The sequence below is a fragment of the Anolis sagrei genome, chromosome 7 (genome assembly GCF_037176765.1).
Source record: "Anolis sagrei isolate rAnoSag1 chromosome 7, rAnoSag1.mat, whole genome shotgun sequence".
Lineage (NCBI taxonomy): Eukaryota > Metazoa > Chordata > Lepidosauria > Squamata > Dactyloidae > Anolis > Anolis sagrei.
In genome coordinates this window covers 5,084,422-5,156,510 of record NC_090027.1, presented here as the reverse complement: position 1 = coordinate 5,156,510, position 72,089 = coordinate 5,084,422, and the positions used below count along the sequence as shown (strand labels likewise).

The 72,089-nt window shown below is 43.5% G+C and overlaps 1 protein-coding gene across 3 annotated transcripts; it reads right to left on the bottom strand.

Annotated features, from left to right (window-relative positions):
• Nucleotides 1–22,537: 22,537 nt before the first annotated feature.
• Nucleotides 22,538–58,542, bottom strand: SLC25A37 (solute carrier family 25 member 37). Of its 3 annotated transcripts, XM_060786981.2 has the most exons (4): nt 58,277–58,542; nt 30,934–31,162; nt 25,167–25,223; nt 22,538–23,289 (listed from the first exon to the last, which is right to left on the bottom strand). In XM_060786981.2, the coding sequence occupies exons 1-4, from the start codon at nt 58,502–58,504 to the stop codon at nt 22,769–22,771; spliced, it is 1,035 nt and encodes a 344-aa protein (XP_060642964.2). In that variant the 5' UTR covers nt 58,505–58,542; the 3' UTR covers nt 22,538–22,768. The 3 variants fall into 3 exon arrangements, with proteins under 3 accessions (XP_060642964.2, XP_060642965.1, XP_060642966.1); XM_060786982.2 differs by lacking the exons at nt 30,934–31,162; nt 58,277–58,542 and adding an exon at nt 30,550–30,912; XM_060786983.2 differs by lacking the exons at nt 30,934–31,162; nt 58,277–58,542 and adding an exon at nt 30,670–30,912.
• Between the last annotated feature and the right edge of the window lie 13,547 nt (nt 58,543–72,089).

Below are 72,089 nucleotides of genomic sequence, written 5' to 3'. Positions count from 1 at the left end.
AGCCGCTCCTCATAGGGCTTGTTCTCCAGACCTTTTATCATTTTAGTCGCCCTCCTCTGGACACATTCCAGCTTGTCAATTGGACACAATATTCCAGGTGTGGTCTAACCAGAGCAGAATAGAGGGGTAGCATTATTTCCCTAGATCTAGACACTATGCTCCTATTGATGCAGGCCAAAATCCCATAAGGCTGACCAGACGGTAGTTGTTTGGGTCATCCTTTTTTCCCTTCTTGAAGATTGGGACCACATTGGCCCTCCTCCAGTCTGCTGGAGGAGGGCCTCATACATGTTACCTCATACATACATAAACGCCAAGGATCATATTCCATCATATTGGTGTATAGCTGGAGGATTAGTAACTAAGATCCTTTATATTGATGACCAGCGGCGGGATTGATTTATTAGGAGTCATATAATACTCCCTTGATTGATTGTGTTAAAGTCTTGGTGGTTGCCCAAACAATCACTAAGCACTTTGCGAGTGCAGCATTTTCCCAAATGAAGCAAAGAGTGTTTGAGGACCGGGACATCCGTAGGGATACCAAGGTGCTTGTCTATAAAGCTATTCCCCTCCCAACCCTGCTCTATGCCTGCGAAACGTGGACTGTCTACAGACGTCACATGCAACTCCTGGAACGTTTCCATCAGCGCTGCCTCCGGAAAATCCTGCAAATCTCTTGGGAAGACAAGCGGACAAACGTCAGCGTGCTGGAAGAAGCAAAGACCAGCAGCACTGAAGCGATGGTCCTCTGCCGTCAACTCCGCTGGACCGGCCACGTTGTCCGGATGCCTGACCACCACCTCCCAAAGCAGTTGCTCTACTCCGAACTTAAGAACGGAAAACGGAATGTTGGTGGGCAGGAAAAGAGATTGAAAAATGGCCTCAAAGCCTACCTTAAAAACTCTGGCATAGACACTGAGAACTGGGAAGCCCTGGCCCTTGACCACTCCAGCTGGAGGTCAGCTGTGACCAGCAGTGCTGCTGAATTCGAGGAGGCACGAGTGGAGGGTGAAAGAGAGAAACGTGTCAGGAGGAAGGCGCATCAAGCCAACCCCGACTGGGACCGCCTTCCACCTGGAAACCAATGCCTTCACTGCGGGAGAAGATGCGGGTCAAGAATAGGGCTCCACAGCCACTTACAAACTCACAAAAATAGTCATCAAAGATGACCATCTTACTCATCCAACGAGGGATCGCCTAAGTAAGTAAGTAAGTAAAGCTAAGCACTCTCTTTCAATTACCTAAAACATTCTGGATCTTCTCGAGATCATTTGCAAGATTGCCTGTCTCATCTAATGTCTTGCAGCCCATCAAGAACCCAGGGATCCTGGAAGGTTAGCAACACTCAATGGATTGAGCAACCTGTTAGTATCGCCCTTAACATCTTCCCAAGACCATCCAGAGAAGCCATGACAGGTATTGCAGCCAGGCATGCTGAAGGGATACTTGTCACAAAGGCATCATTGCATAAGCTGGGTAAATGGTCTGAATCACATTTCCATCAAGTGGAAGTCACGGAAATATGGGTTGCTTACCTGTAACCGTAGTTTCCTGAGTAGTCACCTGCGAAATAGCACTTATGGTATTCCTGCGCCCGCGCAGGCCCAGCTTTCGGAACCTTCTAGACTTCAAAAGAAACATTTTGCTCCCCAGTCCCGCCCCCCTCTCCCCCGAGTATATAAGGTCCGTGGGCGGGACCAACCGTCAATTCTCTTCCGCCGCCCAGCAGCCAGAAGGAACGCGGCATGACACTCGAGGGGAGGAAGGGAGGGAATGTGCTATTTCGCAGGTGACTACTCAGGAAACTACGGTTACAGGTAAGCAACCCATATTTTCCTGTCGTAGTCAACTGCGAAATCGCACTTATGGTAGACTAGCAAGCTACAGTCAGGATGGAGGGAGTCATGCCACCGCAGAAAAAAGTATATTCCTGCCAAAGCATACATCCCTCCTGGATCTCACATCAAGCTTGTAATGGGATACAAAGGTGCTTGGGGACGCCCACGTGGCCGCCCGACACACTTCCTCCAAGGGAACTCCTCTCAAAAAGGCCACTGAAGTGGCCATTGCCCTTGTTGAATGAGCATGCACCTGCCGCGGTAATTCTTTGCCCGCTAAACGATAGCAAGTGCGAATGGTAGACACAATCCAAGCAGAAAACCGCTGTGACGTGACCGGCAAACCCTTTGTGTCCTTCCTATACTTTAGGAACAACCTAGGGGACTTCCTAAATTCCTTAGTCCTCTGTATGTAGAAGGCCAGTGCCCTTCTGACATCTAACAAATGTAGATTCTTCTCCAGCGATGTTTCCGGATTCTGAAAGAATGCCGGAAGGATTATTTCCTGCGAGTTATGAAAACGAGTGGATACCTTGGGCAAAAACGCCAGGTCTGTCCGTAAGACCACCTTGTCTTTATGAAACTTCAAATACGGCTCATCCACTCTAAGAGCACACAGCTCGCTCGATCTCCTGGCCGAAGTAATGGCCACTAGGAAGGCTACCTTCCAAGTGAGTGAAGCTAGGTCCGTTGATGCTAAGGGCTCAAATGGAGCCTTCATCAGTGAGGAGAGAACCAACTCCAGACTCCAAGAGGGAGTAACCGGAGCCGTCGGCGGTTTGACATTTGCTAGCCCCTTCAGAAAGGCCTTGACCGACAGGTCCACAAAACAGGACGGAAGTCCCGTCTTCCTTCTGGCCCATGAAATGGCCGCCAAATAGCACTTTATCGAAGAGTTAGACATGCCTGCCTCTGAAAGGGACAACAAAAAATCCAAAATCACTGAGATGGGTGCTGACTCTGGCTGCACCCCATTTGCTGTTGCAAATCTGCTAAATCGCGCCCACTTGTATGTGTATGAGCGTTTGGTAGATGGTCTGTGGGCCGCGTCAATAATGGCTAGAACGGGCTCTGAAAAGGAAGCCTCGCGGCCTACTCCCGTGGAAGAATCCGCCACGCGGTCAGTCTCAGGGTTTGGACGTCCGGATAGAGAACCTGACCCTGTTGGGAGGTTAGAAGGTCCGGCTTGTTCTTGAATCTCACAAAAACTCTCCCTGACAACTGAAGGAGTGGCGCAAACCACGGTTGACGTGGCCACCACGGGGTCACTAGGATGCAGTGCGCGCCATCCGATTGTATCTTTGCTACTACTCTCAAGAGGAGAGGGAATGGTGGAAACGCATAGACTAGGGGACCCCCCCAGTTCCTGAGGAATGCATCCCCTAGACAGTCCCCGTGTAGGGACGGCTGAGTCCTCGCGCAGAATGCTTTGCATTTCCTGTTCTCCGTGGATGCGAACAGGTCTATGGACGGACGTCCCCATGCCTGGAAGATCTTTCCTAACTCCTCCCAATCCAGCGACCACTCGTGGTTCCCCATTGGGCTCCTGCTCAGAGAGTCCGCTAGGGAGTTTTGTTCTCCCGGGACATGAGATGCTCGTAAGAACGTTCCCCTCTGGATGCACCATTCCCAGATGTTGATCGTGAGTTGCAGTAGTTGGTGTGAGTGGGTGCCGCCCTGCTTGTTTAAGTAGTACATGACGGTTGTGTTGTCCGTCAGGATTTGTACTACTGTGCCTCTTACCATGTTTTCGAAGGACTTTAGAGCTTTTCCTACTGCCATGAGCTCTAGAACGTTTATGTGTAACGTGCTTTCGCTTGGGGACCACCTTCCCTGAGCAACAAGTCCCTGTGCATGGGCACCCCACCCCGACAGGGAGGAATCTGTTGTGATGGTTAACGTAGGGGAAGGGGGTTGAAAAGGAAGCCCCATACAGACCCATTGGGGTTGCGTCCACCATCCCAAGGAGCACCGGACCATTTCCGGAGGGGACAGCCTGATATTTTGGCTGTCCCTGAGAGGGTTGAAAACTGACCCAAACCATGCCTGTAGGGGACGCATCCGGAGCCTCGAAAACGGGATTACCGACGTGGTAGAGGCCATATGGCCTAGCAGGATCTGGACTTGTCTGGCCGACACCGTGGAGGACTCCAGGAATCGGTTGATAAGCTCTCGAAGGTTGAAAACCCGATCGCCAGGTAGGTAGGCTCTCTGCGTGCGAGAGTCCAGCAGGGCTCCAATAAACTGGATCTGACGGGACGGCGTCAGGGACGACTTCTCCATGTTGACAATCAATCCTAAAGACTGTAAAAGATGAAGAATGATAGAGATGTGGTGACTCAGTTGGTTGTGTGACTGGGATACAATCAGCCAATCATCTATATAGGGGTACACTATAATGCCCTGAGTGCGTAGATGTGCTACTACCACTGCTATGCACTTGGTGAAAACCCGCGGGGCCGTACTCAGTCCGAACGGGAGTACGTTGTAATGAAATGCCTGCGACCCCACCATGAATGTCAGAAACCTTCTGTGATGTGGTGATATTGAAAAATGGAAGTATGCGTCCCTAAGATCGATGGTGGCGAACCACACATCTTTCGTTAATAGAGGTAAGATTGAAGCCAAAGTGACCATTCGAAATTTCTTTGGAATGATGCATTTATTCAAGTTTCTTAGATCCATAATCGCCCGAAAACCTCCTCCGCGTTTTTCAACCACAAAATAACTGGAGAAAAAACAATGCGGGAACATAGCCGGCGCAACAGGTGAAATGGCCCCTTTTCGTAGGAGCGTATCTATCTCTTGCAGGAGTGCCGGAGACGGTGGCGTGCTCGTAACCCTGCCCGTTCCCGGGGTCTCATTGAATTCAATGGTGTAGCCTCGTCTAACAATAGCTAACACCCAATTATCAGTAGTAATGCTTTCCCAACAATTATAAAACATAGCCAGCCTATCTCCAAACACCGTATGAGAGTCAGCTAGAAAACTCGGGGAATGAACATTAACAACCGGGGTAACTTGGGCTTCAACGGTTTCAACATTCAGACTCGCGGAGGAGTTGATTGAGGGGCTCTCAACAATAGGGTCCCTGTCATCAAAGGCGCTTCCGTGAGGCGCCCTGTTTCGGTTTATTTTGGTAGGGTTGGAACCGTGGTTTAGAGTTATAGGAGGATCTCCTATTTCCCTGGTATCTAGGTGATGATGAATTCCTTCCCCTGAAGGGCCCTGGGTAAGAGTTATTAAAGTTTTTACGGAAATTACCCGCAGGAGGCTGCCATCTTGCGCGTTGTTGGTTGTAGGGCTGCCAGGTGTAACCGAACTTGTTAGCAGCCTGGCGTACTTCCTGCTTCTCCTTTAATGTTCCGTCCGTTTCCGGATTGAACAAGCCCTCCTCGTGTAGGGGTAGGTCCTCGGCTAAGGCCTTTCCTTCCTCAGATAGGTTGGCAGCCCTAAGCCAGGCGTGCCTTCTGATTGAAGTGGCCGTAGCAAACAGGTGGCCCGCAGTTTCGGCCAGGTGCTTGGCAAAATCCTTTTGGATTTTTGACAAAATCAACGCTTCCGTGTGGAGAGCCTTCGGAAAGCGTTGTTCCTCTTGGGGCAGCTTGTCCAGGTAAGGGAGTATTTTATTCCAGAGGAAGCTCTGGTATCCGCTCATATAAGTCGCGTAATGCGACATCCTAGTTAGCAGACCGGCCGTGACATGAGCTTTCTTCCCCATGGCATCAACTTTTCTGCCCTCCTTGTCTGGGGGAGCAGAAAGGATTCCCTTTGGGCGTTTTGATTTAACCACTTCGGCTACTACCGTGTTCGGTTTGGGAGGATTTGTCACCCATTTTGCTTTGGCCAAGTCGATTTTATACATATTGTCTACCCTCTTGGGGACTGCTGGCACCGCGGCCGGTGGTACGTCTAGTATTTTAGCTAACTTCAACAAATAGGGGAGCATAGGTAGGGCTGTCGAAATAACCACATTTTGCTCCTCACTCGGAAACATCGGGTCCTCGACATGCTCCGGGGCTTTAGGTGCCGGGATGTCGAGGGCCTTGATCATTCTGTCTACAAGACAGGCAAACTTATTGAAATCTGGAGGCAAGGGGCCTGGTTCGGAGGTGCTGGGGACCGCCGACTGGTCAGGAGTGTCTGAGTCGGAGTTGGATTCCTCCGGTTCTGTGGCCCTCAGCTCCGTGTTAGGAGCATGGTCCTCAGGGTCCCCTACGGGGGTCAACATTTGACAAGTGGCTGTTGGCACCGGGGTGGGGTCACCATTATCAGTATTAACAACATTCGAAGGATCAACATACAGAGCTTGGTTCATGCAATTAGAACGCTCAGTACATATATTTTGTCCCACAATGAGTTCTTGATTTGCCCTGGGGGCTCCTTCAGGGCACGAAACAGTTTCTTGCGCCCTGGCAGTTAAGGCAGTTGTTGGTGGAGGCAATAGGGCTGGGGCTGGAAAGACAGTTGTCGATGTGCCCAATCCCCTTTGCGGAATTCCGGGGATAGCCTCCATGCGCGGAATGGGCGCAAAGGGAGGTGTGTGCTGAAACAGCATCTGCCCCGATGGAGCCATTTGCCAAAATCCCGGGTAAGGGTAAGGGCTCGGTGCAAACTGGGGCCGTCTGAATGAGGAGGAGCAGGATCTTCGGGCCCGACGTGCCCTCCTTGCTGACCTGGAGGCGGGGGAGGAGGAAGACGACGACGAGGACGAGGATGAGGAAGAGGTGCGCCTGGATCGGCCCCTCGATCCCCGTCGGTACCGGTGGCTAGATGCCCTGCTCCTTCTGGAGCGCGATCTGCTCCGCCTGGAGGGAGACCTAGACCTGCGAGGCCTGCGGGGTCTCTCCTCCCTCCCGGGCGAGGTCGGCGTCGGAGTCGGGTTGGAGAGGGATAAGAGGCCTCCCCCCGGGCTCGCCGAGCTCGCGCGCCCAGCGGTCTCGAGCTGCCTGTAGCAAGCCTCGGTATCGGCTCCTTGCTGCGCTCTCGCGGCCCCTCCTTCCCCAGGAGTAGCTCTTTCAGCCTCAGGCGGGGCCAGCTCAGTGAGGGCGGAGCCAGCTGGTGCGCCGACCCCCACCCCTCTCAGTGAGGCCTCGATCTCGGGCGGTCCTCGCGCGTCCGCGGAGGGAGAGTGCACGCCCGCCGTCGCGGGCGTCAGAAGAGCCTCCTCCGATGTCGGGGAGGTCAGAGGTTGCGCAATCTTCACTCCCGCACCACGTGGAGGCGCCACCCTCGCTGGCGGGAAGAGAAGGCTGGCCGTGGGTTGCGCCTGCGTGGGGCGCCGCTGGCCGTCCGAAGGCGATTTCCCAGCCTTCTTAGGAGCGCTGCGGCCTTGTGGCTCGGTGCGGGCCTCCTGCGCCTTCTCCTTAGGCTTCTTAGCCTTTTTCTTCGCGGCAGTCTCTGGAGGTAAGGAGATTGGGCCCGGCCCCGGTGTTGGCTTCTGGGGCGGAGGTGGCAGCAGGGCCCTCTCGTAAAGGGCCGCCTTTAAACGCGTTTCACGGTTTTTTCGCGTTTGCGGAGTGAAGGCCGCACAGATCTTGCAGGCTTGGGAGAGGTGGATTTCCCCCAAGCAGGCGAGGCAGAGATCATGCCCGTCCGTGTCTGGGAGCACGTTGGGGCAGCTGCTGCACTTCTTAAAAGAAGTGGTCGCCATCTCAGCAGACACTCGCGCCAGCTTATAAAAGAGTTGTCGATCAGTCCAAGTCGGGGAGCCAGAGATAGGAAAACGTAGTCAAATTCAGTCCGATTCAAAGCCAGATATAGTCAAATATAGGTTCACGATGCTGATGCCTATTCTAACGGCGGAAAAAAGAGAATTGACGGTTGGTCCCGCCCACGGACCTTATATACTCGGGGGAGAGGGGGGCGGGACTGGGGAGCAAAATGTTTCTTTTGAAGTCTAGAAGGTTCCGAAAGCTGGGCCTGCGCGGGCGCAGGAATACCATAAGTGCGATTTCGCAGTTGACTACGACAGGAAACACTCTCTTTGAAAGGGTGCCTATCATCAAGAGCTTTTTTCCAGGTAGATGAAGCCAAGGACATTTTGCGGCTGTTCTTGTTCACCACCTTCAAGTCAAGTTTGACTTACGGTGACTTTATGAATGAAAAATCTGCAAACTTCAGAATCTAGTACAGTTCCTTCATTGCTGCCATTCCAAATCCTAGTCTTGTGATTGCTTGACTGCACTCTCCAGTCTGATTTATGATGGAACTGAGGTATGGAAAAGCATAAACCAGCCTTTCTCAACCTGGGGGTTGGGACCCCTGGAGGGGTCACCATAGAATCATAGAATCAAAAAGTTGGAAGAGACCTCCTGGGCCATCCAGTCCAACCCCATTCTGTCAAGAAGCAGGAATATAGCATTCAAATCACCCCTGACAGATGGCCATCCAGCCTCTGTTTCAAAGCTTACACCACACTCCGGGGCAGAGAGTTCCACTGCTGAACGGCTCTCACAGTCAGGAAGTTCTTCCTCATGTTCAGATGGAATCTCCTCTCTTGTAGTTTGAAGCCATTGTTCCATTGCGTCCTAGTCTCCAGGGAAGCAGAAAACAAGCTTGCTCCCTCCTCCTCCCTGTGGCTTCCTCTCACATATTTATACATGGCTATCATATCTCCTCTCAGCCTTCTCTTCTTCAGGCTAAACATGCCCAGCTCCTTAAACCGCTCCTCATAGGTCTTGTTCTCCAGTCCCTTGATCATTGGAGTCGCCCTCATCTGGACACATTCCAGCTTAAACATGCCTTAAGCCGCTCCTCATAGGACTGTCAGAGGGGTCATCAAAGACCATCAGAAAACACAGTATTTTCTGTTGGTCATGGAGATTCTGTGTGAGAAGTTTGGTCCAATTATATTGGTGGAGTTCAAGTCACTCTTTGATTGGAGGTGAATTATAAATCCCAGCAACTACAACTCCTAAATGTCAAGGTCTATTTTCCCCAGACCCCACCAGTGTTCACATTTAGGACATATTGAATATCCATCATTGTTTGAGTCCACAGTGCTGTCTGGATGTAGGTGAACCACAACTCCAAAACTCAAAGCCAATGCCCAGCAAACCCTTCAGTATTTTCTGTTGGTCATGGGAGTTCTGTGTGGGAATTTTGGCACAATTCTATTGTTGGTGGAGTTCAGAATGCTCTTTTGATTGTAGATGAACTATAAATCACAGCAGCCACAACTCCCAAATGTCAAGGTCTATTTTCTCCAAACTCCACCAGTATTCACATTTGAGCATATTGAGTATTCGTGCCAAGTTTGATCCAGATCCATCATTGTTCCACAGTGCTCTCTGGATGTAGGCGAACTACAACTCCAAAACTCAAGGTCAATGCCCACCAAACCCTTCCAGTATTTTCTCTTGGTCATGGGAGTTCTGTGTGCCAAGTTTGGTTCAAGTCCATTGTTGATGTAGTTCAGAATGCGCTTTGAATGTAGGTGAACTATAAATCCCAGCAACTACAACTCCCAAATGACAAAATCAATCCTCCCATCTCAACCCCACCAGTATTCAAATTTGGGCATATTGGGTATTGGTGCCAAATTTGGTCCAGTGAATGAGAATACATCCTGCATATCAGATATTTACATAACGATTCATAACAGGAGCAAAATTACAATTATGAAGTAGCAATGAAAATAATATACTGGTTGGGGGGTCACCACAACATGAGGAATTGTATTAAGGGGTCGCGGCATTAGGAATGTTGAGAACCCCTGATCTAAGGTGACACCAAGATATTTAGGAAGGAAACAATGTTCAAGCTCTTGACCTTCCCAGGAAACACCTTGAAGGCTCATAACTTAATTAAAGATACCAAGTTGACAGCTACATTGTAATGTAAATTTCTCTTACGTTTTGTTTTGAGGTTAGATGTAATGCGTTTTATTAAAATTATATGTCAACAAACTGACATTGTATTACTGTTATGGCTTCTGGTTCTAAATTAAAGCGAACTATCAAATCCCTTGACTGCAATCAAAGCACAAAAAAGAATGGGTTGTTGTAGGTTTCCCGGGCGATATGGCCATGTTCTAGAGGCATTTTCTCCTGACGTTTCGCCTGCATCTGTGGCAAGCATCCTCAGAGGTAGTGAGCTCTGTTGGAAGTAGGAAAAAGAGTATATATCTGTGGAAAGACCAGGGTGTGACAAAGGACTTTTGTCTGCTGGAGCTAGGTGTGAATGTTTCAACTGACCACCTTGATTAGCATTTAATGGCTTGGAAGTGCCTGGGGGAATCTTTTGTTGAGAGGTGTTAAGATGTGCCTGTTTGTTTCCCCTCTGTTGTTTTGCTGTTGTAATTTTTTAGTTTTTTTTTAATACTGGTAGCCAGATTTTGTTCTTTTTCATGGTTTCCTCCTTTCTGTTGACATTGTCCACATGCTTGTGTATTTCAATGGCTTCTCTGTGTAGTCTGACACGGTGGTTGTGAGAGTGGTCCAGCATTTCTGTGTTCTCAAATAATATGCTGTGTCCAGGTTGGTTCCTCAGGTGCTCTGCTATGGCCGACTTCTCTGGTTGAAGTAGTCTGCAGTGCCTTTCATGTTCCTGGATTCGTTTTTGGGCAATGCGGCTGCGTTTGGTGGTCCCTATGGAGACTTGTCCATAGCTGCATTGGAAATGGTAGACTCCTGCAGAGGTGAGAGGATCCCTCTTGTCCTTAGCTGAATGGAGCATTGGTTGGATTTTCTTGGTGGGTCTGGAGATAGTTTGTACGTTGTGTTTCCTCATCAGCTTCCCTCTGCGGTCAGTGGTTCCCTTGATGTCTGGCAAGGACACTTTCCCTCTGAGTGGATCTTCGTCTTGACTCTCGTGGCTTCTTCTCGGTGGTCTTGCAGCTCTTCTGATGTCTGAGGTGGAGTATCCATTGGCCTGGAGAGCCCAGTTGAGGTGGTTCCGTTCCTCTTGGAGGAGGTGGGCTTCGCAGATTCTTTTTGCACACTCTGCCAAGGCTTTCATGGGGCTTCTTTGTTGACTTGGGTGATGGTTGGAGTTTTTATGTAGATATCTATCTGTGTGTGTGGGTTTTCTGTAGACAGTGTGACCCAATTGTTGATCTGGTTTGCAGATAACTAGGACATCTAGAAAAGGCCTGTAGAGCCCATTTTAGGTGGTTCAGCTCATCAGTTTAGGTGGTTCAGCAGACAAAAGTCCTTTGTCCCACCCTGGTCTTTCCACAGATATATAAACACATTTTCCTACTTCCAACAGACCTCACAACCTCTGAGGATGCTTGCCATAGATGCAGGCAAAAAGTCAGGAGAAAATGCCTCTAGAACATGGCCATATAGCCCGGAAAACCTACAACAACCCAGTGATTCCGGCCATGAAAGCCTTCGACAATATAAAAAAGAATGATTGGACCCTGCCACCTTTTGGTAGGAAGGAAGAAACGCAAAAGGAAAGCCCGAAAAAGAGGAAACAAGAAAGCATGATTTTCTGATGGTTTTGGCCACCCCTCTCAAACCCCCTCGCGATCCCCACAGGGTTCCCGACCCCCAGGTTGAGAAACACTGCCTTAGAGAGTTGTTGTGAAATCAAGCATCATGAAATACAAAGCATACTTCTGCCCCACTCGCCTTAAATACATCCTCAAATGCATCGTGACCTTATCGCTCTCCATGTACCAACCCGGGCCCTTAGATCTTCGGGGGAGGCCCTCCTTTCGCCCCTACCAATCTCACAAGCTCGTCTTGTGGGAACAAGGGAGGGAGCCTTCTCCTCTGTGGCCCCCCGACTCTGGAACTCATTACCTGGAGAGATCAGGAAAGCCCCTTCACTAGAAACGTTCAAAAAGAACCTTAAAACCTGGCTCATCCTCTGCGCCTTTGGCGAGTAGGTGTACATCATGATACTAATGCTCCCCTCAACACTTCTGCCACTGGAGTATAGGCCCTCCAAATGGGAAGTTTAGTTTCACAACTTTGTTTTTATGATCTCCCTGCAAATTTATTTGTCGTGTCAGGGCAACCAGTCAATTGTATTACATTTCTAACAGAACAAAACACAAAACTTGCAAGTTTGGTAGTTGATTAAATGTCCTTTGACCAGTATCTGGCCCCTTGGAGTGCCTCTGGGGTTGCCGCAAGAAGGTCCTCCCTTGTGCATGTGGCAGGGCTCAGGTTGCATTGCAGCAGGTGGTCTGTGGTTTGCTCTTCTCCGCACTCGCATGTTGTGGATTCCACTTTGTGGCCCCATTTCTGAAGGTTGGCTCTGCATCTCGTGGTGCCAGAGCGCAGTCTGTTCAGCGCCTTCCAAGTCTTCTGTGTGCCCAGGGGGGAGTCTCTCATTGGGTATCAGCCATTGGTTGAGGTTCTGGGTTTGAACCTGCCACTTTTGGACTTTCGCTTGCTGAGGTGTTCCAGCGAGTGTCTCCATAGATCTTAGAAAACTATTTCTTGATTTAAGTCGTTGACGCGCTGGCTGATACCCAAACAGGGGATGAGCTGGAGATGTCACTGCCTTGGTCCTTTCACTTTTGGCTGCCACTTCCCGGCGGATGTCAGGTGGTGCAATACCAGCTACACAGTGTAATTTCTCCAGTGGTGTAGGGCACAGACACCCCGTGATAATGGGGCATGTCTCATTAAGAGCCACATCTACTGTTTTAATGTGGTGAGATGTGTTCCACGCTGGGCATGCATACTCAGCAGCAGAGTAGCACAGCGCAAGGGCAGATGTCTTCACTGTGTCTGGTTGTGATCCCCAGGTTGTCCCTGCAAATAACCTGTTACTCTTTCTATCTCATTAGAGTCTTCTAATTGTTTTATCCTGTACATGTGGCCCGCCCACTGTTATTGTGACTGTGTTTATTAGAATGTTATTTTTATTTTCTCTTCTATGTAATTTTGATGATGTTGTTTGTTGTTTATTTTTTGGTTTTATTCTGCTGTAATATGTTGTCCAGGCTTGGCCTCATGTAAGCCACTCCAAGTCCCCATTGGGGAGATGGTGGTGGGGTATAAATAAAGATTATTATTATCATCATCATTATTATTATTATTATTATTATTATTATCTTTTCTGCTGTCTTTTATATCACCGAGCCCCACCCCAATTTTTCATAAAGACCACACAGAGAAATATGGCAAACAAATCAAAATACTTTTATTTCTTGAGCTCCAGTGTTTCAACTGTAGCAGCACTTCAGAAGAAAACCACATTTTTTTCCTGTGCTGTTAAATATACCTATATGTATGTACATTCTTTTCCAAAATTCAACATTGGTAAATTAATTAAAAGGCCATTTTAGAACAGCAAATATTCTATCAACTTAAAAATTCAGTCTCCTTTTTTAAAAAAAAGTGTGCACTTGTAGCTTAAAAAGCAGCAATGTGTGTGCTTCCACATGTACAAAGTTTCACTTTGTTGTGTTTTAATACAATCTCTCTGAACATGATGTCTTAGCTGCTATCAAGTTTTTGCTTCTCAATAAAGAGCTCCAGGCCCTCACAAGACACAAGTGTGGTAGACGACATGCTTTAGGCTGACACTTTTGAACAATACTGTGTATCCCACAACAGAGATATAGGACAATAGGGCCCTAGGACTCCTGCCAAAATCCTCTCCAAAATTGGGTTGTGTGTTTTCCAGGCTGTATGGCCATGTTCCAGAAGCATTCTCTCCTGATGTTTCATCCACATGTGGCAGGCATCCTCAGAGGTTGTGAGGTCTGTTGGAAACTAGGCAAGTGGGGTGTATATATCTGTGGAATAGTGTCCAGAGTGGGAGAAAGAACTCTTGTCTGTTTGAGGCAGGTGTGAATGTTACAATTAGCCATTTAATGACCTAGCAGGTTCAAGGTCTGACTTCTTCACGCTTAGCTCCAACAGACAAGAGTTCTTTCTCCCACTCTGGACATCATTTCACAGATATATAAACCCATTTTCCTAGTTTCCAACAAACTCACAACCTCTGAGGATGCCTGCCATAGATCCAGGCAACACGTCAGGAGAGAATGCTTCTGGGACATGGCCATACGCCTGGAAAACACACAACCACCCAGTGATTCTGGCCATGAAAGCCTTCGACAATACATCCTCTCCAAAAGTTTCACAAAGGTGCCAACCTAACCATTTGTGACAACACAGATCCATGCCAACAACAAACTGGCAGCAGACACAAAGCAGAATGCCATTTTCAAGAGGGGAATTTCAATTTAAATTTCATCAAATGAGAAAGATACCAAAAGAATCTATTCTGGAATCCAAAGGAAATACAGTTATCTCTCCAGATTTGCAGATTTGACTTCTGCAAGATCTGATTACTCATGGATTTGATTAAAAATGTTCTAGGAATCTTTAGGTCTTCCAATGTGCTTCTTCCACCAGATTTATGAACAGAACATCTCTATAGGAATGTCTAGACCAAGCATGGGCAAAGTTGGGCTCTTCAGGTGTTTTGGACTTCAACCTCCACAATTCCTAACAGCCTCAGGCACTTTCCTTTGCCCACTCAGCCGCTTAAGCAGCCTGTCTCCCACTGAGGCCTTCTCACACTGAGGCCTCTCTCAGACTGAGGTCTTTCTCTCACCGAGGCAAACTAACACTGAGGCCTTGTCATAGTGAGGCCTACTAACACACTGAGACCTCTCACAGACTGAGGCGAACTAACACTGAAGGCTCCCTCAGACTGAAGGCACACCTGCTTATAAAAACGTTGCCCATGCCTGGTCTAGGTCCTTTAATGTGATTCAATGGTCAGCATCCAGAAGTTGAACCACAGTCATGCGGGAAGACCTAGATATGTCTAGAGAGGTGTTCTCTTGTAAACAAAAATAAGCAATTTCTTTATTCATAGATTTTTATGGAGGTCCAGTGACCCTAATCTTAGTTAATGTTGAGTGACAATGGCAAAACAATTCCATGCCCTCCTTTGGAGGATTAGGCTACGAATGCTAATTCTGGGAGCCACCAGCATCTCCCAAACACCAACCTTTGGGCAATACAAGCAAAAGATTGCTATTGGACTCACTGGATAAGTGGTTCTCAACCTGTGGTCCCCATGTGTTTTGGTCTACAACTCCCAGAAATCTCAGCCAGTTTAGGATTTCTGGGAGTTGAAGGCCAGGACATCCGAGGACCCACAGGTTGAGAACCACTGCTGGTGGGCCTTTCTACTGGGATTTGGGTGACCACCAGGAAAAGGTACGGACTAGATACACCCGTAGCATACGAGGTTGGAATTAGTAGCCTTATTCCTCCTTCATTTGGGCTTATGTTTAAAGACATACATTTGCCACTATGATATGTAGTTTGGCCTGGAGAAATTTAAAGTCAACACCACCCTGAACGAAAGGTCACAGAGTAAGGTCTGGTTGCTTTGAGCCATTAGCTCAGCCTGAAAGTCATTCGCCAAAAAGCATGGGCCAACACATCTCCATCTCGCAACAACATGCTTTATCTCACACATAGACACATCTTCTGGAGCATGAACCATAACTGATACTAGGACTGGAACCCTGATAAGCCATGCTTGTGCTTTCCTTGCTCACTCTCTTTCCTCAAGTGGAACCAAGTCAACATGAGCAAACGGCAACAAAGCATGGGTTATTATAGGTTTTTTTGGGCTATATGGCCATGTTCTAGAGGCATTCTCTCCTGACGTTTCGCCTGCACCTATGGCAAGCATCCTCAGCGGTAGTGAGGTCTGTTGGAAGTACGAAAAGGGGTTTATATTAGGCCTGGGTAACAACGCAAAAATTTGTTTCTAAAATCGATTTGTATTTGGGGTTTTTTTTGTTTCGATATTTAAAATAATTACAAAATTTTCCCTTAAAAAAGTTCGGTATTTACGAATTTCGTTAATATTTACAAAACATTTTGTAAAGATGGCGCCCTTTTTTTCCAATATTTTTTCAATATTTTTTAATTTAATTATTAATTTAGTAGAATAGGGAGGAGAAAATATTATTAAGGAGGGAAGGCAGGCACTCACTCAGGCAGGCCCTCAAGCGCTGCCGCCGAGTCGGGCCCGGCTCCTTCGAAGCAATGCGAAATTGGGAGAAGGGCTCCCCAAAGGCCATCTAGCCCATCCCTCCGCTAAGGAATTGGGAGAACGAAGCACACCCACCGCAAAGGTGAGGAAAGAGGGACGGGCCGCCTTCCCACTGAGGTCGCTCGCCCTCTCGCTCGCTTGCTCAGCCGGCGCCTTCCCCGCCCTCTCCTCCTCGGGAGAACGAAGCGACGGGCCGCCTTGCTCAGCCGGCGCCTTCCCCGCCCTCTCCTCCTCCTCCTCCTCCTCTTTCAGGCTCTGACTGGCAGAGGAGAGAGAGGAGAGCTCCCAGCAAGCATCTCGCCAAGCCATCTTACGTATTTCCAAAATGGACGGAAATACAATTTTTTTTGGCGCATGCTGTTTCGATATTTAAAAACACTTCCGGGTTTAAAAATAAGTTTTGTAATCGTTTTGTAATTGCTAAAATTAACGAATATTTAACGAATTACAAAATTAACGAACGAAACCGCCCAGGCCTAGTTTATATATCTGTGGAATGACCAGGGTAGGACAAAGGACTCTTGTCTGCTGGGGCTAGGTGTAAATGTTTCAACTGACCGCCTTAATTAGCATTTAATGGCTTGGCAGTGCCTGGGGCAATCTTTTGTTGAGAGGTAATTAGATGTGCCTGATTGTTTACTCTCTGTTGTTTTGCTATTGTAATTTTAGAGTTTTTTAATATTGGTAGTCAGATTAAATAAATAACAAAATATTCCCCCAGGCACTGCCAAGCCATCAAATGGTAATTAAGGTTGAGAGGTGATTACATGTGCCTGATTGTTTACTCTCTGTTGTTTTGCTGTTGTAATTTTAGAGTTTTTAAATATTGGTAGCCAGATTAAATAAATAACAAAAGATTCCCCCAGGCACTGCCAAGCCATCAAATGCTAATGAAGGTGGTCAGTTGAAACATTCACACCTAGCCCCAGCAGACAAGAGTCCTTTGTCCCACCCTGGTCATTCCACAGATATATAAACCCCTTTTTCCTAGTTCCAACAGACCTCACTACCTCTGAGGATGCTTGCCATAGATGCAGGCGAAATGTCAGGAGAGAATGCCTCTAGAACATGGCCATATAGCCCAAAAAACCTATAACAACCCAGTGATTCCAGCCATGAAAGCCTCCGACAATACATTGGGCAACAAAGCATTTTTGTTCCCATGGGCCATTTTTCAACCAAACTGGAGATCAAGACTTCTAGAACATGGGCATATAGCCCAAAAAACCTACAATAACCCAGTGATTCCAGCCATGAAAGCCTTCGACAATACATTAAGACTGAAGAGTTTGTTAATGTGCGTATTAGAAATGCAAGGGGCAGTAATTAAGCACGCGTGTCCTTCGTAACACGCTACCGACAGGGCAGACTCATGCAGCACTTTGTTGTAGTGCACGTGCCATAGTTGATCCACCATTGCAATGATGCAACTGATTCAAGGCAGATTCGAGCTTGTGCTTTCCAAATAGTACCCGGGGGGGGGGGGGGGGGTAAATACATTCAAACTCAGTTCAAAAATTTCCCTGCGCAAAGAAATCTAGATTGTGAGGGAAATGTGCATTTCCTTCCCAGTTTCGCTTCCCTTACATTGAACCAGGTTTTTCTCTCCATTTGACAAACTGTAAACTGTGTGTCTGAAATGGCAATATAAGGCCAGACACAAAAACTATACCATTTTCAAAGGCTTTAAATACAATTAGTGTTTAAGAAATTGGATGTTTACACAAGAATGGCTGGAGAGCAGGGCGTGTGAAAAAGGTCTTGGGAGTCCTCGTGGAGAGGAAGGGGAACAGGAGCCAACAATGTGATGTGGCAGCAAAAAAAGCCAATGGGATTTTGGCCTGCATCAAGAGGAGCCTAGTGTCTAGATCTAGGGAAGTCATGCTCCCCATGCTCTATTCTGCTTTGGTTAGTCCACACCTGGAATATTGTGTCCAATTCTGGGCACCACAATTCAAGAGAGATATTGACAAGCTGGAAAGTGTCCAGAGGAGGGCAACTGAAATGATCAAGAGTCTGGAGAACAAGCCCTATGAGGAGCGGCTGAAAGAGCTGGGCATATTTAGCCTGAAGAAGAGAAGGTTGAGAGGAGACATGATAGCCATGTATGTGAGAGGAAGTCATAGGGAGGAGGAGGGAGCAAGCTTATTTTTTGCTGCCCTGGAGACTAGGATGCAATGGGATAATGGCTTCAAACTATAAGAAAGGAGATTCCAACATGAGGAAGAACTTCCTGACTTTGAGAGCCCTTCAGCAGTGGAACTCTCTGCCCCAGAGTGTAGTGGAGGCTCCTTCTTTGGAAGCTTTGAAACAGAGGCTGGATGGCCATCTGTCGGGGGTGCTTTGAATGTAACATTCCTGCTTCTTGGCAGAATGGGGTTGGACTGGATGGCCCAAGAGGTCTCTTCCAACTCTAGGATTCTAAGCTACAATTGTGTTCTTGATTATATCAAGTCCGCTGTTGATATACAGGGTTAGTCAAAATGAATAGGCCAATAAGAAAATTAATTGTACCCGAATTGGCCTATTCATTTTGACTAACCCTGTATATTTTGGGGGTATTCCAGTCCAGAAGAGTAACAGCCCACTTGTAGTCCACTGGTGGATCTCTACACTGCAATCACCAGCACTCCTTCTATGGTAGTTTGAAGGACATAGTTCTGGTCAAACAAGGGGAAGGGGGATAAATCAGTGAAATAGATTAGCTCAGGAAACCCAAATGAATTCAGAAAATGTCACATATGAATAATACTCCAAGACGAAGCCCCATCTCAGTAGGCATAAGTTGTAGTGTCTCTGGAGGAGCAATTCAGGGGAATGAAAGAGTAGTGATGCTATCAGCCCTTCTTGGAAGCTCTTTGAATTTCATTCCTCAATGGCAGGAAGGTAGAGACCTTCAGGGGCCTTACACTGCTAATACAAGGGATTTGATTGTCTAAATATTAGTGAACTATTAGTCCCATCCCACAAAACTGCTGATCCTGCCTCTGGTTGGCTAGGGCTGATGGGATACAAGAACGACTGGAGGGCCACATCAAGTTGAATTTTGGCTCTTAAAATTGAAATCAAGGCAACTAGCTTCTCCAAAGCAGCCCCATCAAATGTGTTAGGACTATTAAGAAATAGTAACGTGTTCCATTCTTAAATCAATTACCTGTACATTTATAAAGTGACTCAGTAGCAGGGACGCCTGGTTCTATAGCTGTACGTGAAAAAGATCTTGAGAGTCCTTGTGGACAATAAGTTAAACATGAGCCAACAATGTCATGTGGCAGCTAAAAAAACCAATGAGAGTTTGGCCTGCACAAACTCTAGTGTCTAGCACCAGGGAAGTCATGCTTCCCTTGGTCAGACCACACCTGGAATCACACTGTGTCCAATTCTGGACATCGCAACTTAAGGGAGATGTTGACTCTCAGCTGAAATGTGTCCAGAGGAGGGCAACTAAAAGGATCAAGAGTCTGCAGAACAAGCCCTATGAGGAGCGGCTTAAGGAGCTGGGCATGTTTAGCCTGAAGAAGAGAAGGCTGAGAGGAGATATGATAGCCATGTATAAATATGTGAGAGGAAGTCACAGGGAGGAGGGAGCAAGCTTGTTTTCTGCTCCCCTGGAGACTAGGACGCAATGGGACAATGGCTTCAAACTATGGGAAAGGAGATTCCAACATGAGGAAGAACTTCCTGACTGTGAGAGCCGTTCAGCAGTGGAACTCTCTGCCACGGAGTGTGGTGGAGGCTCCTTCTTTGGAAGCTTTTAAACAGAGGCTGGATGGCCATCTGTCAGGAGTGGCTTCAAACAACAGGAAAGGAGATTCCACCTGAACATAAGGAAGAACTTGAGAGCTGTTCAGCACTGGAACCCTCTGCCCAAAAGTGTGGTGGAGGCTCCTTCTTTGGAGGCTTTTAAACAGAGGCTGGCTGGCTATCTGTTGGGGGTGCTTTGAATGCGATTTTCCTGCTTCTTGGCAGAATGGGGTTGGACTGGATGGCCCAGGAGGTCTCTTCCAACTCTAGGAGTCTACAACCCAAGCAGACATTTCAGAGGAGGGAAGAGTATATTTTGATTTTCCCCTACATAGTTAGTCAGAAAGCTAAGTCACTCATTTTCAAATTGTATGTGTTTCAAGACAGGTGGTATTGCAAGTGCAAGTTGATACCCCAAATTTGCAATAATAATAATAATAATAATAATAATAATAATAATAATAATAATAAATCCTCAAGTTTCTCATCAGCCTCAAAAGGCATGGCCAGTGGGAAGGCATTGTAGGAGTTCTAGTATAAAACATCTGGGGAGCCAAAGGTATTGCTCATTCGTTGAATGGACAAAACATTTCTGTAAACTGGGTTGTTGTAGGTTTTTCCGGGCTATATGGCCATGTTCTGGAGGCAATTTTTCTCCTGACGTTTTGCCTGCATCTATGGCAAGCATCCTCAGACCTCACTACCTCTGAGGATGTTTGCCATAGATGCAGGCGAAACGTCAGGAGAAAAATTGCTTCCAGAACATGGCCATATAGCCCGGAAAAACCTACAACAACCCAGTGATTCCGGCCATGAAAGCCTTCGACAATACATTTCTGTAAACACTTCCAAAGCTGCAAAGTTTCAGAGCAGCCCACACATCAATCCCGCAAGTGCTGAACCAATTCCACACTCTTTCAATTGTACAGATAGCTGCAAGTACACACACAATGCACACAGGGTGGCTTTTTGTTGTTGCTTTTTTTTTTTTTTGGCTTTGGAGCAAAGTCTGACTTTACATTCTCCTCTGCTAAGGCTTTTCGGTTCCAAGGCTTTAGTGCTACATGGCAACAAACATTTCCACGTCAATCTTTTTCAACTCAAACAAGAGCTCTCCTACGGCAAGGATGGGCAACTACGGCCCTCCAAGTGTTTTTAGGCTACCCACATAATCGACCCATAATCCCTCATCAATGGGCATGCAGGCCAAAAACATCTGGAAAGTCTCAGTAGTTCATCCCTGCCTTATGGGAATGTAAACTCGGCACCCCCACCCCCCATGAACACACTTTGCAGGCATTCCCTTACACACAAAAGGTTTGCACATACCTGCAAGCCAGACATAGGAGAGGATAGGCAGGAGGAAAAACCTAATTGGAAACTTAATGAGAAATAAGAATACATTTAAAAAATCTACACAGGAACGGAGATGCAGTTGGAGGCAGGGGTTAAGTACCATTCGACATCTAAAAAATGAGTATTAAACTACTTTGGCAGTGGTGAAAACTGGTTAATATTCCCAGAAGTGTCCACCAATTCTGACACATAATAGGGAAGACACACATGTAAGGTAGATTTTCAGTAAGTCGACGTTTTAAATCATTTCAAGTTGTTTTCAAGCTAGATATACTAAGAGCTAATAAGCATGGGAGGGGTAGAGAGAAGAGGAAACACACACACACACACACACACACACGCCAGCTTCTCTACCACTATGATGCTGAGGGAAAAGGGAATATGGTTAAAGCCATTCCATGAGGCAGGGCGGGCAGCAAATGGTGATTTTCACCATTTCAAAAAGCCCTTTTTTCACTCATTCGCACAGTTTTAATTCTTTTTTTAAAAAATGACCCAATTCACCGATATAGAAAAATAAAGGATAAACATTATCCATGTATATCGCATTTCTCTATATAAAGATTAGCCAAAAGGCATCACCTTTCTATGTTAACCACACAAAATAATTTTGTCCCCTCCCACAGCTTTTTACTCTGGGTTTGCCCCCCTCCCTCCAAAAAAAGCAGTACAATAATAAAAACAAGTACCGTATATTCCGGCATATAAGACGACTGGACATATAAAACGACCCCCAACTTTTCCAGTTAAAATATAGAGTTTGGAATATACTCGCTGTATAAGACTACCCCTCTTCCAACGCACACCAAATAAAAATTGATTTCAATTTGGTAATTTTCCCATTACTGTCCCTCCTTCTCTGCCTCTCAGATCTCGCACATGCGCACCTGCACTGCTTCACGACAGTCTTCAGGAGCGAGATCTGAGAGGCAGAGGAGGAGGGACGGTAATAGGATACAATGGTGGGCCAGACAGGTAAAAGAGGTGTGTTTTTCTGGGCCCAGAGCCACTCTACCTCAGGATTGGAAGTTTCAGCACGTTCTATAAGACTACTCCTAGCATATAAGACTACTCCCAGCATATAAGTCGACTCCCGGTGTATAAGACGACCCCTGACTTTTGAGAAGATCTTCTAGGGTGAAACCAGGGGTCCTCAAACTTTTTAAACAGAGGGCCAGATCACAATCCCTCGAACTGTTGGAGGGCCGGATTATAATTTGAAAAAAATAATGAATGAATTCCTATGCACACTGCACATATCTTATTTGTTGTTCAAAGACAACTTAAAAACAATACAATAATTAAAATGTAGAACAATTCTAACAAATATGAACTTATTAGTATTTCAATGGGAAGTGTGTGCCTGCTTTTGGCTGATGAGATAGGATTGTTGTTGTTGTGTGCTTTCAAGTCACTTCAGACTTAGGTTGACCCTGAGCAAGGGCCGGATAAATGACTTTGCAGGGCCATATCCGGCCCCCGGGCCATAGTTTGAGAACCCCTGGGTTAAACAGTAGTCTTATACGCCAGAAAATACGGTACAATATTTTTTTACCACATTTCTCATAGCCACAAGGGGAACAAAAGACGACCAGTCCTTGTTTTAAGGATTCACCTCTCTTTTTAACAATTTGGTTTTGCAAAAAAAGAAAAGATATGAGAAGGGAGAGAACGGGACTGCTCCAGAATTTCAAAACTCACACCCCACGCACACATACGTCTCAGAACTCAGCTGTGAATCCCACCAGAAACCTTTCCAAGGAGCGTGGGGAGAGTGTGCAGACACAGAGAGATGTCACTGTCTTGGGCGATTTGTGGCTCAAGAGTCATCAGCACGGACTTCCCTTCTTCATCTCGCGCTTTGTAAGCACATACTTGAAGAATTCATAGACAGACCAGGCAATGGCGGTTGAAGGCATCTGGTAGATCACCCGTGCCTGCACTCCCTTAAAATACCCAGCGACCCCTCCCAGCTGGTACACTGTCCTAAAGGCGTTGGCCATTCCTGACAAGTGACCGCTAATGTTTATAGAACTCAGGACCATGTTCTCTTGGGTGTTGAGGAGCGTTTTGCAGACGTCCAGGGGCGTCGTGGCCGCTGCCGCCACGGCCCCAGCCACGGCCCCCGAGACAATGTGTGAGAGAGGGTTGTACTGCCGCCGGGGGTTGATCTGCTCCTGCATGAACTCATAGGTGATAAAGTGAATGGCCTGGAAGGGGACATTCATGGTGAGCTGCGTGGTGTAGCTCCGGTAAAAGGCACCCAAGCCTTCAGTCCTATGCACCGTCCTGATGCATTCCATGACAGTCTTGTATGGAGAATTGTACATCTGCATGCGCTGTTTCACCACTGCCGCCCACACAAGATGGCCAACGAGGGGATCATGGATGCCAGTTGAATTAGAAGACAGTATGATGGGAACAGCAAAGGAAGGAAGAGAAAAACACAAAGCAAGTTAGAACCATGTCAGTAAGTTGGTTACCATTTCTGGGAGGTGATAGTCCCAAATGTTTGGTGGGGCAACGCTTCCTCAAACCACAGTGGAGGCAGTTCTCAACTAAATGGAGCATTGACCTGGCTCAGTATCAGTCAACTCTCCTGAATTCCAAACCAAAGTGCCCAGCCAATATGTTGGATGAGATTTGTAATCTGGTATTGTCAAACTCTAGAACAGGGGTCCTCAAACTTTTTAAACAGGGGGCCAATTCACTATCCCTCAGACCATTGGAGGATCAGACTATAAGTTTTAAAAAACTAGGATCAAATTACTATGCACACTGCACATATCTTATTTTGAAGTAAAAAAACAAAATGGGAACAAATACTATATTTAAAATGAAGAACCACTTTAACTCTATGTTATGGAATCCTGCAGCTGCAGTTTGATCTTTCGGCAGAAAAAGCGAATCAGCTTATAAAAATTTAAATCCCAGGATTCCATAGCATTACACCACGACAAACTGGTGTCAAACTGCATTAATTCTGCAGTGTAGATGAACTCTATTGTTCACCTGCACAGGCCCTGGTCGTGCAGGAAAGCAGGGTCGCACACTATGGGCTCCAGCAAGCCCTGCTGCACCAGCATCCGGCCCAGCTTGGCAATGTGCAAGTTCTGGCAACTGGCAAGGACCACTTGCGCAGGAGGCGCAAGAAGGCAGTGCTGGGCGAGGGGAGGGGGTGAACTCCTCCGGGAAACTTTAGAACTGTCTTTTTTGGATTGTGGAAAGAAGGAATAAATCACTTGTCTCCAGCATTTTGTTGTTGTTGTTGTAAGCTTAATTTTAACTCCAAGATCTTCTGGAGAAGGGGTCCTCAAACGATGGCCCCGGGGGCCCAAATGCCGCCCTCTGAGGGCATTTATCCTCCTCCCCCCCTCCTCCCTGGGCCTCCAGCGCTGGAACCCAAGGAAGAAGAAAGGGATATAAAAAGAAGAGGAGAAAGGGAGAGAAAAAAGAGGGAGAAACAGAAGGGAGAAAGGAAGAGGGAAAAAGAGAAAGAAAAAGAAGGGGGAAAGGAGAGAGACTGAAACGAGGAGAGAGAGAGAGTGAGGGGGAGACAGAAAGAACGAAAGGAGCTCTGCGTTAGCAGAGCCAAGACTGATTCCACTGAAAAGGAGGCCTCCTCCTTGGCGGGCCAGATAAATACCCTCAGAGGACTGCACGTGGCACCCGGGCCGTAGTTTGAGGACCCCTGCTCTAGAAGAACTTGGGGTTAAAATCAAGCTCACAACAACAAAAAATGCTGGAGACAAGTGGTTAATTCCTTCTTTCCACAATCCGAAAAAGACAGTTCTAAAGTTTCCCTGAATATATCAGCCCCAACTCCCATCTGCCCCCTAATGGCCAAACAGTATGTCCACAGCCTGTTAACTGATTTTCAATTTCCCTCATAAAACAGATGTCTTATCTACACTACCTTCCCCAACTGTACACAGCTTTCCTCCCCCACCTCCCTTCTTTATGGCAGAGTACTGATACGGTCGTCCTGACAGGTATATCTGACTGGTGCCGAGTTGGGAAAAGCTGGTCAATGGCAATCTTATCTTCCGCCGCCACCAATATGCAGATAAGACTGACCAAGGAACCCTATAGAATCTCTGAGAACAATCAAAGGTAGAAGTAAATTCTCAGAAATCACAGCAGGTGATTACGACAGATACCCAAATACTGTCAGTAGGGTTTCCCTCCTCTTCACCCCACTGGAGCATCCACATCAAACAGTATTACCTTCAGCAGGATTCATGACACCATCATGGAGTAGGGTAGCCATGCTCCCAGCCATTCCTGCAAAAAAAGAAACAAGACATTCCCCTTTCACAAAGTCATTCTCACATAGCTTTTGGGTGCTCAACATGTGGAGCTTCAGAACAAAACACAGAAGCCACTTTTCACTGCATACAGACTCACAGGCCACAACTTAGAAAGTTGTCTCAGAGATTGTGATAGCTGTCGTTCAGACAGTAACATTTATAACTCTGTTCTTCACAAAACATAATCTTATATGTACAAAAACCTGTGCAAAAAGAAGCTCAGTATGGTACATGACAAGGATGGAGAATGTTTGGACCTCCAGAGGTTGCTGTATTGTGATTTCCATTATTCCTCAGCACTGGTTAGGACTGATGGCAGTTCTAGTTCAACAATACCCAGGCCATTTCCACATAGCAGTATAAAATCCACATTGAACTGGATTATATGGCAGTGTGGACTCAGGAAACCCAGTTCAAAACAGATATCATGGATTAGTAAATATAAATGTTTCCCCTGACATTAACTCCAGTCGTGTCTGACTCTTGGGGTTGGTGCTCATCTCTATTTCTAAGCCGAAGAGCCAGCGTTGTCCGTTGACACCTCCAAGGTCATGTGGCCAGCATGACTGTATGGAGCACCATTACCTTCCTGCAAGGCAGTACCTATTGATCTACAATGGGACAATGTTTTTATTAGGAGACGCAAATGATGTATGCTTTTAGTATTCTTGTTATTGTTATATTATTATGTGTTAATGTTTTTAAATGTTTGATGGTGTTTTTGAGCATTGAATTGTTGCCATTGTAAACCTGAGTCACCTAAGGCCTGAGAAGGGCAGTATACAAATATAGTAAATTAATAAATAAATAATAATATTTTCAAACTGCTAGGTTGGCAGGAGCTGGGACTAACAGCAGGAGCTCACCCCGCTCCCCATTTGAACCGCCAACCTTTCAGTCAGCAAGTTCAGCAGCTCAGTGGTTTAACCCGTTATGCCACCAGTGGATTATCTGCCTTGATATTCTGGATGAGATGAATGTGTGGAAAGGCCAACAGAGAATCCAAAACGCCAACTCGCTACTGCTGCACAAGTACCAGATACTAAAAAACGGACTACCATGATGCTTCAACTGAAAGGAAGCATTGCAAATATTCTTACCTGAAATCTTACCTGAAACTATTCCCAGAAAATACAATCATCTCTACAAAACCATCTCATATCTACTATAAATATTCACAGGCAAATTGTGTTGTTTTTAAAAGGGCAATCTGACCACAACTATATGAAGGCATGAGGAAGTGTTCTCCAACTTTCTTAATGCGAGTGTCCTTCAGATATTTTGGACTACAATCCCCATCATTTCCAAAAACTACCCAGGTTGGCTGGGCCTCAAGCTAACTGTAATTCAAAATATTTGGAAAATGCAATTGTGAGCAGCCTTCTGGAAGTCCATGATCCGAGGGTGGTTATAAGTCAACACAGATATACTGTATATACTCGAGTATAAGCCTAGTTTTTCAGCCCCTTTTTGAGGCTGAAAAAAACCTCCTCGAATTATACTCGCGTCAAGGTTATTTATTATTTTACTCTGTTATTTGTATTATTTATTATTTAATATTTTACTCTATTTATTATTATTACATTTACATTATTTTACTCTATTATTATCATTATTATATTTATTATTTTACTCTATTATTATCATTATTACATTTATTATTTTACTCTATTATTATCATTATTACATTTATTATTTTACTCTATTATTATCATTATTACATTTATTATTTTACTCTATTATTATTATTTATTTTTCTCTATTTCTTATCATTTTATGACATTTTTATTGTACTCTATTATTATTACATGTATTATTTTACTCTATTATTTTTACTATTACTGGAAAAAAATTGGTATCCAGATCAGCATGGTAATGCCTGCACATGATAGCTATATTAGGACATGAACTCTCACATCTCAGAAAGACCGGGCATGTTCAAAACAAAAGAGCTCTGCTGTATCAAAAGAAAGGCTGACTATCCCATAACAATGGGTTACTATGGGTTAGATGCCAGGGTATTGTGAGGTAGCAAACATTCATAAAACACAGCAAAGGGAATCAAACACACTTTTAAGAAGCCGTAAGACAAGCAAAACTTTATCCTGTTTTGAGGTGCAGTGTCCTGAGGTTGTGGAGTCAGAGGAATCCGAAGCACACAAAGGATACAGACCAAAAATAGTTTCTGACTTGGCAAGTAATTGATGTGATCTAGCATTTTCGAAGGCTTTCATGGCTGGAATCACTCAGTTCTTGTGGGTTTTTTCAGGCTATATGGCCATGTTCTAGAGGCATTTCTCCTGACGTTTCGCCTGCATCTATGGCAAGCATCCTCACCTCTGAGGATGCTTGCCATAGATGCAGGCGAAACGTCAGGAGAAATGCCTCTAGAACATGGCCATATAGCCCGAAAAAACCCACAAGAACTGAGATCTAGCATTTCTTTGCAGGATTCCAGAATTTACCGTATATACTTGAAGATAAGCCAAGTTTTTCAGAATATATTTCATGTCCTCCTTGTGTGTATGGCTCTCTTAAACACGCCCATATCCTGGCCCTTTTTGTGTATCTAAATGTATTAACTTTATATGTGCATTTTGTTTCCTTGAAAGTTTTCCCTCATATGTATTGTCGAAGGCTTTCATGACCAGAATCACTGGGCTGTTGTAGGTTTTTTCGGGCTAAATGGCCATGTTCCAGAGGCACTCTCTCCTGACGTTTAGCCTGCATCTATGGCAAGCATCCTCATCCTACCTCTGAAGATGCTTGCCGTAGATGCAGGCAAAAGTCTATCACAAGTGAGATTGGTGGGGACGAGGAGCAGGGCCTTCTCGGTGGTGGCCCCTCGCCTGTGGAATTAACTTCCCAGGGAAATCAGATCATCGACATCCCTCCTCTCTTTCAGAAGGAAACTAAAAACATGGATATGGGACCAGGCCTTTGGGTAATCTGGCAGATAGACAAAGGACAATGATGACTAGAATTGATAGGTTTTGACAATGTGGAATGAATTTATGGATTCTGCGTTGACGAACGTTGAACATTAGATTGGATTTATTGATTGTGATATATAACTTGATTGTTTTAATTGTTTTATAATTGCTTTTGATACATGTTTTATTTTATTGTTGTTGGCATCGAATTGTGTAAGCCGCCCTGAGTCCCCCCTTGGGGGTCAAGAAGGGCGGGGTAGAAATACGCGAAATAAAATAGGAGAGAATGCCTCTAGAACATGGCCATATAGCCCGAAAAAACCTACAACAACCCAGTTTTCCCTCATATGTTTGCTGGTCTCTGCAAATCCTATTTACATACAGATATCTAGAGATTTCCATGTACCTATACATCTGTATCTATATCTATACATTATTTTTATATGAATTTACCCCTCACATTTTGCAAGTCTCTGCAAATCCTATATATAGATTCCAACAAATATAAAGAGGTACCTATATATCTGTATATTTGTGTGTGCGTATATATGTGTATATAGATAATTTCAAATATGAATTTTCCCCATCACATGTTGGCACATCTTTGCAAATTCTATACAGATAATTATCTATATAGAGAGAGATGTCTGGATAGATATATATGAATATAGATATATAGGACTTGCAAATATTGCAGGAGGGAAATGCACATATAGAGAGGATTTGTAAATGTTTCAGCGGGAAATGCATATATGAAATTAGTATATATAATTATAGATCTACATCTAGCTCTACATTGTTTATATTGGCATTGAATGTTTGCCTGTTATTATGTTGGAAGCTGGCCTGAGCCCCCATGGGGAGATAGGGCGGGATACAAATGAAGTTCTATTATTATTATTATTATTATTATTATGTTATTGTTGATACCATATTGTTTATATTGACCCTACTTTTCCATTTACAGAGCTAGTTTAATGTTTTTCTTTGAAATATGATAAATATTCAAAACCATTTAACCTATTGACACCTCAATTAATGTAATTTTATTGGCATCTACCATATATACTAGAGTATAAGCTGACCCGAATATAAACCAAGGCACCTAATTTTACCACCAAAAATGGGAAAACATATTGACTCGAATATAAGTCAAGGGTGGGAAATGCAGCAGCTACAGGTAATGCAAAATAAATATAGATACCAATAAAATTACATTAATTGAGGAAACAGTAGGTTACATGGTTTTCAATGTTTACATAAAACTGTAATTTAAAAGAAGACTGACCAACTTTGATTAAACCATTATTTTAACTTTTTTCAGAATCAATGTGCTTACGTATCCTTCCAATAATAATAAAGTAAAATAATAAATGTAATAAAATAATAGAGTAAAATAATGCAAATGTAATAATGCCAATAATAGAAGAAAACAATAAATGTAATAAAAATAATAGTAATAACAGAGTAAAATAATAAATAACTTTGACTCAAGTATAAACCGAGGGCAGCTTTTTCAGCCTAAAAATGGGCTGAAAAACTAGGCTTATACTTGAGTATATACAGTATTTTTATTTTGAAATTTTCCAGTAACTGTTGCATTTCCCACCCTGGGCTTATACTCAAGGTCATACTTTTCTCCAGTTTTTTGTGGTAAAATTAGGTGCCTTGGCTTATATTCGGGTCAGCTTATATGGTACGCAATTGTAATCCTCGAAGTGTATATATATGTTGCCCCAACTATAAGACTGTCAATATCTGTTACCAAGAGGTTCAAACTAAAAAATATTTTAGCGGATTTTCTTTTTTTAAAAAAAAATTCAACAAAATACTGGAAGTTGAGTTGACACACTCTGAAGGTTCCCATTGTAACTCATCCAGCCTGACATACAAGTTTACATAAGATGGAAGTATTTGCATTAATTTGCATCAATATAGGTGGTGAAAATGCAATTAAGTGCAACTTTGTGACAAGACTGCAAACTTATAATCTAAGAGAACTATGCAAGTTCTTCAAGAGTGAATATCAATATGGACTCTTAAATTAGGGATGGGGAAACTGGTATTTCAAATGTTGTAGACTATAGCTCCCACAATGCCTTTCTATCAGTCGTGTTGCTTGCTGTCTTTGGGAGATGAAGTCCAAAATATTTCTTTAAAGGAACCTCCAACTAGAGATGCCTCACACTTTCAAAAGCCAAAATAATAGCAAATAGCAAAGGGTTGCAAGCTTCCAAACACACCTGGCTTACTTTTATTAAGAAATAAAAATATTTATCTAGAGGTGGACCTTGGAGTGCTGCAGCCAAACTGATATTATGGTCATAAAATAACCACAAATGTGATTACGAAGTAGCAGTAGCAAACCTGATTTGCGGAATCAAACCCCTAGAAATGCCCAGGCTAGACTGACACACTACTTAAGGCATTGGCTTCTCAGTGCCCTCACATGAGGGGTTAATGGTCAAATGATTTACAACATCTAACTTTTAGAGGATCTGGAAGACTACATATCTTCGGCATTCTTCAGACATGCTCCTCTAACACTGCCGGTGCCTGTGGGAAATAGACAACAGTTTGAATGCAGCAAGAGAGCCTAGGTTGCTGAGTGAGAAGTCTTTCCCGGCGTCTTTCTCTCCAGAAGCAGAAAATGCAGACTGAAGGTGGCAAACCACGAGAGAGAGAGAAAAGGACGCGACTTGAGAGCCAAGGGGGCCAGGAGGACACCCCAGGCTGCTTATGTCAATATACCGTTGGCCAGGTGGCTGTTCCCTCCATGGTGAATAATGTCACTTAAAGTGCGTTTCATTTTTTCGTAGCAGGCAAAGTACAGAGCGTGAGCCGGGCCCGCTCCAATCACAGTCACGTTGATCCCGCGTAAAGGCCGCCAGAAGCCTTCCGTTTGGACAATCTTCCTCAAGGCCTCAAACACACTCCTGTACTGGGCTTTGGGGTCGGGTTGCAAACTCTGCATCCGGGTCTGCAAAAAGAAAGAAGCGAGGAAGCATTAGGACCGTGTTTCTCAACCTTCCTAATGCTGTGACCCCTTAATAGGGTTTCTCAGGTTGTGGTGATCCCCAACCATAAATTTGTTTACGTTGCTACTTCATAACTGTAATTTTGCCACTGTTATTAATTGCAATGTAAATATTCGATATGCAGGATGTATTTTCATTCACTGGACCAACTTTGTCACAAATATTCGATATACCCACATTTGAGTACTGGTGGGGTTGGGGAGGATTGATTTTGTCATTTGGGAGTTGTACTTGCTGGGATTTATAGTTCACCTACAATCAAAGAGCATTCTGAACTCCACCAACGATGGAATTGAACTAATTTTGGCACACAGTTCTCCCATGACCAACAGAAAATACTGGAAGGGTTTGGTGGGCACTGACCTTGGGTTTTGAGACAGCCCTGGGATTCCTAGTTGAATATAGAGTTGCAGGGATAAGTAAGAAATCTTCTGACTCGTTTGGTGTCATTTAGAAACACGTTGAGCAATAGTTTGGTTTTGGATGTCTGTGATACACTAAACCTCTGAGAATTTCTTCACAACACACACATCCTGAGTGGGGGGAAACAAAAGCTGTGGGGGACCAATTAAGAAAACGACAACACAGGCTTTGGTGCATATTTTAACAGCATGCCAGCAGGGGGGGCTACTAGTCAGCCAAACATGACCATGGCTTCACTTTAAAAAGTAGCTGAAAAAAGGTCCTTGGGCATTTCATTACTGTTTATGCTCAACGTAAGCCACAAGTAGAACTATATATAGGTTCTTGTGGGTTTTTTCGGGCTATAGAGCCATGTTCTAGAGGCATTTCTCCTGACGTTTCGCCTGCATCTATGGCAAGCATCCTCAGAGGTAGTGAGGTCTGTTGGAAGTAGGAAAAATGGGTTTATATATCTGTGGAATGGCTGGGGTGGGGCAAGGAGCTCTTCCCTGCTGCAGTTAGGTGTGAATGTTTAGCTGATCACCTTCATTAGCATTTGAAGGCCTGGCTGAGCCTGGGAAAATCTGTTGCTGGGAGGTGTTAATCTGTGCCTGGTTTTTTCCTCTCTGTTGTTTAGCTGTTATAATTTTAGAGTTTTTTAATACTGGTAGCCATGAAAGTGATTCCAGCCATGAAAGCCTTCGACAATACATAGAACTATATATACTTCCCCAGCATGTCTCAACAATGGGAATCTCCTTTAAGCACAGAGAACAGCGTCCAGTGTTTTCAGAGCCACCTATTAACGCAAACCGGCCACACAAGACTTTCATTTAATTTTCTCAGGCAAAAGGCCATGCCTGGATCTAGTTTGAACAGAAGGCGCTCAGAGGAACAGATGCAAAACAGTGTTGGGAATTCAGGAGCCAAGTGAAAGACTATACCCCCCCATCCCCAAACACAATATCAAACTTTTACTTCTGCAGCTATAAAAACACAACTTTCATTCAAAGCAGCTTCCTTCCAGACAACTAAAATGTAGTCCATGTACATGATTTTTAAAAAGAAATCCAGAGTAGTGTATTGTCGAAAGCTTCCATGTCTGGAATCACTGGATTGTTATGAGTTTTCCGGGCTGTATGGCCATGTTCCAGAAGCATTCCCTCCTGATGTTTCATACACATCTATGGCAGGCATCCTCAGAGGTAGTTTCCAACAGACCTCGCAACCACTGAGGATGCCTGCCAAAGATGCAGGCAAAATGTCAGGAGAGAATGCTTCTGGAGCATGGCCAGAAAATTCACAAGAACCCAAATCCAGAGCCATCAAGATCTTATAAACCTATCAATAATGATATTGGTAGAAGATCAATATCATTATAGAAGATCTGGGGGGGGGGGGATAATGGATGAGAGTAGGACTTTTGTTACTTTAATCTTATGGGATAAATCATCAGTCTTATCAGTGAAAACTATATATAATACACCGAGAAAGAAATCTAACAAAATATTTGGTTTCTTGGAATTACCTCAAATTCTAAGGACTATGTACTGTAGTATGAAGAGTTACAGAATGAGAATAAGAAGAGAATAGACCTGCCCAACAACCTCAAATGCCAAGGACTATGTACTGTAGTATGAAGAACTACACTTGGAGAATGAGAAGAGAGTAGACTTGTCCAACAACCTACTCTAACCTGAGCATTATAATTCTGAACAAATGCTAATTAACTGCAGCTTCTCTGCTAACAGACAGGCCTGAAAAAGTAGGGTATTGGCAGTTTTGATTTTCAAATCTTAAATGTTTGGCATATTTCTTATACCACATGGTGAAGCCAAGAGATATCCTCCCATGGTCTCAGATGTCACACCTCATGAGGAAAATAAGATTTCAGACTAACAAACCCACCCAAACCCATACCTACTACTCTAATGATTAGGAAGGGGGAACATGTGGCCAACCAGATATTTTTGGACAATAATATCCTTCACCACTAGCTATGCTTGTTCAAACTAATGGGAGATGCAGTCCAACAACTTCTGGGCAGCTCAGAAAAGATCCACTTCTGATAACAATGGTCGGAATCCTACAACTAGCTCTAGCCATGCTAATGTAGCACTATATACATAGTACTATAACACAAACATCAGGAAATCAGGAGACGCTTACTCCTTGGGAGAAGAGCAATATCCAATCTCAATAAAATAGTGAAGAGTAGAGACATCACACTGGCAATGAAGCAATGGTATTCCCCGTAGTCACCTACAGATGTGAGAGCTGGACCTTAGAGAAGGCTGGGTGAAGGAAGATAGGTGCTTTTGAGCTGTGGTGTTGGAGGAAAGTTCTGAGAGCGCCTGGGACAGCGAGAAGATCCAACCAGTCCATACTTCAGGAAATAAAGCCCAACTGCTCATTGGAGGGAAGGATAGTAGAGGCCAAAATGAAGTACTTTGGCCACTTCATTAGAAGACAGGAAAGCGTAGAGAAGACAATAATGCTGGGAAAAATGGAAGGAAAAAGGAAAAAGGGCCGACCAAGGGCAAGGTGGATGGATGACATCCTTGTAGTGACTGGCTTGACTTTGAAGGAGCTGGGGGTGGTGACGGCCGACAGGGAGCTCTGGCGTGGGCTGGTCCATGAGGTCATGAAGAGTCGGAAACAACTGAATGAATGAACAACAACGTAACACAAAAACATTCTTTTCCAAGCTGTGGACATGTTTCCACATCTCCACGTGTCCTCAAGCAGATACTTAATAACTACGTGGATAGTTTGTACAAGTTCATTGTTAGGCTGCTGAACCTGCCATAAGTGGACCCAACAAGTCTACTCAAGCCTAATGAAACTATTCCCACACCGTCTCTTTGAAAAGTTGCATTCTGATTTGTGGGACAAAACCACCAAGCATCTCTCGTGCCATCTCAGAGTCCTCAGCCTATGCCAAGAAAGCGCTACCTCTCGTCATTGTAATACCTCACTAAGTGCAACAGCAAGGTGTAAATCCAGGCCTTTTTGCCAATGCCAGAACAGCAAATCCCACTTCAACACAACCCCTCATTTTAAAAAACAGAAAGGTACGCAAATCTAATCCTAGAAGATTGTCTTGTTTGCTGCAAATCTCCAGAAAATGCAACAAAGGAATTACGGCGGATAAACGCCAATTTGTCAGCTGCCAAGAAGCTTGTAATTGGCTGGTACTACTGATGAGCACAAATCCAGCCTCAGCATTGCATTTCCATGAGCTATTCAAAAAGTGTTCATGTGATTTTTTTAAAAAAATTCTATATGTTAAATGAAGCAAACAGCCAAAGAGATCGGTAGAAACCTGACTTTAAAATGAGTGATGTAACAAGGGGGTGATTCTAGCAGATATTCACCCAATTTATTGTTAATGAATTTACTGTTGAATCTGGATAACGTTTTAAATGGATTTTATTGTTTTAATTGTAATTTTATTGGTATAGATGTGGATTGCATCACTGGATGCTCATGTAAGGGCGTCATGAGTCCCCTTGTGGGGAGAAGGGCGGGATAGAAATGTATGTAATAAATAAAAATAATACTATACAAATGTAGGATTTAAGAATTTTAGTTTAGTGTAATTCAATTTAATTTAAGGTTTAAGGGGTTATATTTCTTTTCTGAAGCGTCTAGTTATTATAGTTGTGGGAGGAAGACTTTCAACAGGTGGGGCAATGTATAGAAAATGCTTATTAAAAATTAACAGTAGTATTCGTCGAGCTCTGCCTGGCCGTGAGCCCACTGAAAGCTCCCTAGCACTTCCAAGGAAGTACTGTTAATATTAACTAGTGTTTTAGTAGTGGACTTTAGTAGTAAGGAGGATGTCCTAGAGCTAAAGAAAAGTCACTGGAGATGCTTTCATGCTTTTGCTGCTTAAGCTAAGCTAATTGATTAAGTGTTTAATGGAGAAGGTTCTGCAGAATCTTTACAAGGCACTGTCCTCATAACTCTTCTACTTAAAGTTCCTCCGCTTCATCATTTTACATATGTGATAAATAAACAGAAGCATGGTAGCCTATTGTCCAGATCAAGGAAAGTAGCAGTGTCACTCTATTGTACTTTGGCCAGACACCATCTGGAATACTCTGTCCATTTTGGGGCACCAACATTGAGAAGAGCAATCAAAATGGTCAGAGATCTGTAAACCAAGCCTTCTAAGGAACAATTTTGGAAATTAGTTATGTTTAGCCTAGAAGAGAGAAGATTGAGAGGTGACATGATGTTTTTGTTTATTCATTCAGTCATTTCCAACTCTTTGTGACCTCATGGACCAGCCCATGGATGCCAACCATCCATCTTGCCCTTGATTGGCCTCTCTTCCTTTTTCCTTCCATTTCCCCCAGAATCATTATCTTCTCCAAGCTTTCCTGTCTTCTTATGTGGCCAAAGTACTTCAGATTTATTGTCGAAGGATTTCATGGCTGGAATCACTGGGTTGTTGTAGGGTTGTTTTTTTTTGGGGGGGGGGGGGCTGTATAACCATGTTCTATAGGCATTCTCTCTTGAAGTGTCAACTGCATCTATGATAAGCATCCTCAGATGTTGTGAGGACCTCACAACCTCTGAGGATGCTTGCCATAGATGCAGGCGAAACGTCAGGAGAGAATGCCTCTAGAACAGTGGTTCTCAACCTGTGGGTCCCCAGGTGTTTTGGCCTACAACGCCCAGAAATTCCAGCCAGTTTACCAACTGTTAGGATTTCTGGGAGTTGAAGGCCAAAACATCTGGGGACCCACAGATTGAGAACCACTGTTCAAGAACATGGCCATATAGCCCAAAAAAACCTACAACAACCCACTACTTCAGATTTGCCTCTAATATCCTTCCCTTCTGTGAGCAGTCAGGCTTTATTTCCTAGAGGATGGACTGGACATGATAGCTACCTTTAAATATCCGAAAGATTGTTACATCAAAGATGAAGATAGCTTATCTTCTGATGCTGCAGAGAATAGAATACCAAGAAACGATAGCAAATTACTAGAAAAGAGAGGATTATTTGGTTGTCATTAGATGATCAAAAGAAAGGGGATCATGGTAGACTGCTTAGGAAAGGAATTAAAGCCTAGATCTGCTACTTAGAAGGCCCTTTCCTGCATTTCTTCCAGGCATGCCTCTGGGGAAGGGTGATATGGAAGAACATGTCCTTCCAATAAGGAGAAAAATTGAAAGCTTACAGCAAGGCTAAACTTTTCTTCGTATTAAAGTCGACTGCTTCCTTCATATTACTTGCAAAAGTAGCAAAAATGGTGTCATTAGTTCATCTGAGTTTTGGTTTCTTAAAAACAGGCGATGTGAATTTCCTTTGCTACCCCATCACTCATCTAGATCAGAAGGCAATTACCAATGGGGTCAAGTAGCCATTGTCACTATCTGTGGTGATTGCGACAGAGGTGATTTTGCCAAGGGCACAGATAAGAAAATAAGCTTTTTAAAAAAAAGATGCACGAGAGTTTTTCTCAACCCATTATCACCCAGATGGGATAGTCATGCTGACTGGGAATGCTAGTTGTCATCATTCAACATATCCACAGATTATTATTATAGGGGAGACCTTTTCAAAAGAAAATGCATTGCTAAGCAGCATCTATTTTGCAGAAGAAAGAAAAAACAAGATAAGATAGTTGAAGATCACAACTATGAAGCATACTAAGGATAAATAATTGTCGGCTTTCCCCATCAAATAGCCAGAAAGCCATTTTCATAAAATTACAGATGCAAAAAAATAAAAATTAATCAGAATTGATGATTCAAAGGGCATTATCTGAATTGGATGTCTTCTGCCCAATATGTTCTTACTGCTGTTTTTCCTGTTATTTTTTTTTCAAAGCAAAATAGCAATTCATAAACAAATGCCATAATGTAGCAGTGCACCAATGTTTGCGGACAGTTAGGTGGTTACAAGAATTAATACAGAGCGGGAAATGAAATGGGGCATTTTCAGAATACTTGTGTACCACACCCAGGTTAGTCACAAGGAGGTTTACAGAAAGCGAGTCCTTCAGTATGTTTATACTATTAGGGAAATGATCATGTTTGCAAAACAGATTTTAAGGTTTTATTGCTAACAACATCTCAAGTAAGGAGAGAGAATCTGTCCCCCTTGGTAAGAAACTCTTCTCGCTTCTCTCTTCCTTTCTTATCCAAAGTACAGCTGTCTACCTAGATCAGGCACATCCACCTAATCAAGCACTATTTCCATTTATTTGACAATATATTGTTCAGCATGAAGCAAAGTTTAGAAATCTTTTTTTTTTTGAACTGTCACTTTGAGAATTTGCCAGCCTGCATGGTTATTGAGGAATTCTAGACAAAGTAACTTTCACAAACTGTGATCGATATAACATTCATATTAATATTACAACAATTAGGATTATATTGTGCGCCAACTACGACCGTACCTCGGGAAGGCGGATCTGGCCAAGGTGGTCCTCGCCTTAGTCACCTCTAGACTGGATTACTGCAAAACGGCCCGGAAATTTCAGATGATTCAATGGGTGGCAGCCAGGTTGTTAACTGGGGCTTCTTACAGGGAGAGGTCATCCCTCCTGTTCAAGGAGCTCCACTGGCTGCCATTCATCTACCGGAACCAATTCAAGGTGCAGGTTCTTACCTACAAAGCCCTGAACAGTTTGGGACCCGCCTACCTGCGTGATCACATCTCTGTATACAAACCCACACGATCCCTTCAATCATCCAAAGAGGCCCTGCTCTCGATCCCACCAGCATCGCAGGCATGATTGGTGGGGATGAGAGAGAGGGCCTTTTCGGTGGTGGCCCCTTGATTCTGGAACTCACTACCTAAAGACATCAGATAGGCTCCAACTTTGGCAGTCTTCACGAGGAAATTGAAGACATGGCTGTTCCAGTGTGCCTTCCCAGAATAATGACCCCCATAGCACTTTGTCCTCCAAAGCACTTTACATTTCTTTAAGTCTGCTCGTATGCCCTTCCACAAACATCAGTATCACCTTCCGTTCATGTCCCAGCATTATTTCCGATTTTAACTCTACATTTGGCCTTCACACAGTTTTTAATTATGTGTTGTTTTATTGATAATGTTGTGTATCTTATTGTCTATGTGTTTTTTAATTGCTTGTACTGTTGTTATTATTGCTTGTATTGTTGTGTTTGGGCTCAGCCTCATGTAAGCCACACCAAGTCCCATGGGGAGATGGTAGCGGGGTACAAATAAAGTATTATTATTATTATTATTATTATTATTATTATTATTATTACTATATTATTAAACTATTGTAATAACATCTTGCTTTCAAAAGATAGTAAAACTTATTTACAAAGATTCTCAAAGTGAAAACCCAAATCAAATGTGGCACAATAAGTGGGATTGCATAGCAGTGTATGCAGCCATGATTATTCAGGAAGCATTTCCTACCAATACGGGGGCTCATTCCAGACACTGGTTCCAACCAGGGGCCTCCAAGGCATGGGAATGAAGCTAAGCACTTGGAACTTACCCAGCCCTGGCATTTCCTTGCCAAAAGCTGGGACTCAGAACTCGGTTGCTCAAATAAAGGTGCCTTGCCTTGCTTGTCTCTATCTCCTGTTGACTTAACATTCAGACTAAACCCACCCAAAATCTGGAAAGAGCCTGGTGTCTGGTAAACAACCCCCTGCATTGCTTCCTTGCATCTGAGTCACAGTCACAAGCCATTGAAAAACTACCAAGACAGAGTTCTGTTTTCTTTTCGTAATAGAATCCGAGTATTCCCAAAAAAAAAAACCCCACACCGAAAATATAACGGTGAAACTCCTGAGGGAAGCTACAAAACAAAAATAAATCTGTCTGGTCCAGTCCACTGCTTGGAAAAGTTACTTTTCGGACTGCAACCCTCAGAATTTCCAGCCATGGCTGGAGGGCCACATTTGGTTGCCCCAGTTTCTACCAATAAGAATCAGAGTTGAGGGAATCTTGTAGGCCAGCTGCTTCAACACCTTGGTCTGTGCAGAAGATCCAGAGACAGACTTCCAAGAGATGTCTGTCCAATCTTTAACCGTAGACTTCCATAAAACAACAATCCTAGGTCAGAGTTAGGGAGCATTTGGCATTCAAGATGTTTTAGCCTACAACTCCAGTCAACCCCAGTCAATACAACTAACAGTAGAGGTTGTGCTGTAGGGGTTGTGCTCAACTCTAAAACACCTGAAGGAAAAGGGTTTCCACATTTCTGTCCTAGGTCAGGTTCCATTGCCCATCTTCTCTTAACACTATGATGTTCCTCTTTATGTTCAACTGAAATCTACTCAAATGCATCACCAAGGGGATAGACTATTCCCATCCTCTCAACCTCTTCATGTCAGTTCTTCAGGCATCCAGTGCATTGCCCTCTTAACATTTTTCTACAGGAGGAAGTTACTTGGAAGGCATGACTGATCTCATCACTATGCCACCTAGGAAGGAAAAGCCACACCTGCTGAAGTTCTCCCTCCAGCCAGTTATAAAAGGTTCAAAGAAAGACAGGCAAGTAATGGCTAGCGAATTTTTTTTAATAATTCCAATTTTCCAGCTGACTAGATATTTTCCAGTTGACTTTCATTTTAAACCTTTAAAGAGCTCTCCATAGTCACCTGAAACACATGATTCAGAGCCCTGAGAAGATAAAATGACAGCGTTTTACAGAAGTAATCCCTCCCCTTTGATTATTCAATGGGTTACTTAACTTTTGTGCTAGAATACACACATCTTGTTTAACGTTACATACCAGTTAGCATTGTCCATGCCATCATATTTCCAAAATCTACGTATGGTTTTGAAGGCCGGAGTCAGAAGCCCTTCTGGGTAGAGCAAAACTAAAAACCCATAACATTAAATGTTCAATTTATTGTATAGTCACTTTCACAGGAATTTAGATACTTTTTTTGTTCAGGAATTTTATTTATGAAAAAATCCTGAGTTAGTTAAAAATTATATTAAAAACATACCAATAAGAAACATACCTGAAATTCAACCAGTCACGGGCAAACTTTGGCCCTCCAGGTGTTTTGTTCTTCGACTCCCATAATTCCTAACAGCCACCATCACTTGCCTTGATTTCTCTACATCATGCATCATTTTATGCAATAGCAAGGCCTTATAAAAAATATTTGCAATAACAATTCCCATAATCCCCCAGCCAGCATGGTCGGATTAGTAGATTCTGGGAGTTGTAGTCCAATAAATAGTTTTATCTAGTGCCTGGAAGAACCTTACTTGGACTTACTTATTTGGAAGTAAACATGAGTCAATAGCAGGTCTTTAATGACAATTTAAGCACTAGAAATAGAGGTGTTCATTAAATGCACTAGAAACAGTGATATCAAATTGAAACGCAGGCAAAATACATTCACAGAAACAGTATTAAAGGAATGAGCACTAATTGCTAGAAAAAGTATGAGGGTTATTGCTACTTCTAAGAGAGAGAAAACATCTCCTGGCAAAATCCACTATGACTGACAAAGAGACACAATAAGCAGCTCTGTGACAGAGCTCTGAGCTTGTATTGAAAAATACAAGATTTCTTCTGTATCAGGCAGGGAAATAACAAAGCATCTTTCAAAAACTGCTGTTCTGGCTAGAGGATGGGGAAGAAAGACTACTTAGCCATTTATTTTTCTCATTCTGAAAGATGCTACAGGATTCTATTTTTTATGTTCAAAACAGACCAATATAATGAATGAAATTAAGAAATTGGTAAGTCAGCTAGCTCAAATCCCTACTTTTAGCTCTAATTATTAGATCAGAAATTGAGAATGTCTTGTCTTCCAAAAACCGTTGGACTTCAATGTCCATCATCATTCATCACTAACAATGTTCATTAGTGCCAATTGGAAATGCAGTCCAACAACATTTGAAGAGCTACATGAAGAATCTGAAATATTTTTAGACCACAACTCCCAGATTCCTCTAGCACAGTTCTCAACCTGTGGGTCTCCAGGTGTTTAGGTCTACAACTCCCAGAAATCCCAGCCAGTTTACCAGCTGTTAGGATTTCTGGGCGTTGAAGGCCAAAACATCTGGGGACCCCAAGTTGAGAACCACTGCTCTAGCAAGTACTGATCAATCACCAGAACTCACCAGGTAAAATTATTTATTTTTCAAGCAACAGGCTTGCAATTTAAAGGTCAGCCTACCTGATGGGTCCCCAGGTATTTTGGCCTTCAACTCCCAGAAATCCTAACAGCAGATAAACTGGCTGGGATTTCTGGGAGTTGTAGGCCAAAACACCCACCGGTTGAGAACCACTGCACTAAACTAAGAAATTAGAGGTGCAAGTTTCCACTGAGGCACAAAACGGAGTGATCTTAAGCCAATTACACTCTCTCATCCTGTCCAATCCCAGGTTCTGATTGAGGGGGAAAATAGGAAATAAGAGAGCCAGGTAGACTCTCTTGACCTTATTGAAGAAAAGGACGAATATAATGTGATGACTAAAGCAAGCAAAACAAACAGAAAAAACTTTGGGCAGATCACGCAGCTCTGCAAGAAGGAAAAGAAAACTGAAGACGGGGCTCCAGGGAATTCCAGATGAAGTTTATCTTGGCAAAGTATGTTCCTACTATAAGAACTTTTGTCTTCTCTTACACTAAGTGGTTCTGTGTATTGTATCATCTCAGCAAAGAAGGAAGCAAAGAATGAGGATGTGGGGAGTAAGATGTAAGACTGGACTAGAAAATGCAGATTGCCTTCACATCAGAGGTGGTCACAGTACAACCCTGGAGCCATGTGTGCCCCCCAAGATGATTTTTTGCAATGTTCCTTACCCTTAGTTATCCTGGACTGCCTTTTTTTCTGGCTAAAAAACCTAATTAATTGTCTCTGATGAAAGCTTCTAGCAATGGTGACTCACTTTTTAAATATGCCGTGAGGTCCTCTGCACTATTTTAACATAAAAACAGACTTATCAAATGGGAGGTATACCTCTGGCCCCCTTTTTGGGGGTGGTCCATGAATCCCTTAGAAAGTTCCTAGAATGGAAAATTGGTCTCCAGACTCACTGAAGGTGCCAATCACTGATTTACATTGCACAAAACATTGGCAGAGCCATTCAGGAAATATTCTATTGCCCATGTAACTGAAACTGGAAGAGATTCTAACAATTCATTCCCAGTTTTCCTGTTTAATTTTACATTTTCAGCTCCCTAAGGCAAGCAGCTTATTTTTAACACCTCCCTTGCTTTGTGGAATAACTACATACATCACCTAAAGCTCTGTAAATAATACTTTAATTTTGAATGTCTGCCTTGCTTCTTTAAAAAAAGTAGTGCAGGTGCAGCATGATGAAGGTAAATAACAGGGCATTAAATGATTCTGTGAAGTACTCTTTAATCTCACCACAGCTTAGTTTACAGAAGAGATGAAAAGTTGCACCATGAATCAGAGGACAGCCAAACACAGATAGGAGGCAAAATATCAAATTTGACTTCTTTAGCATTTCCATTTTTAAAAGTCCATGTTCACCCACAATAAACATAAAATTAGCTATTTTTTATTAACTCTGCAAGAACAAACAGAAAGCAAGTTCTCCCCCATCTGTGCTGGCCTAAGAGGTACAATGATGGAGATATGCCTGATTCATATGCTGAAGAACATGAAGGCTGAAGGCCATGAAGGCTCACACTGTAATAAATCCTGTTGGCCTTCAAGGTATCAAAGGACCCAGTTCTCTGAGGGTGTCCTCGCTTGTCATGTAAAGACTAGCATCTTGTCAGGGGTGCAATGCAGGACTTTTTGGTTTAACATTACAAAGCAATTTAATTCTGAAATCGAAAGTGGAAGAGAAGAAATCCATTACTTTCAGTTTCATAGATCCCTTTGGAGCTTTCAACAAAAGGGAAACCCCTTTTTAAATATACAAGGGAAGTTCCGGATCTTGTCATGTAGACTGAGCAATGTAGAGTGAGCAATCTCTTTGCCAGACACAACAATGGGATTCCAGAAGTTAAAGTGAACAAGTTGATTAATATTATATGTTGGGGGGGGGGGGTGATCTGCATTTTCAACTCTATGGGGAACTGTCCAGATGAGTGGAGGGATTCTGGCAGTATTTTTTTAAAATAAACTTTCCAAGCAATGTGCATTTTCAAGATCTGCAGTCTTGAATTTTCTGTGCTTCAAGCAGGGGCTGTCTCTCAAAGTAAAGCCAATTAAAATGTGCTTAAGGGGCTCACTCTGGAGAAAGTTCCAGAATGCACCCAAAGTTCACACATGATTGATGGAACTTCATAATGGCTTCTATGTAAACCAGTCACAATTATGTGTCTTGGCATGAAATGTTTAAGTTTAACACTCTTAACAGCACTCTTCTCTCGAATACTATTCTATTTCCCAAACAAAGAATATGACAAAGTCACACTGATGGATTTAGAAAATGCCTACAGAGAACATATTTTGTGGAGAAATAAAACTGTGGATACTGGTGCTGCAAATATTGCAGTCTATTTGGGAACATTAAGGATCATCCCTCCTAACCATCCCACCCCATACAGTACTTCTACAATACCTAACCATGCATCAAGCCTGCTTTTTTTCGTGTCAGGAGTGACTTGAGAAACTGCAAGTCGCTTCTGGTGGGAGAGAATTGGTCGTCTGCAAGGATGTTGCCCAGGGACATGCAGATGTTTGACCATCCTTGTGGGAGGCTTCTCTCATGTCCCCGCATGGGGAGTTGGAGCTAACAAGAGGAAGCTCAACCCGCTCTCCCTGGATTCGAATCGCTAACCTATTGGTCAGCAGTCCTGCCAGGACAGGGTTTTAACCCATTGTGCAACTGGGGGCTCCACCAGTGATAGCCTGCTGATACTTCTTTCTTGAGCATGAGTAGTGCAATTTTGGCTACACTAATCACTGGCATCTGAACACTAAAAGGAAAAGAGGTAATACATCAAATTCTCTGTTGCGATGACAGATTTCACAGTCATCTGGGTAATTTGGGGGGGGGGCACTTTTTAGAGAAGCATGATCACAATTCCATGGAATACAGTCTGAAAACACAATAGCATAGTACATCAATGCAGGGTTAACGAAGGATAGAGGGAAACTTCTTGTGCAACATTTCCAAGGCCTCCGCACTGAGATTCACAACCTTGTCATCCCCAAGAGTTGCATGTGATGTTAGCCTGGGATTCAGGGGCAGCAAATGTACATATTGTCTTACTGCTGGCAAATTGGATTGTAGACATGATTATTAACCACCCAGTGGAAATAATGCATGTGCAGTATTTTACATTTAATTAAAGAAGCATGACTATTAATTATGTTAAAGGAATACGACTAACATCACAGCAGCCAACGATCTACCTGTTGTTACTCGTGACTATTAATTACGTTAAAGGAATACGACGAACATCACAGCAGCCAACGATCTATCTGTTGTTACTCATGACATTTATTCTGGATCTCAGCTTGTCATTCTCAAATAAAGAGACGCTGTATTTTTTATCATTAGGATATATATTGGGCCTAAAGATAATTAACCTATTTGTCATCTGAGTTACTCCAATAAATAGAGAGAGTAAGAGTTTAAGAAATAAAATTATTATTATTATTATTATTATTATTATTATTATTATTATTAAACTCTTCCTCTCTCTTTATTAAAAAAATTACAAGAAAAAGAAGAAAATTGGAAACAGAAAAGCAAAAAAAGAAAAGGGGAATATGCAGTCACAAATAACAACAACAACAACAACAACATTACTTGTAGACTACCCTATCTCCCCGAAGGGACTCAGGGCAGTTTTTGACACATATGGCAAACATTCAATGCCAGCAAAGAAACATATTAACAAATTACATCAAAACAAGACACATCAAAGAAAACAGAACAGCCATTACTACAAACTTGTAATGCAAATAAAGATCCAGAGAACACTCCTTCTAGTCGCCCCACTTTATAGGTCTCTAATCTCTTAAACCTGCCTAATCTCCATGTTGGAAAAATTGAAGAGAGAGCTTAAAAATAGTTTATGTCCTTCTATAAGCCATCTGGATGTGGTTTGCTAAGGCAAAGAAACTTGCTTCAGCCTTCGAGGAAACAATTTGAGTTCATTAGTTTGGGGAGGGGGCGGGGAGATATAGGAAACTTCCTTTAAATTTTGCAAGCCGTCACTTCTCCCTAGATATTATGTACAATACCTTGGATTGTGTGCAATTCAATACTGTCCTTTTGCTGGAAATCACATGCCTGGCTGTGCTCAGACCTCAACATTAGTAAATCAAGGATGGATAAACTTTTAACTCTTTCTAGACACTTTGAATTAAATGCATACAACCATCCTTTAGGGCTCCCCAGGACTTTATTAATATTATCATCCTTTAAAAAATTGCAAGAAAAAAGGTCCGACACCCAGCAACCAGCACTATTGCTTCTCAATGTTACTATCTCTCCCTTCTCATAACAGCTTAATGTGCTTAATCCACGTTGCAAAGAGGTCAAACAGGTTCATTATCTGATTGCACAAACCTAGTTAATTAAGCTGACACTTCAATAGGAAAACCGTCTCTTCCTCGTAACAGTAGAAGCTGCAAAGGGAGAGTGTGAAGTTGTACTCCGACCTCTGTAATACCACATTCTCAGATTTATTACGCCACCTGCTCCTCTGATAGAAATCCACAATATCTAAATTATTTCTAATCTCTTGTGGCTCTTCCACGAACCAGAAGTATCTTTAGATTCAGTTCAGCTTCACACACATGTCCCAGAGAAAAAAAGGTAAATCTCTGTCCCTCCAGAATCTTACATTAAAAATGTCATTGTCCATGATGGGCATTGTAGGCCACAACTTCTACAGAATCAAAAGTTCTCTACCCTGACCAAAATTGTTTACATCACGGTGGGCAACCATGGATCCTCCAAATGTGCAGAGCTGCCAACTCCAATAATCCTAAAGTCTGCCATGGTACTTATTACAGATAGTAGTTGTAGTCTAAACAATCTAGGCAACTGGTTTTCCAACCAATCACCTAGAGATCTTTCATATTCTGAAATGTGATTGTTGCACACACAAAAAAGACCCTACAATATTTCTAAAATGCTATAGCTAGATCCTAACATAATTAAACATTTTCGTTATTCTGATCAGGACCTGTAACCTTCCAGGCAGAACAGTCAACCAAGAGTTGGGAAGATGCCATATAATGGTCAACTACATACATGACAATGGCAAATATGATAAATACACCAATCTCTCTTACAGCGGTATGGATCACATTCTCTGATATTTAGGATACTCTTCTACAGAAGATACCAGAACAAGGATGTGTACATAACATTATTTCTAAGTAATGCTATGGAAGCACCTACGAAGCTGGATGAAAATTACTAAAATTGGGCATCTCTACCTAGCTACATAAGAGGGGTGAGGACCCCTATATTCTCCTTCTCTCTCAAGCACATTTGCCAAGTAGCACATGTTATCTTCGTGCAGAATAGAGTGCATTTCCCAACATATACAAAAAGTACATTGCCACATTTTTGTCCACAAAAGCCATGGTGCCAGACATGCACCCATGGTGTTATCTGATACAATTAACACTCGCTGACCGACTGTTTTTGCAATGAAGTGCCAAAAAGCAAACTCTCACATTTTCATGTCAAGTCAAGTTTATTCTGCATTACCCACCCAGGCTTCTGCATGCTTCTCACATTAACTACTGCAGAAGTAGTTACAACTTGCAAACGCATGTACAACCAAGACTAAAATTAATCAAGGGATTGGTGAAGTAAATTGAATGGAGCATCTGACCATTCATTAGATGCTAGGCAGCCCAGACTAAACTGAAAAATAAAAGGATCCATCTGATGTGACCATCTATTCAATGTATATATCCAGCATTGTTTGGTATTTGCTGCAACATTTCACAGTGAGTCCTAGTTAGTATCAGATGCTATGTTCAAATGGGTGAATTGCATCTGCAATCACCTGCATACGTACTTGATCGAAAGGAACAAAACAGGAGTGGACATGTTTAGAATTGTACTAACAGCACAATTCCCCTGGTGCAATTAACCAGGTGGCGCAGTGAGTTAAACCACTGAGCTGCTGAGCTTGTTGACTGAAAAGGTTGCAGGTTCAAGTCCGGGGAGCGGCGTGAGCTTCCACTGTCAGCCCCAGCTCCTGCCAACCATGCAAATGTGAGTAGATCAATAGGTGCCGCTCCGGTGGGAGGGTAACGGCACTGCATGCAGTCATGCCGGCCACATGACCTTGGAGGTGTCTACGGACAACGCCAGCTCTTTGGCTTAGAAATGGAGATGAGCACCAACCCCCAAAGTCAGACACGACTGGACTTAATGTCAGGGTAAAACCAAACCTAACAGCATATGAAAACACATCAAACACTGAATATCAAGAAATAGGAGAAAGTGGCTTCGCTGTAATAACACTGCCTTCAGTACAATAATGCCAGGTAAAGTCTAGTGCTGCTGGACACAGCAGACAGGGCCAGCCATACCATTAGGCAGAATGAAGGAAACTGCTTCTGTAAGACATGAAGGGGCAGATACTGCCAGTATCTTGTTGCCAGTGGCATGAAAGATTGCTTGTTAGGTTTCTCTGCTGAACATACAAAATAACTCAGATTGCTTAATATGCATTTAAACTCGTGATGGGGCATCTTTTTTTGGCCCACCTTGGATTAATGAAAGGACAACAACCTAATTTTCAGGGTTTATAAAAGAAAATTTAAATAGCTTTGGTCACAGGTATCACTCTTTGAAATGACAAAGCAGGAAAGAAAACTATGCAGCTCAACTGTTCAACCAAATTAATACCTTCCAAAACTCAGTGCCTTCCCAGTGTATTCAAATTGTTGTTGTTCATTTGTTCAGTCGTCTCCGATTCTTCGTGACCTCATGGACCAGCCCACGCCAGAGCTCCCTGTCGGCAGTCACCACCCCCAGCTCCTTCAAGGTCAGTCCAGTCACTTCAAGGATGCCATCCATCCCTCTTTCCCTTGGTCGGCCCCTCTTCCTTTTGCCTTCCACTTTCCCCAGCATCATTGTCTTCTCTAGGCTTTGCTGTCTCCTCATGATGTGGCCAAAGGACTTCCACTTTGTCTCTAGTCCCCTTCCCTCCAATGAGCAGTCAGGCTTTATTTCCTGGAGGATGGACTGGTTGGATCTTCTCGCAGTCCAAGGCACTCTCAGAACTTTCCTCCAACACCACAGTTCAAAAGCATCTCTCTTCCTTCGCTCAGCCTTCCCTAAGGTCCAGCTCTCACATCCGTAGGTTACTACAGGGAATACAGCTCTGTGATTCCCAGAACAGGCAATCTGCTGGCTGAGGATGATGGAACCACTATAACCCATACAATGCAACATGCTGCACTTGAAAGGGCAATGGTTTCTCCACAAATACTAAACAGGTATTAATTTATAAATCATGTGTGTGTGTTTGTGTGCACCTTCTCCTTCAAGATATCTTGTCTACGTATGGGAACCCCATGAATTTCCTTGAGGCTTCTTAGGAAAAGAATACTCAAAGAGATGATTTTGCCACTTCCTTCCTCTGAAATATAGCTTGCAGGACCTAGTATTTGTTAGCAGTATCCCATCCAAGTACACACCATGTACTACTACTACTACTACTTATTATTATTATTATTATTATTATTATTATTATTAAAGAGTCAGAAATCTAAATCAAGTCCCAAATATACAACTTAAGTATGCTCAAGATTTGATGAAGGCTTGTGGACTGAATTATTTTTTCCTCTGCTCATTTGTTCTCTTTTGCTAAGCAGGTCTATTTTAATATTTTTGTATATATTGCTGGTTTCCTAAGTCAATGATTTCTATGTAAAACAAGCTAATTTATTATGAATAACTTACTATGTGCCTTCAAGTAATTTCTGGTTGACTCTAGGACAAAACTATCATGGGGGTTTCTAGGCACAATTTGTTCCAAAGGGGGTTTATTTGCATTCCTCTGAGGCTGAGAATTGGACTTGCCCAAAGTCACCCAAGTGACTTCCTTGGCGAAGCTGGGATTTGAATCCTGGCCTCCTAGTCCAGTGGTTGTCAAACTGAGCTCCTCCATATGTTTTGGACTACAGTTCCCACAATCCCAAACAGCTAGTAAGCTGGCTGGGATTTCTGGGAGCGGAAGTCCAAAACACCTCAAGGAGGACAGTCTGAGAATTACTGCCCTAGTCCAATACTCAAACCATTATACCACAATGATTTGAGTATAATGGGTCTGATTTATTATAAATGCATGTATATATTCTGGGTAGAATGGGCCAGTTGTAATCTCTGTTGCGGAAAATACCAATCAGCCATAATGCATCAGCGGCTAAATCCACGGTCCTCACTTTCTCACAAAAGAGAACCTCCCGTCACTTCCCCAGGGATTTTTACAGCACTGCTGCAGTGAGTAAAGAAACACAAGGAGTTAAAAGCCCTAGATGAATTGGGCTGAAAGCCTGCTTACTTTGGTTGCGAAATGCCACACTTCCTGCATCATTGGTGCCAAGGAATGAAGCTCTAGTCTGTCATTACCTCTTCACCTCAACCCTCATCCTACTCCAGTAATAGTAATAGTAGTAACTACAGCAGCCTTACAAGTTATAATACATAAATAAGAACAGGTTGTTTACCTGTAATTGTGGTTCTCCCAGGGGTCATCAATGCCCTCACACAAATGAGTATTACCTTCCTTTTCAGAGACTCACATATTTTCAATAGTATAGTTGGTGTCACTTGCCACATCACTTAAGGATGGAGACTGTGAGGTGTAAAGGATGTGGGGTGTAAATCGAACGAGGATGCAAGTAAGTTCAACAATGGCACTGAATACATAAAGACTTCTAAACATCATATTAATAAAAAGAAAAGCAAGATAACCAAGGAGTCTCCTTTCATAAATGTTGTCACAGGTAGCAGTTCATATGTAATACCCATATCTATGAGGGTATCAAGCCCACAAAGAAGAAATAAAGTTACATGGGGAAGGGAACGAAAACATAAAAGACACAGGTGGGCTATTTGAGGTCACAATAAAGCCGATTACGCTGAGCCAGGAAAGAGAAGCATGAGAGACTCTCCTCAAGTGGAAGACAGCTGTCAGTTATTTCCTATACAGGTTGAGCATCCCTTATTTGGAATTCCAAAACCCAAAATACTTCAAATCCAAAATCGTTCGCATAGATGGCTGAGAAAGTGATATCTTTACTTTCTGACAGTGCAATGGACACCAACTTTCTTTCGTCCACAAAAAGCATTAATAATAGGGCGCATAAAACGACCTTCAGGCTATCTGTATAAGGCGTCTATGAAACATAAATTAATTTCGTGTTGAGACTTGGGTCCCATTTGCAAGCTATACTTAAAAGCTTAATCCAGACAAGACAGAGGTGATCCTAGTGAGACAGATATGGGAATAGGGAGTTAGCCTGAGTTAAATGGGGTTACCCCGCCCCCGCCGAAAACACAGGTTCTCAGTTTGGGGTTACTCCTGGATTCGGCTCTGCACTTGGAGGTCCTGGTATCAGCAGTGACCTGGAGTGCTTTTCCACAGTTAAAGCTAGTGTGTCAACTGTGCCCATTCCTGTAGAAGTCAGATCTGGACACGGTGGTACATGCCTTGGTTATATCCCGGTTGGACTACTGTAATGCGCTGCAAATGGAGCTGCCTTTGAAAAATGCTTGGAAACTTTGGATGGTCCAAAGAGTCACACAGCTAACTGGGGCTGGCTAAAGAGAACATGCAACTCCTCTGTTGCGACAGCTCCACCGGCTGCCAACACATTTCCGAGCACAATTCAAAGTGCTGGTTTTGACCTACAAAGGCCTATATGGCTCTGGTCCAGGTTATCCGAAGGACCGCATTCCTTTCTATGAACTTGGGAGACATCTACGATCTATTGGGGAGGGCCTTCTCTCGCTCCCACTACCCGCTCAAGCACACTTGGTGGGAACACGAGAGAGGGCCTTTCAGTGTCTGCTCCCAGACTGTGGAACTACCTCTCAAGAGAAACCAGAATGGCCCCATCCCTGCTGGCCTTCTTTCCATAAGCAGGTCAAGACCTTCCTCTGCCAACAGGCCTTTGGGGAAGGGTAAGGGGAGGCTCAGGGGAGGGCCAGTGGGATTGGGGTGGATATGAGCTTTAAAGGCCATTTTAATTCTGTTTTTTACCAAACTGTTATTATTTCATTGTTTTTTAAACTTTTTATTTCTCTTTTTAAATTGTTTAGTGTGGCTAGATCAGCGATGGGCAACCTTTTGAGCGCGGTGTGTCAAAATTCACCAAAAAACCGAGCATAATTCAGGTGTCACTTCAAGAAAAAAACCACAATTTCGCAATATTTAGTTTAAATAACGAAAAATATATAATTGTAATTCCCAGTTCTCTCTTATCGTGTTGCTCTACCTCTCTTTGTGTAAATAATATCCTTTTTGGAGTGTTTAATAAAAATATAATTTTAAAAAGCCAACAAAATATTATTTATTTTTAATTTAATTTAAATGTATTTTTAGCATTTAATATGCTGTTTAATGTATTTCTAATAATAATAATGCAATAATAATAAAGTAACATTGCAAAATAATATTTTAATATTTAATTTACCATTTCATTCATATATATATATATATAAAGGCATATATTAAAAGTATTTAAAATGCATTAAATTAAACGTCAAATTAAAATTCACTTTACCATTCTGAAATATTTGAGTCATATAGCAAAGTAATATTATTTATCATTTAATTTTAATTTAAATATGTAACTCCTTAATATTTAGGAAACAATGCAAAATAATATTTGTTTACTTAATAATTAAATAAACCAATATTATTTTGCAACGTTACCTAAATATTAATAATTAAATATTTTTGAAATGTTTCCTAAATATTAAGGAGTTACATATTTAAGTAGAAATGGTTACGCGTGTCAGTACTGACACGCGTGTCATAGGTTCGCCATCACGGGGCTAGATGTTAGTCACCTTAATCACAGTAAGAATAATAATCAAGCACTAAAGCACTAATCAAGCACTAAAGAAGGCCACCCAATTTAAAAATCTAGAGTCACTGGTCTCCATAGATGACACAATGCCTGGTTGAAATGGCAGCAAACTACTGGCATTCTGTGTGACTCAAAAATGCCTGAACAACTCAAGGCTAAGATCTACACTACAGTTGTTCACCCAGTAGCCCTCCTTCTATGGGGCAGAGTACTGGCTAGCAACAAAGAAGCATGAACAAGCCCTAAACACAATGAAAATGAAAATGCTGTGACTTGACTTGACAGTTCTCAACCATGTGCCAAATGATGACATCTGTCAAAGACTGAGAATAGATTGGCAAGAAAATGCAGGAAGCAATACTACGGTGGTTGGGTCATGTAATGAGAAGACAACCAACATCAGGAGCACAAACAACTCTACATTTGGAGATTGCAGGATGACGACGATGCGGACAGCCAAAGAAAAGATGGACACCATCAACAAAGACATGCGTGCTGCCAACCTGAGAACCCGAGGATGACCAAAACAAAGCCCTGTGGAAACAACAGTCACAGTGCTAACCCTTCAATGGGAAAAAAGCTTAGAAAGAAGTGTGGATAGATGCCCATGTCCTTGTTCATTAGCTACGACTTGCACTATCCCATTCCCTTGTTCTGGTTTACGGTTGGCCATGTTTTCCAACAGTTCTCACCACAGGTTATTGGGCGCGGTTGAGTTTAAATTATTGTTTTATATGCTATTGGTTTTATTTTGTATTTCATGCATTGTTTTAGGCACACAGAATCCCTTTGGGGAGATGGAGGCAAGGTACAAAAATAAAGTTGTTGTTGTTGTTGTTGTTGTTGTTGCAAAGGCTGGGTGGCCTTTGCAATAATAATATCGGGGGGCTTTGTGCATTTCCTGCAAGGCAGAAGGTAGTTGGACTGCACGGCCCCTAGATTGCTCTTATTATTATTATTATTATTATTATTATCATTATTATTACTTGAAACACAACAAGATGAATACACAACAAACAAGATCATTCTGCTGGCTGTTGTATTGGATCACACATTGGACACTTCCCATGTGTCTAGGACTGTGAGATGTATCGGCGAATCATGAGTGCAGATCCCAGTAAGGTGGTAATTTTGTCAGCACCGATTGTATTTAAGTGCAGGCCAAGGTCTTTAAGCACTACACCCAGTGTGCGATCACCACTGGGACCACCTTGTGGTGAGTCTTGTGCAGAGTCTTCGCAGTTCGATCTTTAAATCCTCATACTGTGTCTTTATTATTACTATTATTACTATTATTTTACTTCAGTTCCCTTTTCTATGGCTTGTACTGTATTTTATACCTTTTTGTGCTATGTATATACCAATAAAGGCTTACTGGATTGGACTGGACTATTATTTTACTGACACAAAAGCACAGTATGTCACAGCAAACGAGATCTATATGCTGGATTTCATATCACAAAATCACAAAATCACAAGTCGAACACTTCCCAAGCATCTATGACTGTGTGATATATTTTCGAATGATGCGTGCAGATCCAAGTCAGGTGGCCTTTTGCAGTTGACAGATCGTGATTTTGACAATGTTTGTTGTTGTTGTTATATTATTATTATTATTATTATTATTATTATTATTGTTAGGCACCTTGAGTCCCCATAGGGAGAAATAAAGATATTATTATTATTATTATTATTATTATTATTATTATTATTATTATTATTATTAAAGTATATGCAAATACCTCTCCCCCCCCAAAAAAAAAAATTCCAAGAACATCTAGTCCCATGCATTTTGAAGAAAGGAAACTCAAGCTGCACTTGGGGGTTTTTTTCTTGCACTACATTTCCCAAAAGCAAAGCAGGCTGCACTGTTTTGCAATCACTGACTCGAGCAATGGTTTCAAGCTGTCTAGCACATGCATGGGCAGACTTCGGTCCTCCAGGTGTTTTGGACTTCAATTCCCACAATTCCTAACAGCCGATAGGCTGTTAGGAATTGTGTGAGTTGAAGTCCAAAACACCTGAAGGGCCGAAGTCTGCCTATGCCTGGTCTAGCCAAAGATGACTTCTTTGAATGCTTCTGCAAGACTGGAAACCTGCTCTTATGTCACCTCTGAAAAACACTTACAAAACTCCCAGTTTATTGCATTTTGCAAACAGGGAATCCCCCCCCCCCCCCCGGAATCACGCAATTGGGGGAGAAGATAAGAAGTAGCCCTAATATAATGACAACTAGCCCACTTCTCTAGGGTATATTTATATTTTAGTAGCCATCCCCTGCTACATGTTGCTGTGGCCCAGTCTGTGTATGTGTTTTGTGTGTAAATATTTGTGTATATGTGGTTTTACACATGCATTGTAATGTATTTTTTGTTTATTGTATTTTTTTAGTCCCTTCTGCTGTGTTTTTCAGTGTTTCTATGCGTGATGGTCACTCGTTGGCCCGATACGTATATTGTGTCCAAATTTGGTGCCAATTTGTCCAGTAGTTTTTGAGTTCTGTTAATCCCACAAACGAACATTACGTTTTTATTTATAGATTGATTTGTTTAGTTTTTATTATAGGTTATGTTTTTAATTGTATTTAAGACATTGTAAGCATTGAATTTTGCCCTGTTAACCGCCTTGAGTCGCCTGCGGGCTGAGAAAGGTGGTATACAAATACAGTCTATATAAATAAAAATGTAATGTTCGTTTGTGGGATTAACATAACTCAAAAACCACTAGATGAATTGACACCAAATTTGGAATTGACACCAAATTTGAACACAATACACCTATCAGGCCAGCGAGTGACCATTACTCATAAAAACACTGAAAAGCATAGCAGAAGAGACTTAAAAAGTTTAAAAAAACCAAAACATTACAACGCACGTGCAAAACCATACATATATATATATATATATATATATATATATATATATATAATATGTGAAAACACACATATATACACATATACATAAATATATACACACATATACACAGACTGGGCCACAGCAACGCGTGTCAGGGGGTGGCTAGTAAATAAATCCATCTATATCTATATACATAATAAAAGTGAATGTTTGTATGTTTGTACGTTTGCTTGTATATATGTGGGCTGTATGTGAGCACTTTCTGATTGGCTGCCACTGTCACAGCCCACTGTGACCTACACGAGCGATGGACCTGGACCATACTTGGAACACATAACCCCCATGACTCCCTTTACATCCTGGGGAGGTTTGGGAGAAGATGGACAACGGATGATGGGATTTGTAGTACTTTCGATCCCTTCGGTTGCCACAGACCACTGTGGCCCCCAACAATGACCGATAAAGACCAAAAACTTGGGGGAGTTGTAGCTTGGTGAGGCCCAGAGGTGGCCAAACTACAACTCCCAGGATCTCAACTAAGCCATGGCAGTTACAGAATAGTGCAATGCTATGGAATGCAGGGAGTTGTAGTTTGGTGAAGCCCAGAGGATGCCAAACTACAACTCCCAGGATCCCAGCTAAATCATGGCAGGTACAGAATAGCTCAATGCTATGCAATGCAGGGAGTTGTAGTTTGGTGAGGCCAAGAGGAGGCCAAACTACAACTCCCAGGATCCCAGCTAAATCATGGCAGTTACAGAATAGCTCAATGCTATGTAATGCAGGGAGTTGTAGTTTAGTGGGGGGCAGAGGAGGCCAAACTACAACTCATGGCAGTTATAAAATAGCTCAATGCTATGCAATGCAGGGAATTATAGTTTGGTGAGGCCCAGAGGCGACCAAACTACAACTCAAAGGATCCCAGCTAAATCATGGCATGTACAGAATAGCTCAATGCTATGCAATGGAGGGAGTTGTAGTTTGGTGGGGGCCAGAAGAGGGCAAACTACAACTCCCAGGATCCCAGCTAAGTCATGGCAGGTACAGAACAGCTCAATGCTATGGAATGCAGGGAGTTGTAGTTTGGCAAAGCCCAGAAGAGGCCAAACTACAACTCCCAGGATCCCAACTCAATTATGGCAGTTACAGAATAGCTCAATGCTATGGAATGCAGGGAGTTGCAGTTTGGTGAGGCCCAGAGGAGGCCAAACTACAACTCATGGCAGTTATAAAATAGCTCAATGCTATGCAATGCAGGAAGTTGTAGTTCACTGGCGCCCAGAGGAGGCTAAACTACAACTCCCAGGATCCCAGCTAAATCATAGCAGTTACAGAATAGCTCAATGCTATGGAATGCAGGGAGTTGCAGTTTGGTGAGTCCCAGAGGAGGTTAAACTACAACCCCCAGAATCCCACCTAAATCATGGCAGTTACAGAATAGCTCAATGCTTGGGAATGCAGAGAGTTGTAGTTTGGTGAGGCCCAGAGGTGGCCAAACTACAACTCCCAGGATCCAAACTAAATCAAGGCAGTTACAAAATAGCTCAATGCTATGAAATGTAGGGAGTTGTAGTTTTCTGGAGGCCAGAGGAGGCCAAATACAACTCCCAGGATCCCAGGTAATTCACTGAAGTTACAGAATAGCTCAATGCTGTGGAATAGAGGGAGTTGTAGTTTGGTGAGGCCCAGCATTGAATGCAGGGGATTGTAGTTTGACAGGGGCCAGAGGAGGCCAAACTACAACTCCCAGGATCCGAGCTAAATCACTGAAGTTACAGAATAGCTTAATGCTGTGGAATGGAGGGAGTTGTAGTTTGGTGAGGCCCAGAGGAGGCTAAATCATGGCAGTTACAGAATAGCTCAATGCTGTGGAATACAGGGAGTTGTAGTTTTGTGGAGGCCAGAGAAGGCCAAACTACAACTCCCAGGATCCCAGCTAAATCATGGCAGGTACAGAACAGCTCAATGCTATGCAATGGAGGGAGTTGTAGTTCACTGGGGCCCAGAGGAGGCTAAACTACAACTCCCAGGATCCCAGCTAAATCATGGCAGGTACAGAACAGCTCAATGCTATGCAATGGAGGGAGTTGTAGTTTGGTGGGGGCCAGAAGAGGGCAAACTACAACTCCCAAGATCCCAACTAAATCATTGCAGTTACAGAATAGTTCAATGCTGTGGATTGCAGGGAGTTGTAGTTTGGTGGGGGTCAGAGGAGACTAAACTACAACTCCCAGGATCCCAGCTAAATCATGGCAGTTACAGAATAGCTGAATGCTATGGAATGCAGGGAGTTGTAGTTTGGTGAGGCCCAGAGGAGGCCAAACTACAACTCCCAGGATCCCAGCTAAATCATGGCAGGTATAGAATAGCTCAATGCTAAGTAATGCAGGGAGTTGTAGTTTAGTGGGGGCCAGAGGAGGCCAAACTACAACTCCCAGGATCCCAGCTAAATCACTGAAGTTACAGAATATCTTAATGGTGTGGAATGGAGGGAGTTGTAGTTTGGTGTGGCCCAAAGGAGGCTAAATCAAGGCAGAGTCCAAACTACAACTCCCAGGATCCCAGTTACAGAATAGCTTAATGGTATGGAATGGAGGGAGTTGCAGTTTGGTGAGGCCCAAAGGAGGCTAGACTACACCTCCCAGAATCCCAGCTAAATCACATATGCTATGGAATCCTGGGAGATGTAGTTTGGCAAGGTCTCCCTCCTTCCCTGCCAGACTCCACACCTCAAGGGCTGCCAAGCGGGGCCAACCCGCGCTAATCCTCCTGCGTGGAGGGCCCGGCGGCCCCCTCTTGGTCTCCCTGCTCACCTTGACGGAGTCCACGGGGTACATGACGGTGTGCTCGAGGATGCCAGCCACCGCCCCGGCCGTCATGTGCGTGCCCAGGGAGGCGCCGGTGGGCAGGCTCTCGTACTCCGCCTCCCCGCAGCCCTCGGAGGAGGGAGAAGGAGGAGAGGCCGGCCCCGGGCTGGCCTCGGCGGGGGGCGACGGCACTGCCGTCATGGCCGCGGCCTCCACGCCGCACCTCAGCTCCATCCGCCGCCGCGCGCGCGCCTCCGTCCCACACACACTGTGAGGGAACCCCAGAGGGAAGAAAGTTCACTTCTCCAAACCCCGCCCACCGGGACCCAACGGACCAATCGGAAGGCACGGAGGAGCAGCGCCCACGCCGCCATTGGTCCCCTGCCGCGTCGCTCTGCCCCCGCCGCGCATTGAGACCACTGAAGAGGCGGTGAGGAGGCTTTTGATGGACAGGCCGAACCGAGCGCGAGGAAGCGGAGGCGCAAGGATCTGCGGCGCGCGGGAAGAGGAGATGCGGACTGGCCGGCACTCGCCGCTCTGGAAGACTCAGGGCACTTTTGGACTGACAGGACTCGATGCCCGTGGGATTCTGGGATTTGGAGTTCTTTCGTGGCACACAGACAAGGCAGTACCCTCTCTCCAGGACTACAACTCCCAGAATTCCAACAGTATTGAGCCAAAGCCCTGTCCAATTGCTATAAGTTGTCTCCTCTGCTATGTTAATAGTTATATGTATTATGATTTGTCTCCTGTGCTATGTTAATAATTATATATATATTATATGCTATGTTAATAATTATATATATTCTAATTTGCCTCCTGTGCTATGTTAATAATTATATATATTATTATTATTATATATATATATATATGCATCCTTGAAGTGACTGGACTGACCTTGAGGGAGCTGGGGGTGGTAACGGCCGACAGGGAGCTCTGGCGTGGGCTGGTCCATGAGGTCACGAAGAGTCGGAGACGACTGAACGAATGAACAACAACATATATATATATATATATATATATATATATATATATATATATATATATGCTATGTTAATAATTATATATATTCTAATTTGTCTCCTCAGCTATGTTAATAATTATATATATTTGTTGTTGTTGTTGTTCATTCGTTCAGTCGTCTCCGACTCTTTGTGACCTCATGGACCAGCCCACGCCAGAGCTCCCTGTCGGCCGTCACCACCCCCAGCTCCTTCAAGGTCAGTCCAGTCCCTTCAAGGATGCCATCCATCTATCTTGCCCTTGGTCGGCCCCTCTTCCTTTTACCTTCCACTTTCCCCAGCATCATTGTCTTCTCTAGGCTTTGCTGTCTCCTCATGATGTGGCCAAAGGACTTCCACTTTGTCTCTAGTCTCCTTCCCTCCAATGAGCAGTCGGGCTTTATTTCCTGGAGGATGGACTGGTTGGATCTTCTCGCAGTCCAAGGCACTCTCAGCACTTTCCTCCAACACCACAGCTCAAAAGCATCGATCTTCCTTCGCTCAGCCTTCCCTAAGGTCCAGCTCTCACATCCGTAGGTGACTACAGGGAAGACCATGGCTTTGACTAGGCAATGGATCTTTGTTGCCAGTCTGGTGTCTCTATTCTTTACTATTTTATCGAGACTGGACATTGCTCTCCTCCCAAGAAGGAAGCGTCTTCTGATTTCCTGGCCACAGTCTGCATCTGCAGTAATCTTTGCACCTAGAAATACAAAGTCTGTCACGGTCTCCACATTTTCTCCCTCTATTTCCCAGTTGTCAATCATTCTTGTTGCCATAATCTTGGTTTTTTTGACGTTTAGCTGCAACCCGGCTTTTGCGCTTTCTTCTTTCACCTTGATTAAAAGGCTCCTCAGCTCCTCCTCGCTTTCGGCCATCAGAGTGGTGTCATCTGCATATCTGAGGTTGTTAATGTTTCTTCCAGCAATTTTCACCCCAGCTTTGCATTCATCCAGCCCCGCACATCGCATGATGTGTTCTGCATACAAGTTAAAAAGGTTGGGTGAGAGTATGCAGCCTTGCCGTACGCCTTTCCCAATCTTGAACCAGTCTGTGGTTCCGTGGTCAGTTCTTACTGTTGCTACTTGGTCCTTGTACAGATTCCTCAGGAGAGAGGGAAGGGGGCTTGGGATGCCCATCCCACCAAGAACTTGCCACAATTTATTATGATCCACACAGTCAAAGGCTTTAGAATAGTCAATGAAGCAGAAGTAGATGTTTTTCTGAAACTCCCTGCCTTTCTCCATTCTCCAGCGGATATTGGCAATCTGGTCTCTGTTTCCTCTGCCTTTTCTAAACCCAGCTTGAACGTCTGGCAACTCTCGCTCCATGTATTACTGGAGTCTTCCTTGCAGAATCTTGAGCATTCCCTTCCTGGCATGAAAAATAAGGGCCACTGTACGGAAGTTTGAGCAGTCTTTCACATTTCCCTTTTTTGGTATGGGGATATAAGTTGATTTTTTCCATTCTGATGGCCATTCTTGTGTTTTCCATATTTGCTGGCAAATGGCATGCATCACCTTGACAGCATCCTCTTTTAAGATTTTAAACAGTTCAGCTGGGATCCCGTCGTCTCCTGCTGCCTTGTTGTTAGCAATGCTTCTTAAGGCCCATTCAACCTCACTCCTCAGGATGTCTGGTTCTAATTCATTCACCAAAATTTATAATAAATATATATGTATGCTATGTTAATAATTATATATATTCTAATTTGTCTACTGTGCTATGTTAAGAATTATATATATATATATATATATATACACACTATATATAATATGCTGTGTTAATAATCTCATATATATATATATATATATATATATATATATATGCTATGTTAAGAATTATATATATTCTAATTTGTCTCCTGTGCTATGTTAAGAATTATTATATGTGGTGTTAATAATCATATATATATATATATATATATATATATGCTATGTTAATAATTATATATATTTTAATTTGTCTCCTGTGTTGTGTTAATAATTATATATTTATATATATATATATATGCTATGCTAATAATTATATATATTCTAATTTGTCTCCTGTGCTATGTTAAAAATTATATATATATATATATGCTATGTTAATAATTATATATATTCCAATTTGTCTACTGTACTATATTAATAATTATATATATAATAATATATAAATATATATAATATATAATATATTGTATATACTAGGCTTGGGCAATCCATGGTTCTAAATGGTTCTAAAGTACTTACAAAACTGAAGTTCTGGTGGTGAAAATTTCAGAACTCTAACAAAACTTTCAAAATTTAATTATTATTTCATTATTGGTGATTTTAATGACAGAACCAATTAGGAACTGCCATTTATTATGAAATTTTGAGAGTTTTGTTAGAGTTCTGAAATTTTCACCACCAGAACTTTAGTTTTGTAAGTACTTTAGAACCATTTAGAACCATGGATTGCCCAAGCCTAGTATATACATATAACATTAATAATATTATAATGTAATGCACTATAATACTAATACTAACAATATAATATTATAATTATATATTTATATTACATGTGATATGACTAATTTATTTAATTATTCATGTCAGGAGCGAACCAAAACAGTTGTATTGCATTACAATACAATATTGCTAATAATATTACAATATAATAGTATAATACGACATAGTAATATATAATACTGATATTGTACTATGCGAATAATATAATATATTGTATGGATGTATATCTTGTAAGCCGCTCTGAGTCCCCATCGGGGTGAGAAGGGGGGGCATATAAATGTCGTAAATAAAATAATTCTCCCATGTGGACACAGGTACACCAGTCCCTTACCTTTATGAACTAAAGCAGTGGTTCTCAACCTGTGGTTCCAGCCAATCCCTCTCCAATGCCAGAAATACAGCTTAATGGTGTAACATTAGAAAATGTTGACTATTTCCACTCCCTTGGCAGCCACCTCTCCACAAAAGTCAACGTTGACACTGAAATACAACACCACCTGAGCTCTGCGAGTGCAGCATTTTTCCGAATGAAGCAGAGAGTGTTTGAGGACCAGGACATCCGTAGGGAGACCAAGGTGTTTGTTTAGAAAGCTATTGTACTCCCAACCCTGTTCTACATCTGCAAAACGTGGACAATCTACAGACGTCAACAATGAAACTGAAATACAACACCACCTGAGCTCTGTAAGTGCAGCATTCTTCTGAATGAGGCAGACAGTGTTTGAGGATTGGGACATCCGTAGGGATATCAAGGTGCTTTTTTTATAAAGCTATTGTCCTCCCAACCCTGCTATACGCCTGCGAGATGTGGACTATCTACAGACATCAACATTGAGACTGTAATACAACACTGCCTGAGCTCTGCGAGTGGAGCATTTTTCCGAATGAAGCACAGAGTGTTTCAGGACCGCAACATCTGTAGGGATACCAAGGTGATTGTTTTTAAAGCTATTGTCCTCCCAACCCTGCTATAAGCCTGCGAAACATGGACTATCCACAGATGTCAACATTGACCCTGAAATACAACACCAACTGAGCTCTGCAAGTGCAGCATTCTTCCGAATGATGCACAGTGTGTTTGAGGACCAAGACATCCATAGGGATACCAAAGTGATTGTTTATAAAGCTGTTGTCCTCCCAATCCTGCTATACGCCTGCAAGACATGGACTGTCTACAGACGTCAACATTGAGACTGAAATACAACACTGCCTGAGCTCTGCAAGTGCAGCTTTTTTCTGAATGAAGCACAGAGTGTTTGAAGACCAGGACATCCATAGGGTTGGCTTGACGTGCCTTCCTCTACTTTGAATGGGAATATATGGCAGTGTGGACTCAGATAACCCAGGGCCCTTCCACATGGCCCTATAACCCATTCTGGGATATAGGGCTGTGTGGAAGGGCCCTCGAAGTGTGCCTAGATTGTGGAATTTACCTAGTTTGACACTACTTTAACCGCTGTGGCTTAATCCAGGAGGTTGTCACCATCACTCTTTGGCCATCAAGGCTGAAGGCATTGTAAAAGTACACATCCTATTCAAGGTCCTGAGTTTGTGCCTCAGAAATATCCCATAGCCTTAAAGTGGTGTCAAACTGGAATAATTCTATAGTGCAGATGCATCACACACACACACACACACACCCCACTCCCCAGGTTGAACTTTGTGCCTGGCTCTTTTCTCTTGAACCTGTGGGCCTCCAGTTTCCATCAATCAATCTCAGTCAATCCATCAATGAATTGAACTTCATCAATCAATCAGTTGAAGGATGCTGTTTAAGAGTCCAACATCTGAAGAACTTGCCTGAAGGAGGAGACTCTCCCAATGTGACTATTAATGGAGGAAGCTGGTGGGAGGTGCACTCTTATCTTGGGCATTCAGAGCAGTTTACAAAACACAGATAAGATGCATCATGTCCCATGACATGATGAGAACATGACATCCATGTCCCTTCTGCTGGAAAAAGATACTACGCAGGACTTAAGACCTACACAGCAGTATAAAACCCACATTGAAGTGGATTATATGGCAGAGTGGACTCAGTTAACCCACTTCAAAACATATACTGTGGATTAGCAGCCTTGATGGCCCCTTCCACACAGCTGTATAAAATCCCATATTATCTGCTTTGAACTGGGTTATATGACAGTGTGGACTCCGATAACCCAGTTCAAAGCAGATATTGTGGATTATCTGCCTTGATATTCTGAGTCCACACTGCCATATATTCCTGTTCAAAGCAGATAATGTGGGATTTTGTTCGTCTGTGTGGAAGGGGCCCAAATTATCAAATCAGATAATGCACAATATCTGCTTTCAATTGCATCAACTGAGTCCACACTGCCATATAACCCAGTTCAATGTGGATTGTGTACAGCTGTGTGGAAGAGGACTCAGTGTCTGCCTTGCGCTCCTTGGAAACTCAGCATGACTTGCTGAATTTCCAAAAGGCGTCTTACATAAAAGCCCACAATTTCATGGCTGACGTCCAGCGAGAGATTTCAGCATTCGTTCAAACCTTGTCTCCTCCTCCACAGATCTCCAATGTCCTCGTGCTCTCCACACATTACAAAGCAATTATAACACATGTGAGAAGAGAGAAAGATACACTCTATCATAGGTTACAAAACTGTAAAAGAGTTAAGAAGTATTGGAAGAAGATACATTGGAAGATAACAATATTTTACTTATTTACTAGCCGTCCCCTGCCAGGCGTTGCTGTGGCCCAGTCTGGTGATCTGGAAAATAAAGTAATAAGAAAGTGTTGGTTTCTAATATATGCAATTTCTTTATGCTTGTGGGTAAACAGTATTGTTGTTTCTTTGTCAGTGTTGATGTGGAGATTGTCTGGTTTGCCTACTCTGGAACATGCAACATATAATTGTCCTTCTTTAGGGGTTCCTTTCAAATCTATGATACTATATCTGTCATATACGTGTGTGTGTGTGTGAATCATGTACGAACCCACACAATCTCTTCGTTCATCTGGAGAGGCCCTGCTCACAATCCTACCTCCATCGCAAGCGCAATTGGTGGGGACGAGGGAGAGGGCCTTCTCGGTGGTGGCCCCTCGACTCTGGAACTCGCTCCCCAAGGACATTAGGCATGCCCAAACTCTGGCAGTCTTTAAGAGGAGCCTGAAAACGTGGTTGTTCCAGTGTGCCTTCCCAGAATAAGGAAACTCCCAGCAATATGTCCCTAAACACACTTTACTAATGATCTAGGATTGTGTGCTCGCTCCATTTCTCTCCAAATACCCATCCTAGTTATATGTCACCTTGTCATACCCAGCATTTTTAAAAATTTAATTAGTACATTTGGCTCTGCCATAGATTTTTAATGCATCGTGGTGTTACTGTTATTATTTATGGCTTTGTTTATGAGTTTATTTATTGTCTGTATTGCTGTGTTGTTTTATTGATGTATTGGGCCTTGGCCTCTTGTAAGCCGCACCGAGTCCTCCGGGAGATGGTAGCGGGGTATACATAAAGGATTATTATTATTATTAATATTATTATTATTATTATATAGAATCATAGAATCAAAGAGTTGGAAGAGACCTCATGGGCAATCCAGTCCAACCCCATTCTGCCAAGAAGCAGGAATATTGCATTCAAATCACCCCTGACAGATGGCCATCCAGCCTCTGTTCAAAAGCTTCCAAAGAAGGAGCCTCCACCACACTCCAGGGCAGAGAGTTCCACTGCTGAACGGCTCTCAAAGTCAGGAAGTTTTTCCTCATGTTCAGATGGAATATCCTTTCTTGTAGTTTGAAGCCATTGTTCCGTGTCCTAATCTCCATGGAAGCAGAAAACAAGCTTGCTCCTTCCTCCCTGTGGCTTCCTCTCACATATTTACACATGGCTATCATATCTCCTCTCAGCCTTCTCTGGAGTAAACTTGGCACCAATACTCAATATGTCCCAAGTGTGAACACTGGTGGAGTTTGAGTAAAATAGACCTTGACATTTGGGAGTTGTAGATGCTGGGATTTATAGTTCACCTGCAATCAAAGAGCATTCTGAACTCCACCAATGATGGAACTGAACCACACTTGGCATACAGAAGACCCTTGGCCAACAGAAAATACTGGGAGGGTTTGGTGGGCATTGACCTTGTGTTTTGGAGTTGTAGTTTACCTACATCCAGAGAGCACTGTGGACTCAAACAATGATTGATCTGGACTAAACTTGGCATGAATACTCAATATGCACACTGGTGGAGTTTGGGGAAAAATACACCTTGACATTTGGGAGTTGTAGTTGTTGGGATTTATAGTTCACCTACAATCAAAGAGCATTCTGAACTCCACCAGTGATGGAATTGAACCAAGCTTGGCAGACAGAACTTCCATGATCAACAGAAAATACTGGAAGGGTTTGGTGGGCATTGACCTTGAGTTTTGGAGTTGTAGTTCGCCTACATCCAGAGAGGACTGTGGAGCCAAACAATAATGGATCTAGACCAAACTTGGCATGAATACTCAATATGCCTAAATGTGAACACTGGCGGAGTTGGGGGAAAATAGACTTTGATATTTGAAAGTTGTGGTTGCTGGGATTTATAGTTCACCTACAATCAAAGAGCATTTTGAACCCCACCAACGATAGAATTGGGCCAAACTTCCCACTCAGAACCCCTATGACCAATAAAAATACTGTATTTTCTGATGGCCTTTGGCAACTCCTCTGACACCCCCTCACATCCTGAACCCAAGATTGATAAATACTGCCATAGGTGGTCATTGGTCAACATTATATGCTCAGATGAAATTTTATAATTTTTATTCCTAAATTATAAATGTCATTTCCTAATTGGTTCTACTATAAAAACTTTTTTTTTCCGTGTCTGGGGCAACTTGAGAAACTGCAAGTCACTTCTGGTGTGGGAGAATTGGCTGTCTGCAAGGATGTTGCCCAAGGGACGTCTGGATGTTTGAGGTCTTACCATCCTTGTGGGAGGCTTCTCTCATGAAACACTGAAAAGTATATTAAACTGCAAATACTTTGTTTTTACGGGACCTCCTGCAGCACATTTTGCTCAAATCTCAACCAATTCAACCTAGTTTGTGGCAGCCACCAAAACAAAATTTCTGGGGTAGAACAACTACTTTCAAATTAAAGAGGAAACAATACTTTCAAACCAGGAACAGGACATTTTTCAAATTGTGTTGCATAATGTAATTTTTCAAAGAGTGAATGCATTTCTATTGCAATTGGCTTGTGGAATGCGGTGACACCAGATGTTCCAAAGCACCCATTGAATATTCCCTTGGCTAAAAAGTTTATTTTGCATGCTGCCTTGGTCTTTTTTTTTTATTTTTGCTAGGTGTAGAGTAGGCCTGGGCAAACTTTGGCCCTCCAGGTGTTTTGGACTTCAACTCCCACAATTCCTAACAGCCTCAGGCCCTTTCCTTTCCCCCCTCACTGAGGCTGTTAGGAATGGTGGAGAAGTCAAACATGACCCCCCAATAAAAGATAGTAACTTATAGTTTTGCTAAGGACAAGGACACCAGACTGGATAATAAGGGTTAAGTCTTGGTCAATTTGCCAAGACACCAGAGACGGCCCTAGGTAATTTTCAACGGCAAGCAAACAGTATTTTGCCCCCCCCCCCAACCAATCGTTGATATATATTTTCTGTTTGTCGTGGGAGTTCTGCGTGCCATATTTGGTTGAATTCCATCATTGGTGGAGTTCAGAATGCTCTTTGATTTTAGGTGAACTATACATCCCAGTAACTACACTTGCTGCACTTGCTCCCTTGCCTGGCCCGCTTTGGGTCCGGAGGCGTGCCTGAAGACCCCAGCGTGTGCACCAAAAGTCACCTCTTCTCCTGACTTTCTCCTCAGCCATGGGGACCAAGAGAGAGAGAGAGAGAGAGAGAAGTGGAGATGCCCACCTTTCCTGAAGGCAGGCGCAAAAACAAAGGAGGGAGCGGAGGTATGAGATACCTCCAGCCGGAGGGCTCTCTCTCTCCCTCTCTCTTGGTCCCAATGGCTGAAGAGAAAGTCAGGAGAAGAGGCGACTTTTGGTGCACACGCTGGGGTCTTCAGACACGCCTCCGGACCCGGGAGAGGAGAGGAGGAGGAGAGGAGGCGGGTGGAGCGCCGGGGGATCGGGAAAGGGAGCTGGTCATGGGGAAGGGATCGAACGCGGAGAACAATTGAGTGCCGGCTCTGCTTGCGCACTCGGTGGCTGGGTGGAGCAGGAACAAGAGGGGCTAGGCGAGGCTCAAGGACCCAGCCCCTTTGGGAAGAGGATCGCCCGGCAGCGAGGCAAGAAAGCCGAGGTTCCCGCAGACTGCTAGGGCTGTTGTGACTGAGGGGGCACTCCTCAAGTGGCGGTCGAGGGGCATTTACAGAGGCGCCTCTGCGCCCCTGGCAAAAAAAGTGTTCTGCGACCGCTTACTTCGCATAATGGATGAGCCGCCCCTGCAAGACACTAACAACAACAAGGACCCTTCCCATATTATATAGTGTACATTTAATCAAGGTTTTATGCCCTATGTTTCATATATAGCAGAAGGTATGCTGATGACAACATCATCTGTGCGCATTCAGAAGAAGCTCTACAAGCCACTCTAAACACCTTTGCAGAAGCATACGAGAAGCTCGGCCTGTCATTGAACATCGAGAAAACCAAAGTGCTCTTCCAGCAGACACCAGCCAATCCCTTTCCAATGCCAGAGATACAGCTTAATGGTGTAACATGAGAAAATGTTGATCATTTCCACTCCCTTGGCAGCCACCTCTCCACCAAAGTCAGCGTCGACACCGAAATACAACACCGCCTGAGCTCTGTGAGTGCAGCATTTTTCTGAATGAAGCAGAGAGTGTTTGAGAACCAGGACATCTGTAGGGATACCAAGCTATTGTCCTCCCAACCCTTTTATACGCCTGAGAAACGTGGACTGTCTACAGGCGTCACATGCAACTCCTGGAACGATTCCATCAGTGCTGCCTCTGGAAAATCCTGCAAATCTCTTGGGAAGACAGGCGGATAAACATCAGCATGCTGGAAGAAGCAAAGACCACCAGCATTGAAGCAATGGTCCTCCGCCATCAACTCCGCTGGACCGACCACGTTGTCCGGATGCCCGACTACTGTCTCCCAAAGCAGTTGCTCTACTCCGAACTCAAGAACGGAAAACAGAATGTTGGTGGACAGGAAAAGATATTTAAAGATGGGCTCAAAGCCAATCTTGAAAACTCTGGCATAGACACTGAGAACTGGGAAGCCCTGGTCCTTGAGTGCTCCAGCTGGAGATCAGCTGTGACCAGCAGTGCTGCAGAATGTGAAGAGGCACAAATGGAGGGTGAAAGAGAGAAACATGCCAAGAGGAAGGCACATTAAGCCAACCCCGATTGACATCGCCTCCCACCTGGAAACCAATGCCCTCACTACGGAAGAAGATGCAGGTCAAGAATAGGGCTCCACAGCCACCTACGAACCCACCCCCAGGACACCGAACTTGGAGGACCATCATCCTCGGATTACAAGGGATCGCCTAAGTCGCCTAAGTAAGCAGAAGGTAGCACATTTATTACTGAGAAACCACCTCCCTTTACACTTATGTGCTCTCTTGAACTTCTATGGGATTCTGGTGGGAGGGATAAGTGGGTATGTTTTCTATATCATGATTTCGATATTTCTATATTTCTTCCTGACCTTTTCCTGACCTTTTTGCCTAATTCCCCTTTATTGAAAAAATGTATAAAAATATAAGAAGCCACTCCTGTGACCCTGGAAAGGAGGAAATCCTCAGTTGAAAAAGAACCTTATCAAAAGACATTTCTTGCATGGACAATAACAATGGATCGTGACCCCTGGGCCTCGGAGTTGCCCCCGCCCCCCAAGGGAGGCAGTCGCTTGGCATTAATGATAATATCTTAATAGGACCCTCCTGTTTAAGGAGCTCCACTGGTTGCCATTCATTTTCCGGTCCCAATTCAAGGTGCAGGTTCTTACCTACAAAGCCCTAAACGGTTTGAGACCTGCCCACCTGCGTGACCGCATTTCTGTGTACGAACCCACACGATCTCTCCGATCATCTGGAGAGGTCCTGCTTGCACTCCCACCTCTGTCACAGGTGCGACTGGTGGGGACGAGGGAGAGGGCCTTCTCGGTGGTGGCCCCTCGTCTCTGGAATTCACTCCCTAAGGACACTAGGCATGCCCCAACTTTGGCAGTCTTTAGGAGGAGTCTGAAAACGTGGTTATTCCAATGTGCCTTCCCAGAATAAGAAACTCCCTGCAATCTGTCCTTAAATGCACTTTATTAATGACCTAGGATTGTTTGCATGCCCATCACTTTCCGAAAATCCTACCTTAATCATATTTTACGTGCCATGTCCAGCATATTTTAAATTTTAATTATTACATTTGGCCCAGCCATAAGTTTTTAAATGTCGTCGTGCTATTGTTAATGTTTATTGCTTATTTTCTGTTATGAGTTTTATTTACTGCTTGTATTATTGTTGTATTTGCTTTCGTTATTGCTGTGTTGTGGGCTCGGCCTCATGTAAGCCACACCGAGTCCCTTGGGGAGATGGTAGCGGGGTACAAATAAAGTTTTATTATTATTATTATTAGCCTTCGGAAAGCCACCCTTTGTCCTGATCTGTTACTCATTTAAATCTCCTTCTACTGAAACTTCAGCCAAAATTCCCTCATTGTTTCTATATCTCAGCACGCAGAAAATCCAGATCTGGCAGGCTTGCTAGACATCAACGTTTATTACAGCCAATCAAAGACAATAGGAAAGGCTGGCTTGCAGGCCCTGAGGACTCGCTGGCTGCTTGGACATTTCCTATCTTCAATAATCCTCTCAAGAATCCATTGTTTCCCTCTCGTCCCGCCTTCATCTCTCCTGATTTGTCAGGACGCTGAGGTGGCAGAAACCCAGTGATTGGCCCAGGCGGTCAGGAGGCGGCCAAGCCTCCTCCCAGCTGTAGGGAGCCAGCCAATCACTGTCAAGCCGGCAGAGGGGCGGGGAGCGGGAAATTCAAAACTGACAACCCTGTTTCTTAGGCCTGTTTGATCAAGAAAAAATTTGTTTCTAAATTCGATTCGTAATTGGGGTGTTTTTTTGTTTCGATATTTAAAATATTTACAAAACTTTCCAAAAAAATGTTTTGTTATTTACGAAATTTCGTAAATATTTACAAAACATTTTAGAAACAAATTTTTTCTTGATCAAACAGGCCTAGAAGTGTGAATGTTGCAGTAATGGTCACCTTGATTAGCATTGAATGGCTTTCATTTCTCCCACCCTGGACATTCCATAATATTAGATGATATAACTCTCCATTTGCCTAGTTTCCAACAGACCTCTGAGGATGCCTGCCATAGATGTGGGCAAAATGTCAGGAGAGAATGCTTCTGGAACATGGTCATACATACAGCCCTGAAAACTCACACAAGCGGCCTCCGCGCGCCATCCGGCTCCGGCTCCTGCGCCCTCCTCCTCCTCCTCCTCAGGTGAGCGCGTGCGCGCCATCCAATCGGCTCCGGCTTCTGCGCCCTCAGCAGCCTCCGCGCGCCATCCAATCGGCTCCGGCTTCTGCGCCCCCCCCTCCTCCTCCTCCTCCTCCTAGCACTTCCTGCAACACAGCTGGGAGGAGGAGGAGGAGGAGGAGGAGGAGGGGGGCGCAGAAGCCGGAGCCGGATGGCGCGCGGAGGCCGCTTGTGAGCGCGCGCGCGCCATCCAATCGGCTTCTGCCACGGTGCACTGCTGGGGTGCTTGGGAGCGCCGGATTGGCTCCCAGGCACCAGCAGCAGCACTCAGTCAGCACAGCAGCCTCCATCCCATTAACGACACGAGCTGAAGCTCGTAAAATATATGGGGCTGCTGTTTCGATATTTTTAAACCCTTCCGGGTTTGAAAATGTGTTTTGAAATCGCTTCGGAAATGGTAAAAATAACGATTTAATTACGAAATAACGAATTAACGAACTAAAACCGACAGGCCTACTGTTTCTGTATTAAAATGGCTTTTATTTGTACACATGTTATGCTCAGCTTGGCGAAATATTGCTGCTTTGCATCCTTTTCAGCCGAATCGTAATAAAATCATCTCGGTGGCGCTTCCTTCAACTTTGGTGAGATTTCTCTTTTAAATTCCTCCTCGATTTCAGTGGGAGTTGGAAGTCCAAAACATCTGGAGGGCCCAGGTTTGCTCATACCTAGTGTAGACATAATTTATAAATAATTCATGCTTCATTTTTTTCTCTGAGGCAACCAAAGAGATTGCTGTAAATCAGAACAGACCTCCAGGTTAGTAATTTCTTGCCATTGCAATTTGCTATGTAAGGTAACCAGGTAAT

Coding starts and splice junctions, on each gene's coding strand:
- SLC25A37 (XM_060786981.2), bottom strand. CDS start 58,504: ATGGAGCTGAGGTGCGGCGTGGAGGCCGCGGCCATGACGGCAGTGCCG. Junction 31,163..58,276: donor ACCCCGTGGACTCCGTCAAG/GTGAGCAGGGAG, acceptor TTCTTTTTGCAG/ACCCGGATGCAGAGTTTGCA. Junction 23,290..25,166: donor TGTCATGAATCCTGCTGAAG/GTAATACTGTTT, acceptor TGTGGGCGGCAG/TGGTGAAACAGCGCATGCAG.